Below are 61,906 nucleotides of genomic sequence, written 5' to 3' on the forward strand. Positions count from 1 at the left end.
CATCCTCAGCAGCTCAGCTGGATTTTGCTTTGGTCTAAAGAGCTGCAACCAGAGCATTTCAAAGAAAGCAGAGGAGAAGAAACAGCCCCTCGACAGCACACAGTGAGACAGGAGTTGATCCAATTGAATGTGGCTACTAAAACCGCCTGCAAGATTCAAGGTTTTAATTGTACCCACTTTGCAAATCAAGCTCTTCTAATCAAGCTCTTTTGTTGTGACTCACCCCTAGCCCAGAGCTGACTGCTGTGGAGGTGGAGAGGACTCACCTCTGTTCTCCTCTGCCCTTTCTCCCTCCCTCACCAGCTAATAACATCTCCTTCATATGTGGCCCATTCTAGGCTGCCTCCTCTTGCCCCCGAAATGTCACTGCTCTGTCGCCAGTCACTTCCCAGCATGAGCAGTGGCTTGGTGGAGCAGGGTGTTGGGAACCCTGTTGTGTCCAGAATTAAGGAGGCAGGACCCCTCCTTCTCACTGCTACCCCTGGTGTGGGTGTCAGCCTAAGGAGGGTCTTGCTTGCTGCCTATGTCAGTCCCTCATGATTTTCTGTTGTAAAAGCTCTGGAAGAGCTTTTTCAGAGTACCATGTCCATCATAACACAGCTGGAATTTATGAATCATACCTAATCATGTTGCCAGGTACAGAGAGGATTATATGATGTGTGATCTAATAACTCCTAACCGTTTTATCACCTGTGGTGGGTTCTGAGCATGTTGCATGGCAGGTAACTGACCTTTAAAAGTGAAACCACAAAGGGTGTTATTTCATAGGTGTTTCCTCACTCTGCTTAGCTACAGCATCGTTGGAAGTAGCAGGACTTTCTAGCCTGGAGGAAGCGGGCACAAGTCTTGTCCCACAAGTGGTGTCACATCTCAGAGGAGTTTGGGATATCTGCAGTGATTTCAACAGCAAGGGAAGGAACTGAAGCTGCATTTTGCATGGGCCTGTTGTTGCACAGGTGTCCGTAGATGCCCAGAAGCCCACATGGTCTCCAAAGGAAGCTGGAAGGGTTCTGCTGCAGAAAAGATGTTACTGGGGACCTGTAACTGTAATCTAGCCCTCCAGCGTACCTGCATGTGAGTTGTGTAGGGTCAGAGCTAGCAAACTCACGCCGTTTGTGCATTGTTCATTCACTCCTGTCCATCAACCCCGAAGAAACACTTTCACTTATGAAGAGTTGCCTCCATAAGGAAGATTTGAATAATGAAAATAATGAAGATGTCTTTTGCCTAGCAATGACAGTGTCTTCCTGCTGACATCCCACCACTGCAAGCAGCTGAAGTGTGCACCACCAGCACAACATCCTCAACAACCTCTTAGGCTAAGCTTAACTTAACCAGTACAAATATACCTGCCATGTGAATGCAATTACATCTAATTGCTGAGATAAATTTGAAGTAATTGCCCAGGTGACATTCACCTTCCACAGGCATCTGTGAACAAGCAGGGGGGTTCTGGGTAACCCCGTGCTCTGCCCAGGCACTGATGCTGGCTTCCTCAGACAGCCAAAGCTCAATTCTTGCTCTTGAAAATCTTCCCTGCGGCCCTTGAGTGGTTTCAACTGGAAAACAAAGCGGTGACATTTAAAACATTGCCTCCCACAGTGTCTCTCTTCAGCCTCCACTGCTGCTTGCTGCGGGCTCAGAAGTCTCTGGTAGATCAGTCTGCCCTGAAAAAAACCATGGGTATGCCAAAATAGAAGCAGTTTTGCAGAAGGCAATGATTTGGCTGCAGGTGTTGCCAGTGCGCGTCTCTCTGGGGCTTGCAGTTTGTTTCAGCATTTTGTGGTTTGGTTTAATTTTGGATTTAATTTTCTTGTAGGAGATACCAACAAAACAACAGATTAATGTTTGCAAATAATGGGTTGGGGGGGGAAACGTTTTTTTACAAATCTATTTTGAAATGCCAGGATTTCCTATGGAGCAGTAGTCCCACTTTGCTGTCAGCTCGCAGCATCGGCTCTAGTTACATATAACTTAATGCCACTGTGAAAGGACCTGAACGTCTTTCCCACTAATATTCTTTCAGGATGGTGAATTATTTAAAATGCTTTCAATGGCTTTAGTCTGCCCCAAGTCACAATCTCATATTTCATTATCTCAGTCTCATAATCGATTATTTCTTTTCTGGGATCTCCTGTCAAGGACAAAAGGTGCATTTGGCACCTTCCTGGATGGTGATGAAGATCAGGGCACATGGGCTCCTGTATGATGCACTTATTCAGCCAGAGCTAGGGGTGGTCGTGACCTGCACAACTCAGGGCAAGTTGGAGAAGAGCAAACCCAACAGCTGAGCAGAGAAATTGCACAAGCAAGGTGAAGTAGACACTATGGTTGGTGGAGAGGGAACACAGAACAAAACAAGAAAAGTTCTTTGAAGGCAATGGGAAGCGTTTGTATTTGATATGCCTCTGTAAATGCTGTTTTCTGGCACCTGGGAAAGCTGCTCAGTAGTCATAGCAAGAGAAGAGAGTGAAGAATAATGTGTCCAACAGAAATTCCTGCAGCTCTTCGCTCAACAGAGAGTAATTGCTGAAGACTGGAGTCTGCTCAGGGCACTGGAGCTAACACCTCTGCACTCACAAGAAGTGGGACCTCGGGTGACCACAAGCGGGAAGCTTGGGATGTCATTAAAACAGCAACAGCTGCCCAGGAGTTTCAGTGTGCTGGTAACTTGAAGGGAAGATGCCACCTACTAAATCATCCAAACTACTTCCTGCAGCACCTCGTTTTTCCTCACGTCTCCTACCCAAAGAGTGGCTAGACCCGTATAAAAATGCTCTCTCTGCTGAAATAGCTGGGCTGGGCATTGCTGGATCCACAACACACATCGACAGCAGGAGGCTGCAGGAGGAGTAACATACAGAAGGAGTAATGCCTGCACCCATTATCACAACCCTCCCTGGAGGCAGGCTCTGCAGGTACTTGTGGCTGACTGCAGGCTCTTGGAGATGTACTCAGCCAGTACATTGGTGGGGTTTGATAGAGAAAAGGTAGCATAGATGTAGGACAGTGCATATACAGGATGAGTTTTATGAGCTGCGTGGGACTGAGTAGCCTACACAGCGGCACCTCGTGGGCTCAGCATCCCAGCTACTGCAACAACCCAAGAGGCAGTAATTCCCCTTTCCTTCCTGCTTTTTCCATCCTTTATGCTTTTGGGTAGGACTTGGAAATGGTAGGAAAAGAAGTGTCCTCAGAGCAAGCTAAGTTGGAGTGTGGTGAAGCTGGAAGGAGGGAACCAAACGGGCTGTACTTCCAGTGGCAGCTTCTCAGAGATGGGCTTCCAGGGACAGTGCAGCCGAGGCTGCCTGTGGACACCGCCAAAAGAAAAAGCCATGAACCTTGCCTAGATCCCACATTCACCTCCCCTCCCACCCCACACCACCCCTGCCGATGTAAACACGTGGATGGAAGCAGCTTATTCCCTGTCAGCTCTTTCCTGCTTATCTAGAGCCAGTGGTGAGAGCAGAAGCTGCTGTCACAGAGGGACCCTGCAAATCCTGGGATGAAGGCCTGGACGGAGCACTGTTTCCCAGGAGGATCTGGGTGGATTGGATAATTAATCACAGCTTGTCTGGGGGAGGTTGAGGAAGTCTGAATAAAGGTGTTAACGGCTCTTAAAGGCTTTCCCTGTTCACAGAGGGTGCTGCCTCAAACAGATTATCTGGAAATATTATTAGCTGGAGTGAGAAAGGGTTTTTTCCTCCTCTGGGCTCTTTGTAGCCACCCTAAATCTCCTTGAGCTGTGGAGACAGGTTTTATTGTGTGGGGGGAGAGGTGTTGGCTGTCAGTGGGTCAGCAATTAATTGGTTTATTCCTTTCTCACGGTTATTTTCTAACCAACATCTGCTAAAACCCCCGTGCCCACTTTGTCCCAGCTCAGCCAACAGTTGATCTGAACCACAGGGATTTGCACTGGGGCGGACCTCAGACTAAGAGGTTGGCTTTACCGGGAGGTCTCTTGTCCCCTGCCAAGCCTCTTTTCCTGTTGTCTCATCTTAGGAGGAGGATGTGATTAGTGTTTTCTGCCATAGGATGTCAGCTGAGGGATAAGAACTGCGTGCCGAGAGGAGGAAAGAGCCGCCACACATGGGTGGTAAGTGAATGCAGAGACATGCCCCCTTTACTCCAACAGAAACTTTCCTTTCACATGCCTCTGTGGCCCATTAAGTCAGACAAATGTTCTTGTTCAGCCCCGCACTACCTTCTCTCCTGGCAGAAGTGGCCCTCAGCCATGTGTTTTTGAGTGAGGGTGGGCTCTCCTCCATTTCCTGCTGCCATCTGGGAAGCCGTTTGTCATGAAACCAGCTTTATTGGAAGAACATTCCTGTTTACCCATGGCTTTATCACGATTCTGGTGCCTTTGCAAGTCAGAAACAGGGGGTGCCATCAAAGCAGAAACCTTGTGCCCTGCCAACCGCAGCTCAGCGCAATTTCTGTCCACCAGCTCCACTGCTATAAATGAGCTGAATTCGGTGGTGGGACTGTGCCAGGCAGCAGGGTCTTGCTGGGAGCATCACAGATGGCTCTCTTACAGTAATTGCTCTGATAGTGCATCTCGAGCTAGAAAATCACCTTTCAGACCAGTGCAGGAATAGAGAAAGAGCACAGCTTTGGCCTGAAGAATTTTGATATTTGTAGTTTGACATCACTTGGCTTTGAGTGAAAACCAAACATCTTTAGTCCTAGAAAGGTGATGGAGCAGGGTAGTCCCCACTCTGCAGCACCTGCCTGGCCTCCCCAAAGTGTGCTGGGTAAGTGGGAAACCCCCTCTGTGGAGAAATTAATTTGAAATCACATTGTCCATGGGGAACATTCTTGCTGTGCTGCTGCTTGTGTCCCAGCTCTTCCTGGATCTTTAACTGGAATTAGGTGCTCTGAGTAGAGTCCCTCAGGCTGCTTTCTTCATGGTCATATTGATTTCCAACAACTAAGTTAGCCACAAAGCATAATGAAAGCAGCAGATTTCCAGGTCTCTCTTTTTCTTTACAGAAGACTGTCCCTTTCAAGCATGAAGCACAGCAAGTCCAAAACAGATCCCCATTCTCCTTGGGAATCAACCTGCAGGGTCGATGAGAGAAACAGAGCGAGTCCTCAGCCCTTTCCAGAGCTAAACTGCAAAACCACAGGCTTCAGCAAAACCCTTCGAGCCAGCCCATCTCCCAGCAGATCTTCTGTCCCTTTCAACTCAGGGCTGGAAATAATGACAGGTGTGGAAAAACCATTACAAATAACTAAATAGCCCTTCATGCAGTGATTCTGGCTCCATAAGCACTTCCCCAGCTGCTGGCAGACTGCGGGAGCACTCCGTGAAGCAAGTGGACATGGGGTGCTGGTGTGTCTGGAAACAGCCCAGCAGTGGTGGGAGGCTGAACTTTCTGGTTGTTTGGACCCTCTGTGGCCAGACCTCTCGCCAAGCCCTGCAGCCTCTCTGGGGTTTCTAGACAGTCTGATGTCTGCCGCAGGGGAGTCCCACTGCAGGCTCAGTGATTTGATGGCAGTGGCAGCAGAGCAGGGGGATACCCTGTTTCCTTGAGGCAGAAATGTAGTTTTGTGTTTAAAATTGCTTTTTCCTCCCAAAAGGCCCTTAAGCATTTGCCAAGCTGTTAAGAGGCAGGGGGAGATCTGGCTGGCTAACCGACAAGGCAGCGGTGGGATAGAGGGGAAGGGACCAGGCATTGCCCATGTTAGCACTGGCAGCCAGCACATTATCCATGGGAAGGGAAAGATGTTGGCCAAGGGCTCCAGCAAAACCCAGTCAAGTGCAACCCACTAGGGGCTTTTTATTGTTGGTCCACTGGCACCTGAAGCAGCACGTGTTGAAGCAGCATGTGTTCAACTGAAGCTAAGGGCTGTGTCCATGCCTGACACTGCATTATTTTTCTCCAAGGGTTCCTGGAGAGCATGGAGCAGACAGGAACCAGGAGAGGGACAGGTTGTCTTGAAGTTGGACTCTCACTACTGTGTTAAGTAAAACCAGAATGCAAAGGGTCAGTGTTTCTGGTGCACAGGCAAGCTTTGAACTAAGCTAAGCTTTTGCATGCTCCGGTGTCCCTTTCCTTCCTGAAGGATGTTTCTGGTAACATGTTTGTAGGGAAGGAAATCAGCCAAGTGGTCAACAGTGTGGCACAAAGAGTTCTGAACTTGATGGTGCTAGATAAAGGTGGAGAGACACTCCAAGAGGAGCAACTGGACAAAGGTCTTGTCACAGGCATCTCCTTCCAGCACTCCTCATTTCCCTGCAGACTTTAATTCTGCAAAGCAAGCTGGATTGTAGCCACTGGGACTGAATAGATGTACCTGGTCAGTCTTGTTGCCCATACAGGGAATACATAGGTGTAGTGCACATGATGGAGAAGAGACCAGCTGCTTATTCTTGTCTTGAAGAGCATTCTTTTGGAAGTGAAGGACAAGGGTTCACACCACAGCTTATGTTTCACCAGTAACTTCTCCTGCTGTTGAAATTACATTGTCTCTCTTAATCATGCAAGGCTTATTTTCCCACACTGGAAAATGAATTCATCACCATTGGCAAAGCTAGGTCTGGGAAGTTTTAATTACTGTTTGTACAGTGCTTTGGGGCTCTGGAGTGAATGGTGCTGGAGGCCTGGGAAGGGTTCTGTTATATATTGGCAGTAACTTACATTTTATTATATATGTGAGCTCTGTGGTCCTGTCAGCAGCTCCTTCCTAACGCCTAGATGCAGTGGGGCTTCCTAACACAAGTAGTACAAATACCCCCCTCTTGTAGCCACTTACTGCTGCTGAACATCACTACACAGTAAGAGATGCACCTACTAAAGCGCAGTGTCCATCTCCAGCCAAAATAAATTCAACAAGTATGTGCCTGTAAATACCCACCTGCTACACAGGGGAGAAGAGCCCTAAAGCTCTCCTCTCACAAGGTTTTTCCCATTAAAGCATCTCTTCCTTAGGCAATGCAACCACATCCTGTATTAACCTTCCTGTCCCCTCCCCCTTCTCAGAACAACACCTCCTTAATTATAATCCATTAAATTCCTTTCTCCTCTACCTGGAAAAAAGAGGATTTGGGGACAAGGAACAAATGCGAAGGCGTAAGTCTCTTTTCATGGGAAAGGAAATCTATCCAGCGCCCTGCTGGGAAGCCTGCTTTGCCTAAGCCCCAGCATAATGCAGTAAGAAGTTAAGGCTCTTAGCGGGTGAGCAGTGCAGTACTGTTAAGCATGTCTCGGGTCTCTGTGGTCAAGTGCTCCATGTTGTACCCAGTGCACCGCGTTTTGCACAACAGGGAGATTGTGGCCTCACTGCTCTGGCATCGGCATCCTGCGAGTGCTGGTGTGGGCTGCAGGGAGGACAGGCTGTCCAACAGCCTCGCACAGGCTGAAGCCACTGCTTTGGAAAATAGTTTTGTAGAGAGAGGAGTGTTTCAATATCGGCAAAGTCCTGGAAAAAGGACTCATGATTGATTAGCCTGTGTGCCCACGTGTGTACAGCTGTGGGCATGTGAAGTAGTACGGTATCTAGGCTTATGGTACCGTCCACATGAAAGTCAGTGAGGGAATGTGATGACTTGGACCTAAAATACAATTTCTATACTTTTATCATCACACTTGTGCTTTGGTGGCACATTTGGTTTTCTGACAGGTACTACAAAAACATTCAGATGATTGCCACAAGGGGCAAAACTGGAGTTACTTACAGTTTGCCAAAGCTTCTGAAAAGCAAAAGCCTCCCCAGTAGATGTGCTTTCCCTCTCTAGCCAGTTGTCACTGGTGATTCCTCCTGAATGGTGGCTCCCTGGGGTGGTGGGCAACCTGTGCCAGGCATAGCAGGCAGGGCAGGATAATCCAGGCAAGGCCCCAGGGTGAGGGCAAAGCCACTGGGACAGCACTTCAGTCACCACCCAATGGGTGACATTGCCAGCACTACTTCCAGTGTGTCACGTTCAGCTTGGAGTGGGCAGAAGGCAGGAAGAAGTTAGCTGCACCTCTGTGACCCTGCTGCTGCTGCTGCTCAAGACGTACTGCCAGGTACATTAATGGCTTCTGCTAGGTGGCTGCTAGGTTGAGATCTGTGACTTTCTCAGGATGATTGGTTCTAGGTCCCATGGGTTACCACAGCCATTGCACTGAAATCAGGTGAGGACCATATCAGTCCTTTCAGCAGCACCAGCATATCAAGGTATGACAGTGTCAGCCCAGCCCAGTACTGGGGCTGAAAGGCACAGGGCTGCTAACGGGCTGATGCACGTCACCCCAGGACTTCCCCACCGACAAGCAGATATGTAATGGGTTCATTCAGTCTGGGGTAATTCCTGTTCTCTCTCTTTCAGGATATTCTCTGCAGCCTGCCTGAGATCAAACAGTGGCAAAGAACCAAAGCACTGATCCAGGTATTGCCTGCTGCTGGGCTTATTTTGCAGGCACTCAGGAGCAGTAAAAAGAGTGCTGAAATCACAAACTTCACCTTTAATTTAAACCCCTCTTTTTAGGGATGGAGCCTGAGCTGGCCCTGCAAAGGAGAATCCAGCTCCAAGGACTCTAAGGAATCAAACAGACCCTTCAAGACATTTAATACTGAATGAAGCAGGGAAGGATTCAGCATGAAGCCACAGAGCCAGTTTTGAGGAAGAAAAGCAGCTTTCCTCCTGCCCCCCACCTCTGCGAACTGAAAAGGAAAGGTTGTCCATCACTTCCTGTCCCTTCAGGTTGGCACCCAGGGCAAAGACCATTGGGTGTTCAATGGTCTATTGGAGCACAGTTCTGTTTAGGCTGGCTGCTGCTGATCCCAGCCTGTCTTCAGCACATGGAGGCTTTCAGCCCCTCAGGCAGGGGTCTGTGTGGCCAGCTGGAGGGGAGAGCAGGAGCCCGCTGCTGCCGAGGACACTGCCACCATTCATTCACGTGCCTGCTCAGGGCACAGACTGTAAACACGGTAGGGAAGCCAGGCCACGTCCCAGCCCAGTTTGGCTGCTGGCCTTGAGGTCCCCATCACCCAGAATTTGGAGCTCACTTCTTTTTCTGTTACCTCTAAGCAGCAATGGTGAATGTTTTGGTAATGTTTCCTAAAAATAAACATGTCAATAGAAGTAGCTGTTTAATAGCATGAGTCTGTGCATCTTTGAGCCCTCAGCAATCCACAAGCTTGGAAGAGAAATGCTGAAATAGGTCTTGAATGTGCAGATACCCTGAGAAGCTCCCTTACTGCACATGGACAAGCTCACCAGCATCACCTGGGGCAGGAGGGCTGTTTGAGGACTGTTTTCCCTACCTCCCTAGGCAAACAGCCACCTTCTCTTCAGCCCATTTGTCTGTTACTCTGGTTGATAGAAAAGTCTGTATCTGAAAAAATGAACACAACTTGTGCCGAGATGCCTCCAGTGTGGCAGTGAATGAACTGGTTACTGTTCCTTCACTTAAGTAGGGTGTTAATTTTCTGTTCTGGCTTTCATGGGGAAACAAGTCAAAGGATACAGGCTCACTATGCCGGGCCAGACTTTGCTATTTAGGGATGCACAAATCTGGTCCAGTTTACAATAGCCTTAAATATCAGGAAGCAGCTTCTGAAGGAAAGCTCTGGAGCTATCTCAAAAGCAGCACTGTGCAGCAGCACAGGAGAGAAGACAGAGGGCAAGTACTTTGTGTGGCCTTTTGGTAAATATGTGGTTGAGAAGCAGTGTAAGGATAACAAAATTAACTCCTACTTGCAGTTCAGGCAATGTTAAACCCCTGCAGTTCACGTATTTGGGGGATGACCCTACTTGGCACCCTTGCTTGCCTGTGTCAGGCCCTGATCTGTTCCCATCAAAATCCCTGTCTGGATCCTTCATAGGAACTTCTCCTCTGTATTGAGCTTTTCCCTACCAGCTGACAACAGATGCTGGGGTGGTTAAAGCATTAGTATAAGCTACATTAACCCATCTTCTGGGCCTTATTTGTAAGTTGGCAGCTTTGTTGGGTGTGCTGCATGGTTACAGAGAGTAGTGCTCTCTATGTGGGAACAGGGCATCCGAGGACAACAGGAGGACAGTGAAAGCCTTGTCATACAGACTAAAATCTCACAGCAAGTGTCTATTAATATGCCATGCCTACGCTTCCTCCAGGTATTTACAGTGCACTTCCTCCCTGTTAGCTTTGAAAACCACAGCTCTGTTCTGACATAGCAAGTCCTTTTCTATTACTAATGCATGTGGTACCGCAAGTGCATTTGGCTGGGACGTGTGTCAGTAAAAACCTAACCTCATTTTGGGACGCAGACAGGATTTCCCTCTAAATGATCTTTGTCTCCACATGAACAGTTTCAGCCTGTTCTCTGGGAGCCTCTCTGCTGCGGAGCTGGTGTCTGGCTGGCTTTAATCTGGCCGCGGATGGGTGCCACCAAACCCATGCAAAGACTCGCAGTGACAGCATCAGTCCAGCCAGTGAGGTCTTCCCCCTCTGCCTGCTGTCCAGGGAAATGGGGCAGGTAAGGATTCCTGGGTGCTTGGAAAGGGACGTTTGGAGGTTTGCCAGTGTGTGGGAACCCCCCAAAACCCCTGAAAGGTTTCTTACCCTTGCCCAGAGAGGAGCCCCTTGAACCATGCTCATTTTTTGGCAAATGAGCCAAAACTGGCAGAGCTGCAAAATGGTGCGAGCTGACAACTGGGATGAGCCTGGCCTGTGAGTCAAGTTGGGCTGGAAAAGTAAGGAGAAAAAGCATTTTCGGCCCAGGGAAACAATGGGGAAATGAAATGGAAACTGAGATTGCTGAGTTCCTCCTCCCTTCCCCAAGGAGAGCAGTGGGGTGCAGAGGGCAGTTCCCAAAATCCAGCATCTGTTGTAACTCAGTTATACCCTCTGAGAAATGTCTTTTTGCCTTTAGATGTGCAGTTCCTGCTGGAGTGACTTCCTTCTCTTCAGCTGGAGCCGGAGACAAAGGAAAGAATTATTAGTAATGAGCTATTTATGGAGAAATTAATCTTGATATTTTCATCACTGGTACAAGACAAGGCAGTGACACAACTTTCCTACCGTGGTTAAGGGTAGCACTCAGAGCAGGTTGGGAGCCTCAAGGTCCTGCGAGTGGTAAGAGCATGTTTCATCATTGCTTGTTTGCAAGAGAAGGAGCCAGTTTGCATCAGTGGAAAAACAGCCATGCAGAAAGCCACAAGAACTCGTCATTCTGGTCAGGCCCTTGGATTTTGTCAGGAGTTTTTGAATACTCCTTTGCAATTAAAATTCCCACTGCATTGTCTTGCTGTTTGCAAGGCTGACTGGGGTTGAGAAAGTGCAGGTAAACTGGCAAGCCCCAAAGCATCAAACTATATTCAATTAGCCCACCTCAACTGCAGGAACATGGTTAGCTGGCAGCACATCACCCCTCCTGGTAAATTAGACACCGCACTGTGGTTTAGTCACACCGGAGAAATAAATGGTTCCTAACTTGCTGAGACAAATTCCTCCCAGCTTTAATGAGCCGTGAGATGCTGGAGTGCCTAAAGCTGCCTCTCTGCCCTGCCCATATTTACACTCAGTGCATCAATCCAGTTTGGACTGAGGTCTCCAAATATTTGCAAATAGCAAATATTGCTGAGTTTTGACAGTCCATCTCTCTGCAATTAGCTGGGAAACACAGATTTGTATTCCCAATCTTTTCAAAAACAAAAGGGCAGATCCCAGGACTTCAGCAGGAGAGCCAGAGCTGCTCATCCAGCTTTTCCTCTGCTGTGCACTGGATTAGAGTCACTCCAAAAAAGAAATGTCAGGAGAGGCTTCTGGCAGCCTGAGGATGGACAGGGAACCATGTAGCATATAAATGGAAGAGCCCTTAACACTAAAGTCTTGATCTCACCTTTGCTGTGTGTTTTTTATGCTGTGTCTTGTAAAATGGGTTGCAGACTATATGTGCCGGTGTGTGGTGCTTGTTTTCACTGGTGTGTCTGCAGCAGGTAGAGGTAGAGGCTGGTGCGATTTTGACTGCCTGAACTGTCACCTTTGTGTGTCCCTGCACAAGCTGGGCTGCACGAGTCGATCAGTCCTCACAGGGGGGCCCAAAGCCAGTGCAGGCTGGAGGATGCTGGGCAAGGCTGGAGCTGCTGTGGTTTTGCTGTGGCTTTGAGACGAGATGCTCTCATCCTGGATGGCTTGGGCAGATCTGTTTGTAAATGGAACATTTCTATTCAACTTGTGATGGTTGAGGAAATTCTCCCATTTCCCCATCTCCTCTACTTCCATCCTGTTTCTCTTACTGATGTGATGACAGCCAAGTGACGGAGGTCTTTTCAAATAAGCCTCCAAAATTCTGATGGTGGCATGAAGTTTCCCAGTGCAGACAGCTCACACTTGCCAGCACTAGATTTAGCACTTCTTATCTCACAACAAATGCACTGAAAATCTACATTTTGACCTTGGTTGTGCTAAAGAGCTTTCAGGATGCAGCAATGCATTTTGCTAGTTGCAAAGAGTGCTGTTGTCTCTAACAAAGCACACAAAATCCATGTCCCATAAGCGGTGCTGAAGATAAATGTTACTTTTCTATAAAGACATACAAGGTTAATTTAAAGATCTGAGGTCTGCTGACTCTCCAGCTTGTTGCACAACCTTTCATATGTCTAAAAATGGATACAAGAGGCAGTCTGGTTGGGTTTACCTGTTCATACCGGCAGCAGAGAGCTGCAGTTGCTCTGTAAGGACGGATGGGTTTGAACATGCATGGCATTAAGGCACACACTTAAAACCTCCCAGCTCATAAATACTCATTCTGTGTTCCAGGGGCACTCGTCTGAACCTGACTGCAGTGAGACAGATGCCAGATAAGGGCTGTGATGCTCGCCTTTGTGTTGGGCTCTAATGGCTGTGGCATGGGTTGCCAGAAGCACTGGGCAGTGCACAGCAGCCGTGGTGATGCCATGGAGCCCTCACTGGTGGCAGCGCTGCCTTGGCACTGGTGAAGCAGCCCCAGGATGGTGAAGTGACAGCTTGGCTCTGTAGCAGGTGTGAGGAGGAACCTGGCTCTGATAACTTATGCTCTTCTCCTCAAGCTAAAATGGAGCTTAAACTAATTCTTTATTCCTCCCACCCAGACTCAGAAAATGGGAGCCTTGGTCACTGGGATGTTTTCCTTTGCCAAGCCTCTGCATGGCTTGGTTTTAGTGAAAAGTAAGGGCAGCCCCTGAGACATATGTGTTGAGGACCTGATGCTTGGTAATGGTTCAGCACATATATTTAAGCCAACACAAGCAGGTAATGGGGAGCAATCCTGTGACACAGCCTTGTGGGTTTCTGACTGTTATAGCAGCGTGAAGGAAAAGAGGAGCAGGAACAAGAGAAGGGAATGAGAAGGTGAGAGGAAAGCAAAGGGCTGACACGGTTCATTGTGGTGATCTGCTCTTTTGAGCCCTCCATCCAGCTTCAGGTCCAGCACCTTTGCAGGAGGAGCTGCCCAGCTGATGGTTGAGCTTTGCTGCTCATGTTGTGTTGCACCTTGGAAAGGCGTTTGCTGTGTTTGGCATTGGTCGTGATACTCAGGAATTAGGAGGGTTTTCTCTTTGGAATCATCAGAGTGGCTGAAAGGCACAAGTTCTGTGGTACCCTGCTGTGGGTTCTGTAATACCTGGCATTTTGTCTCCCATCTATTTGTGGGCTGGAAAACTGATAAGCTAAAAAGAAAGCAGAGGATTGCAGTTACCTCTTCTCCCGGCATGGGTTAGGAGAAGCAAAAGGATAAATCAGGACACAGTTCAGCACTTCCCTCCTGTTTTTACAGAAATCACTATACATTACAAGTGCCTTTGCATATTTTATAGCACTTTAAAAAGCCAGTGTAGCTAATCTGGAAGTTGGCTTGTTCAGAGAAGCACAGAACATGTGCAGCCATAAAAATCCCTCATTTGATGCCAAGCTATTGCATTTTGAAGTGTCTGAAAGGCAATCACTGTTACGCATCCAAAGAGTTTGGTTTGACTTCCCCCAGCTCCTCATGATTGGTGAGAACAAAACCACCAGCACAGCATCTTGAAAAGTTGTATTGTTGCCATATAGTACAGATGTTCCTGTAGCAAAGGCAGGCTCCCTGCAAGGGCTCGCCTTTAAGAAAGGAGCAGCGTGCTTGTGTGCAGCAAGGGACAAACAGCAGACTGATTGAAAAGTACAGATAAACGAGGCAGTGCCCAAAGGTTGGAGGAGTAATGGTCCTGAAGCAATTGGCATCCCTCTAACAAGGAAATGTGGTTCATGGGGGGGACTGGGTTGCAAAAATGCTGTCCCAGGTCCCTGAGAGCTAGTGAGGGGTTGGGTATTCATAGCTTCTCTCCTCTGTCTGCCTCTTATTACTACAAAACGTGTGGGAATTTGTTATCATTGGAAAAGCTGCTTCTCTGCCTGCTTTAATCAGGAGGTTCAGCAGTTATCAGTCGCATCTATAGGACATGTGTATGTGCATGCGCGAATACTCAGTGTGGTCACATAAACCCTGTTCCTGTAGAAAAGCAGGCTAAAAGTGTGGCCTCTCCAAGTGCTTGACTCAACATTAAGTCTTTAAGGGATGTTCCCATGTCCTTTTCCTCTCTTCACTTGGGCATTTGATGTGTTTGGTTGTACAGGGGAAGAAGACAGTAAGTGCTGAGTGTCGCCAAACTCTTGCTCTGCCCTGATTCAGGTGATGGCTGAATCACCTTTGCCCCTCTTCTGCTGCTTGGCCAAGCCTAAGAATGTTGTTCTTGTCAAAAAAGGTCCCAGCCGTGGGAGGAAATCCATCTACAAATGGGGAAGGGGGTCTGACGTGCCGGGTGTGTGGGTCCAGCTAAGGGGGACAGCCGCGAGCTGGTCTACGTGGCAGTGGCAGCCTGTTCAGCTTGTGCAGAGGACAGCCATGATCTGGCATTAGCAGTTGGTGCATTTCCTGACTGTAACCTACTTAAGGGGAAGGCTGAAATCTGTTGCAGGAGCAGGCAGCCAGGAGCACTGGATGCTGGTGGAAGAAGGAGCATGATTCAGCCACCTGAAGGCATCTCCCTGTAGGAGAATTACCTTCCCTATAAAGCAGCAGGCATTGCTCTTAAGTGTTATCAAGCTTAAATCGGTTCCCTAGGTGACATCCTGGTAAGTGGATTTCCCAATTAAGCACATCCCGATTAAGTGGGATGTACTGTAATTACAGAGTGCTCAGCGCTAGGAGCAAATCAGATCTGTCTGCAGCAGAAGGGCCGGATCGAAGCTCTTCCCCAGTCTGGAGTGGGCTGTACCAAGGCATTTCTGTGAGCATGAAGGTGGGCAGACAGGAGATGGGATTTTGCAGCCACCCCTGCCATACCAGTCAGCATGTTCCCTGCAGAAGGAGGATGCTAGAGGAAACCCTGGTGCCGCATCTTTAAACCTTCTGGTACAGGGGCAAATTCCTTTTGAGATTGCACTCCCGAGTTTCTTGCTCGTCCACAATCTGCTGGATGAAGCGTTTGCTCCTGCCAGAGAAAATACCCATTAGCAGAGATGGCCGTGCGGATGCTGCATAGGGAAATGATGGCTCTTCCTGTGGTAGCAGAGGCTGTCAGATGGTGCTGCCACCCGCCAGGCCAGCATTACAGCCCTTCAGAGCCAAATTCCCTTTGCACAGCCCAGAGAGGTGTTTTGTTCTTTCACAGCTCCCTCTCCCCATCCTTCTGGCTTCCTCTTCGAAGGGGTTCCACCCCCAGCGTGAAGCCTCATGGTCCTGGAGTCACACTGGGGCTACATAAGCCCATTGCTCTAATACTTTTTTGTTCCCAGCTGCAACTGGGACATTGTGGGGGGAGAGGAAGAAGATGCTCCTTTGTTTGTTGTCTGTTAGTGAAAGGAAGAACTGAGCATATATTGCCTTGGATAGGCCAGAGCATTTTTAACTGGATGGGGATTGGAGACCTTCTGGGAATTAACTGGTCAAGGCAACACTGAAATGCTGGAGATAGGACGTCAAGTGTTGATATGATGCAAAGGAAGGTGAAATCTGTGCCAGGAGGGCTGTGTGGCATCCGAGCCTGGCCGCTTTGGAACTAGAGCAGGACTCTGTACCTGAACATGGACCCTTAGACCAGGCCACCCCCCAGATTAGAGCCTGCTTTACCACTCACAAGGTTTACCCAGCTGCCCTAGGATCCTAAATTCCCACTTGGCTAGGAGGTGATGTAAGTGCCATGCAGCACGCTTTACCTGCAGGCTCGCAGTCCCTTAGGTCATGCTGGTTGGTGCATGAGTTTGGTTGCTGTGGTGCTTCCAGGGGTCTTGTGCCTACAGGCAGGATGGCCAAAAAGCTCTTACACCTCCCACACTCATGTTCTTCTTCATGGGAGTTACAGGGTGTGGGGCAGGAGCCTCTCTAGTTCCCAGAGGTGAGACCTTATATTTTGGGGTGACATTGCATGATTTTTAGCTGCAGAGGGAACATTACAGTAGGATAGCAGGGGAAGCTAATGACAAGATTACCCATGTGTACATGAATGGGGTCTGTCCCACAGACACAGAGGACATGGACATGGATGGATTCGCACTCCCATTTGCTGGGCTAACCTGAAAGTGCCTGCAGAAGGCCTGCACCACCACAGCACCTTGAACACCTTGCTGCTGCCTCCTCACCTCCTTCTGCACTTGTCCCTCTCACACCCCAGCAGCTTTCTTCCTGCCACCAGCCGGGCTGCAGCATCCCCACGCTGCTCTTATCCGATCCCCCCGGCTGTCCAGCCAGAGATGCGCAGCAGGTGTCTGCATGCAGTGGCTGTGCTGCTGTTCCACCCCGAGGTCCTTGTTCTGCTGCCGCTTCCATACTGCTGGTTCTGCAGTGCCACCCACTGGCAGAGGCTCCCTAGAAATCCTCTTCAGCTTTTTTCTGCTACAGGTGATGCTCCAAAGATGAAGTATTAGAAGGAAGGCTCTGGTGGGTGTATTTCATACGGTGCATCCCATGGGTGCTGGTCCGTACACCTGGAAACATTCTGGCATTCTTTCCAGTGTATCTCAGTGTATGTTGAGGCCAAGCTGCAAGGTCACAGGGTTGGCAGAGTCCTATGTGTCAGTTCATACTGGCGCACCCTAACTGGCCATCCTGCCTGCAGTGTGGCAGGGCAGGCAGCAGCAGCAAGGTGGTTTCCCATTCCTGCTTGCTGGATCTCCCAAGTCAGTTTATGTAGGTTCTGGGTTCCTGTTTTCCTCTGCAGAATAAAATACAACCCCCTGGCTGATACCAAAACCCATGTGGTACGTAAGGAGCGTTCATTCCAGTTGGAAGTGTGCTCTTGGGGATGCAGGCTTGGGGGCTCTTGTGGGAGAGGATGCTTTGGGGCCAATCTTTTAAACAGTCAGCCTGGTCTCCCCAAATTTACCTTGTCCCTTTCTGACCATATTTATACTCTCACCTCCATCCCCAGTTTAATGCCTGATGTGATCCCAGTCAGGAAACAAGATAAACAGTGAAGAGACAGAGCAATGCTGTTCTCACGGTTTGTGCAGTGAGCCACCACACGCTGCACACTGCTGCCAGGCTGGTACCCAGTCAAGGCAGCTGAAATCATCTCACTGCCCAGATGCGATTGCCATGTTGATGCAGCAGCAGCACAGATGGACTGTCAGGAACCTTCTCCCAAGTCTCTTAATAGGCAGTGAGTGCTTGTTTAAAATAAAGCCTGACAAGTGGCATGTTGGGGGCGTCAAGCCCTGGAGCACTGTCTTCCGAAAACTCTGCAAAGGCACCGGAGGGGAGCCAGGCACAGCCTCCCAGATGACAGTAATTAAAGGCTTTTGCACTCAGGCAGTGGGAGCTGCTCCTCTTGCAAATTGGCCTTGATTGAAGAGGAAGAGAATGATTAGGCTGAAGGGGAGTGATGGAGGTGGCAGGCGAAAACACGGAGGTAAGTCTCATTTTGTCTTCTGGGGTTTTTTTCCCCTTCTTCCTCTCACCCAAACTGTGTCCATGTGAGTGGAGGAAGCAGTGCTCCAGCTCTGTTCAGCCTGGACTGGCTCTGCCTGAGCACCTCAGGGGGTGTTAAGCTGAAAAGGAACAGCTCTGGTCTGGTCCTGCCTGTGCAGACCCAGAGCATCACCCAGCACCTTGTGCAGCTGACCTCCTCCAGTGAACTCCCCAAGCTGGATGGCACCAGGGTCACCCATAACTTTGCAGGGCTGGCAAAGGGGTTAACCCCTCATCTGGCCTATACTCCAGCTCCATATGGGGTCTATGCCCCTATACCCCCTATAAGGCCATGGGTTCACAGCTTTTTCCCATATTTTAATTAGAAGGGGGACATTGATAGCTTGTTCAGTGCAGATTTTACCACATTATTTATTTTAAACCCTTGTTTTTTGATGAAATTGTCTGAATATATTTGAGTTCAGTGCTAAGCCATGCATCAAAGTGAGCAGTTCCTGCAGGGTAGCTGACAGCATTACAGAAATATGCTCCCTTCCCTTCCTAAAGCTTTGTCTCCTCTCAGACCCATGAGCACCATGGCTCTGGCTGTCTCGGCTGCTGCAGTCCTCCATGGAGCAGTTGGTCTTGAAGTCACTGTGGCCTGAGCAGGATGCTACCTCCAAACCCAGCCAGCTGCTCCACAGCACAGGGCCAAGGAACCAGCTGAGCATTCAACAGAGAGCCTCTGGCCCCACAAGCCCAGGCCAATTAACAGTCAGGAAAAGCAATTTAACTCGAGTTATGGCAGGATAGAACATCTCTTTTGTCCCAGTGTGAAGAGCAGCAAAGTAAGTTGACCTTATTCAAGCAGCTGTAAAACTCCAGCAGAGTTTTTGAGCAGCCATACTCCCTCAAAGAAGCTGCTGGTCCAGTCTGCAAATGGGTCCTCTTCTTTGGGTCCAGTCGTGCAACTACCAAACCGAGTGGGCAGACTCCCTGTGAGAACATGGGGAAGCAGGCCCAGTGCTCTACATTTGGTGCCTGTAAATATTTGGATAAGCAGCATGCTTAATCTAGTGCAGCAAGTGTGTTTGTTATAGGGCAACAACTCTGCAGGGTTACCATGAAATTCAGGGCAGCTTATGAAAAATGCAGGCTGTTGCAGAGGCAGGGGTGCAAACCTCTGGTTGCATTGAGGTGAAACCTGTGTTTGAATCAAAAGGGTGATGTAATTGAAGAAAGGATGGACAAAGGCGCTTTAACTGCCACCTCAGGCAAGGCGTGATGCCCATCCATCCCCACATGCTGTTCTGCAGCCCCTTCCCAGTGGCAGGGTGGGAGATGCTCTGCCTGGTTGGGCTCCAGCTCCTGCAGTGGCACTCAGTCACCCTAAATCCTCCCTGGCCTTTCAGAGGGGACGCTGCTTGCTGGAGGGAGCAGGGTAAGTGGAAGAGGAAGAAACAAATCATTTGCTTCCAGCCCCTGCAGGCAGCAGACGCAGTTACTGCGTGAGCAAGGCTTGCGGCACCGGTTCATTCAGCAGGTAGTGTCTGTGTACCCGAACCCCCACGAATGGCAAGCTTTGTGCTCCTGAGGTCAGCTCAAAAACCTACTTAAAGCCTAGGGATGGTCCCTGAGGTTTGTATCTGCCCTCAAATGCCCTACTGAACTCTTGTAAAATGGCTCCCGCAGCCAGCTGCTAGAGGAGCAGCTAGATGATGTTGCAGGGAGAATCACCCCAAGTCCATACAGTCAATTGGGATTAAACTGGCACTGAGGAGTGGTTGGTGGCACCGCATTCAGGTGGGGCCAGATGCTCCTCTGAGCAGTGTGTGCTGCTTGTGGTGGTCACATCAAGTTGCCTGCAGAACTGCAGCAGCTGAAGAGCAGAATCAGACCCCAGGATAGTTGTTCCCTCAGAAGAAGGTAAAGAAGAGAACACACTTTCTTCTCCAAACCAGAAGTAAAACTGGATTCCCTTTCCTCCCCAAAGTATCCAGGTTTAGTCTCAACCCCACCCTGTGTTACCAAGGGAGCAGCAGTATCTTGCTGCTCACTCCCCTCATTCCCATTTAAACCACCCCGAATCCCAGTCACTGTCAGGCTGGCCAGGGAATTCAGTTGGTTGTGCTCCAGAACAGCACAATAAAGCCTCCAGAAAATTATGTTTCATTTCTATGTGCTCCTCACAGCCTCCTGCAAGCCCTGTGCCACGCGTGGCTACCCAGGGGCTCACAGGATTGGGCTGCATAGGGAAGGAAAGAGGGTGCCAAAAGGCACCTTTATGGCACTGCTGCTCATCTCCCCCAGTTATGCACTGGTGTGACTTGACAGCAGATGACAGAGGTTAGGAAAAGGCCTGGGACAGCTGGGATGTCGTTGCCATGGAAATCGTGCAGTGTCTGGAATAGCAAGAACAAGAGCAACTCAAAAAGTAATGATCTGTCACATTGATTAAGGGGCAGTTGGGGGGATTTTGTTTAGGGACAGCCTCGTGCTTCGAGCGATATGAATCCATATGCCACATCTCCCCGTGTGCCTCTCCCTGAAGGGCTCTGTCAACAGGAAATAATCTGATTTGTTTTGACCTGGGGTTTCTCCGGGGAGTACCGACACGGTTCCTGCCCGTCGGCTGTGCTGCTCAGCTCTGCCATCCCAGGATGAAAGGCATCAAGTCAATGCAATATTCATTCACTTCCTCTTCCCTCCTTCATTCATTTCTTCATCCATTCATCTGCTTCATTCACATTTCCCTGGCACTTTAATGAACAGTGCTTAGCCTCTGCAGTCCTGCAGAGCCTTCCCCTGATACGCTCTTCGCTGCAGATGGCTGTCTTCAGGCTTATTTATTCTGCAGGGTAAGGCTTGGTGTGGCTGGGGCAGGGTTGTGTTATGTCCAGCTGACACGTGGATCTTTAAACCCCACTCAAATCCCCCGGGGTTTGCTGTTCACCTTTTACATCTTGATGATCTCTCTTGGTTACGATTTCAGCCTTGTCCAGCTCCTGTCCGGGCAGAGGGGATGGCTTGGCAGCAGGTGGCTGGTGGCTTCGCTGGGGAAGCAGGAGGGAGCCAAGCTTGAAATGGGCATCGCTGGAGTGCTGGTGCCAGGCACTTGCTGCTGAGACAGAGCCACAGGTATAAAAGTCCCCAGGGCTGTGTCACCATCTGCCTGCCCCTGCCATGCTGCTGCCTTCTGTGGTGCTCAAACAGTGTGGGGTGATTCCTTTTTTTTCCCAGCCTGGTGTCCATCTCTCAGGGGTTCAGCAGGGGCAGGTGGGTTGTAGTCCCTGTGTGAGCTCCAGGCTTGGATCAGGGAGCAGAGCTGTGGACCAGCAGTTACAGGGCAAGGGGCCAGACCCCCGGCATGAGCAGCTTGAGCAGCGAGGGGCCACAAGCCACATGCAGAAGCAGAAGCAGGAGGCACATGCACCAGGCACATACAAGCCCCTGGTTTTAGGGATTTTCTTCAGACGAGCATGGCTTATCCCTCCCATTGCCCAGATACTCACTGGGTATAGGTGGGGGGAGCAAGAACACTGGTATTTCAGTGCCCTTTTTTAACCACCCCAGAGCAGGTTTGGGTTTTTTTCCCCACCAATATGCAGATTCTTCTCTTGAAGAAAATAAAATGTCTGGGTAGTGGCTGGGTAGAAATCCAAGAAAGACTAAAAGGAGAGAACCAATTTTCCTGCCCATGATCTCACTAGTGGAAAATGATCCCTTCCTCCCCCAGCCCAAAATCCACTTCTGCTGTGCGTGCGGGTGAGCACTCCAGCACTCTCCAAATAGCTAAATGCATTTCCGAACCAAAGAGAAAACATCCATTCTTTGTATAATGGAGAAAGCTTCCTCTTTTGTTCCCTGCTTTCTATCAAGTATCTGCTGCCATTATTGTTACTCACTGGGTTATTACCTCTGAGTGGCTACTTCCACCAGCATGAGCTGGTTTATTGTCTGCTCGGAGCAATTATGGATTGGGATAATTCCTGTCGTGCTGTTTCATTGTGGAAGGATCCGCTGTGCTCCTGGCCAAGGTAACTTGAGGTGATTTGTGCTGCTGAGTTACCCATCAAGTTAATTAAGAGTGGGTGGCTTGTGCCCTGACGTATGCTGGGACAGAAGGATCAGCGGAGGCTGAACCCAGGCATCCTCTTGGTGTGAGAAGTATTCAAAGGAGAGTTTGTTCAGGGGAGCAGAGACTGGAGTTCCGTTTATTTCTAGGACCAGTTCATCTTTATTCACTGGTTGACAAAGTGTTGGCCAACGCATCCTCCCTCTGAGGGTCTGGGACCCTGTTGCTGTGTGTGTGTATAGGACAGGAGTGTCCTGCAGGAGGACTTGCCTTCCTGGTGGAAGCTGCTTGCTGTTTTGTTCGTTGTTCACATCTAAGAGGTCATTTGGTTCCTTGTCCTGTGCTGCAAAGATGAGAGGAGGGAAGTCTCCTTTCCTTGCTCTGTGTGGGCTTTTCCCTTAGGAACTGCTTTGTCTTGCAGGTTGGAGCAGGGAAATAAGATGAAAATCCTCTGAAGTTTGAAATTGAGACTTCTCCTGGGCCTTGCACATCTGCAGGGATCAGAGCCCCAGTGATGTCGTGCTGCCTCTTTGAACCGGGTGAGGGGAATTTCACCCCAGGCAGGAATATACACCTGGCTTCACAGTAGAGGGCTCAGCCTGCAGGTTGCAAAAGTACCTGGTTATTTTTATTCCTTTGATACTTGATCTACTGTCAAAATAACTTCTTTCTTTCTCTTTTACTTCCTAGGAACCCCAAACAAACCTGTCACAAGTGATAACATACATTGGTGAGGCACTGCCAAACCCCTGAGAGTTGACCATGGACGTAAGAGGTCAGGTCATTCCTTGCACAGCCCTGCAACTGTGGCCTTGCTTGGTGCAGGCCTTCTTCTGAAGGCGTAAGGGTTTGGACCTGCAAGAGGAACTGCATAGGTTTTGCAATTCAGATACTCAGGTTAGTAACAATGTGTTTATACATTCACTTGATAATTAATAAATACAAAAGTGTGACACTCCTAAGCACTTGCCAAAGCTGTGATGGATGTGTTTTTCCCACAGTTACTAACCTGTGGATTAGGAAGCCATGATTTTTATTTCTTTTAAATAGCACACAATGAGGACAGATTAGCATGAAACCATAATGCCATCACATGCTCTCAAAATCCTCCATGCCAAGACCTCATCCAAGTTCAATACAAGTAGCAATGAGCTTTTCTAAAGACGCTGGATGATGAAGAAGTGTTTTTTCTTGCTGGCTTAGAAACTGTAACTGGCAGGGTTGAATTTCTGGGGTTGTAGGTATACCTAAACCATTGCAAAATGGCATTTTTTAAGTTATTTCCCCATTATTAAGCTTGGCCTTCCATACTTACAGCAATCTCTAGGTGTCTGGACTGCACCTGACACAGACAAGTCCTGCTGGACCCGCTTACTAGAGCTCCTCTTGGGTTCAATACTAAGCCCATACCCTGACCTAGGTCAGCATTTGCCCATTTCCCAACACTTTCTTGTGTAAAGCATGAGTTCATGCTTTCTTTGCTATTCAAACCTGGCCCATCTGAACTCTTGGATATCCTCTTCTGCAAGAAATTGATGGTTCAAACTGATCTGAATGGACAGAAAGAGTTTACCTCTTTCCTACTGCACGTTGTATCCTGGGAAATGCTATTTGGTGGTGCAGGGGGCAGGAGACCATAGAAAGCCACCTCTCTCCAGCTGCTCTCTGTTCTTCCTCTGGTTTAGCTGAGGTTTAAAGGTCTGGAAATACATCCTAAAGTTTCAAGGCAAACTTCCTTGTGTCATCCCTTGTCAGGCTGAGTTCCCAGAGCAAAAGGAAATGGTGGTTGTTCACAGAGCGCATTGCCCTCAGCATCACAGTGATGGCATTTGGGGACCTGGAGAACAACCCTACCTTGCCTCATGGGAAGGCAGAAGGCAGGCAAAGCGAGGCAGCAACTCCGGAATTGGGATGCTGTCCTGTCCGAGACAAGCTCTCCTTTTCTGCTGAAAAAATTGCCTGGATCAAAGTTTCACAGCCACTGTTGCCATCCCAGCGTGCACTAAGCTGTGAGTCATTCGCGAGTTTTCTCCATAGCTACCTCGGTGCCCAAGTGGATTATTAGAGTCCAGGGTGACTTGGGAGACACATGGAAGCCAACACCCACCTGCCAGCTGTAGATGGGGTCCATCTCCTTCAAGGCAATAGCATCTCTGTCCAGACAAGCACCCAGCAGTAGCATCCTGCCAGGTGACTTGAGGCCTCCATCAGATGGTGAGATAGTGGAGGTCTCCAGAGACTTTTCCTACACAAGGTTGGGGTCTCATATCCCTTTTACCTTGTGTTTTTGGCCCTTGGCCTGCCTACTCAGCTTCTCTCCCTTGCCCCCATCTCCTGAAGCAGCCCCGGGGTTGTCACATTGTGTGCAGGTACCTGCTGAGTGCCCATCTGCATTTATGGAAATAGTCCTACCAGAACCTGATGGCATTTGCAAGTATTTGCATTTTGAGAGGAAATTCCCTGTTTAAACGTAGGGTGATATTACCTCCATCTTCTTTGTGTTCCCCCATGTTCCCAAGCTCCTTTCACCAGCCTTGGCCCCTGAGACAGCTCTGCTGAAAGCAAATATGTCAGTCTTCACTGCACAGGGAATATTTTAAGGCTCTGAAAACAAACTTTATTATAGCAAAGCTGCCAAAAGCGTAACCACTGCCATGCTAAAATATCCTCTGCCTCCTACATTTGTAATGTGGGAGTCTTTTATATCCTCTTTACTGCTGCTGAACCATACATTTGTATTGGCAGCAGATGTATATAGACTGGGACCTATTTCAGTGTCATGCAAAAGAGCTTTTAGGTTAAAAGATATATTACAGCTTACTGGAAAGCTTGAAATTAACTTTGTGATGATGCCACAGGAAGATAAAGAACCAGCAATTTATTGAAGTGTGATTTTATCCATATGGGCTGAAGGGTTGAACTGCGTTAACATCTCCAAAGGTCTCTCTTTGCCAAATTAACTATTGAGTTTTGGGCAACTGATTGGAGACAGGAAAAAGAGACCTTGTTTAACCATTTCCAGGAAAGCACTGCCTCCTCCTCTCCTGTATAGGAGTAACCCAGAAAGAAGGCAGCCAAAACACAGCCCCTGCTTCAGCCGTTGCTGGTCAGCATGAGGGCTTCAGGGAGGGCATCCACTTCCCTTGCTCTCAGGCACAGTGGCAGGAAATGTGGTCCCTATGAAGTTCTGCTGTGGTTACTATTGATACTAAGCCCATAAATGTTAGTGCTTCAGTGACCAAATGGCCAAATTCCTCTGCATTGCTGACAGAACTCTTACAGCCCCTGGATTTAAGCATCAGCACTGAAGGTGTCCTTGGATGGCCCAGGATTTCCTTGTGTATTTGGCAGTGGCAGGCAAAGAGTTAACACTGGAAAAATATGGATAGGCTTAGGGAAAGGATTTTTTTTAATGTATGTTTTTTGCTTCACATCTGAGCTCTTGGCACTGCGTCCCCTGCCTCTAATCACACCTTATAACTGCAGCTTAAATCAAAACCCGCAAGGCTGGACCAGTTGGATCCAGTTTCTATCAAGCCATTTGATCTGTGACTGAGCAGACTTGCTGTCACCAAGCCAGTCCCCTGCCTGCGCCTCTACATGATGAGGCAGCCGCAGCTCCCCACTCAGTGCAGGGGAGCCCATAAAATACCCATCAGGATACATCCCCCTGCACCAGCCCTCTCCTCCCTCACTCCCTCCCCAAGGAGGAGGCTCATGCTGGGCTCTGGAGCACCCCTTAAAAGCCTTGGCCATTTAAAAGGTCAAAAAAAAAAAAAAAGGAATTATTTGTTTTCTTCTATTCTCTTTCAATTTTCAAGTTAAAGCAAAATCTGCTTTTTGTTCCTCACTGTAATTTGTTTGAACATTAACCACTTGAAGACCTTGGTCACTGATTTTGCTGTTAAAGGCACTACACAGCTGTGAATGGGTACGTAGCTGCCTTTAATAAAAGATGAGATCTCATTCTCCCCGTGGTTCATCGCTTTGCTGACAGAACATGGGTTGGAGCCACAGCTGATAAAATTGCCTGGGCCCTGTTTTGCTCTCTGCTGATACCAGTAAGGGAGCTGGCTCCTGATTTTATAGACTAAAAAAAACCCTCACTTTTTATTCTTTAAATTAACACCCCCACTGATGCACATATTGGCAATCAGAATTGTCTCAGACACAGCCTCAGCCCCCTCTGTCCTGTCCTTTGCTGCTCCCAGGAACCCTCATGTACGCAGGGCAGGAGGATGGAGGGAAGCGATGGCTCAGCATCCAGGACTGCACCACCAGGCTTCTGATTTAGCTTCTTTTTGCAGCCATTTTGAACACTGAATAAAGCAGGAAAAATAGCATGCAGCTATACAAATAAATCCAAGGCAGTCTCCTAAATCAGATGTATTTGAAAGCAGAATTGCAGCTGTGACAGGGAGGGAGTATATTCACTAGAATTTCCTGCTTTTTTTAATCCAACTTTAAAAAAGCATTGGTTTGGGTGGGAAGTGAGTTTGGGGGAAATTCTTGAGGATTTATTCTATTAATGGGATTTTTTTTCTCTTTCCCTTCGTGTGTCACTGAACCACACGAGATGGCCGCAGACTCCAAACTCTGAATCTCCATTTGTGGACTCTGAGCTCCTGACACTGATTTTACCATTGCAATAATAGGGAAAATCATGTGAATTGGTGGCATAACCAAGTTACATGGTGAGTGGAGAGAAATACAACTCTGAAGCCAGGTTACTGCTTCAAAGAAGGCTGCAGCAGGTGACAGTGCCCAGCTCTCCCAGCAGAGATGGCTGCAGTGAAATGACCCAAGAAGTCCTGGTTAAAATTAATTGTGTTAATTAATTGAGCAGCTGTGGCATTGCTGTTTTCTTTGCATGTCCTGGCTCTTAGTCCTCCTTTCCAAGGGGAGAAAGTGTTGTTGAGCCCATTTATTGGCAATGTTGGTTCTCCAAAGCAGAGGTCATCACCCTCGGTGTCCCATCAGCTCTGGGATACTCATTGCAGGTGCCTGAGCCTCAGCTGAGACTAAGGACTTTTAGACCTTGTGACAAGGTTTTTTAGACTCAGAGAACTGAGAGAAGGAAATGTTCTGCAGAGTTTCTATGTTAGTGTGTGCAGAAGGATGGCGTTGCCTTCCCTCTGCCTGCTGTGAGCCCAGGATGGGGACATGGTGCTGGGTGGCACCTGTGCAGGAAGGGCGGGCTGGGAGCACAGTGTGCTTCAGACTCCTCAGAAATCACATAAACCCAGATCTTCACTTCCCTGTTGTTATGTGCAGCAGGTCAGGTCTTTCTCTGGAAGTCACCGAGCTGTGGATCAGCCACGTAGCTGATGGAAATGCTGCTGCTGGCTCATGGAAGGGGTTTTGGGGTGGGGATTCTTCTCCAGCCAACCCATTCAGGAAAGAATAAGCTTTTATTTTCTTAGCCATCACTTTTTGCTGCATGTGTCAAGCTAACAATGGCTGGGTATTCCTCTGAGGCTGTAAAATAAGCTCATTCATCCTTTCTATTTGTTGTAGGGAGAACAAAACAGAAACAAAAGCAAAAAATCTACTGAGCTACTGTTTGCTTTCTAGACGGAGCCTGTGGTATGGTACCAGCAGCCAAGCACTGCTCTGGGTCGAACACAAAGGCAACGTGCTGTTTGTGTTTGTTCAGCAGCATGGATGCAGAGCAAGAGAGAAGGCAGGAATGTCAGTGTGAGCCTTTTGTGGGCTTCTCCTCACGGAGGGGAGCCTCCCTCCCACTGCCTGTGCTGGAGCTCTGTAATTTCCAGCAGGATCATGTTAACCACAAACTGTGCAGGCAGCAGGGCTGGGGTTTCAGTCCGTAGCCACCTTCCCATTGAGTCAGGGCTGAATCACCACCCTGCGCTGAGTGCAAAAGGCCACAGTGGTGGTGGGAGCTCAGTCTGCATCAGCTGTGGGGATGGATGGGGGATGCTTTCACTTGGCTTGTGGCAGCAGCCTGATGTTGCGTGGCCTTGAGATACAGCGGAGGCTGTGGGGGGGAAATAACAAAGTGACATCTTTGTCTTTGCAAAGAGAGACAGCAAATGAGTTGCCTGACTCCCTGGGAAAGGGGTTGGTGGAGGAGTTTGGGTGCTGCCCCAAAACTTGTTGCCAGTGGCAGGAGACTGGTGAGGGCAAAATCTCCAGTGTGGCTGTGGGACCAAGATGGCAGCACTGCAAACAGCTTTACCTGCCAGGAGCAAAATGCTAGGGAAGGTACACCCAAGCATTTGGAAAAGCTTGTGGGATTTTCTGGGAAAATGTGTTTGAGTGTGTGGCCATCCTGGAGAGCTGCAGGAGCAGCAGCTGTGTATCTGCAGCTGCAGGCAGAGGTGGTCACACACTGACATACGACCTGTTACAGCCCACATGTCAGAGCTGGCGAGCAACCACTGAAATCCTGGTGGGCAGCCTTAGCTGAAAAGCAGAGCTCACCAAAAGTTAGGTGAACTCACGTGCACTCCAGCTGAGGCACTTCAAACAAGCGTGTCTTGTCACTTGTAAAATGTCTCTGCTTGGCCACAGGCTCTGTTTGTGTCTCTTCCCACCAGAGACCATGCTGATAGGTTTGAACTTTCTAAAGGGAAAGGAGGTTGTGGATGCTTAAAGGCAAAAGCCTGGAGAAGTAATGATCCTGAGAAGGATTGTGCTAGAATGATTGGATCGGAGGATCAGAATCAACCTTCACCTGGTATTTTCCCCAGGTGATAATAATGGATATTCCAAGAAACACCAGCTGCCGTTAGCACTGCAGCTGTCTTGTAGGTCTTGAGATGTCAGTCCTTAACCCCCACCCAACTTCTTTCCAGGTTTGAGGAGATGCTTTATCTTGACTGATCTGGGCTAACCTGTGGGAACATCCCAGTGGCTTTGCTGACAGGTAGATCTGGCTGCTTGGCCTGGAGATGCAGTTCAAAACCAGGAATCGTACCCCAGGAAGCAGGAAGACTTATAGGAATGATTGAGGAAGGGAAGGAGTGGAGCAGACATCCTTTGCATCCTTCCAGCAGGTTTAGGGCCTATTCTTTGATGTGTTTTACTAGTCCACAAGCAGAGCAACCATCCATCCTACTGAATTCCTCCTAAGTTCTCCCGTGGCAGCATGACCAATATGAATGCCAGCAGCTGGAAGACTGGAATAGCAGCTACCATTGCTGAGGCCCCACTGATTTGTCCTGTGGTTTTTCCATGTCCTTTAATCTCCAGTAAATAATCCCTCACTTCCTTGCGGTCTTTCTAATTCCATGCTCTGCACCAGCGCTTCCTGTAAACAGTGGGGCTGGTGGCCCATGCATGGCCACCACCATGTAATTGAGGCCCTCCCCAGCCATGCAAAGGGTATATGACAGGGCTGGTTTGCAGGGTGGATGTGGCCATGTCCGAGGGCTAAATAATGGAAACGCCTGATTCTCTTCTCCATCCTTCTGAGAGAAGTCAGGGCTGGCTCTCGTGGGGCCAGTGAATAATACAGGTGTAAAACCAGCCCATGTGGGAGTATCAGACCTCCAGTAATCATGTTTAGGTCAGCTCTTGAAAGCAAAATTATTTATTATTGGACTATTTTATGGGCAGTGAGGTCCTTCCAGCACATGTTTGCACTGGTGCTTGCTTTTCTGTGCAGTAGCCATGACCCATGCAGGAGCTGTGACTAGACTTTGCTCAGCCCTTTATTGCCACATCTGTCCTAAAGTTAGAGATGAAGAGACTGTGCTAAATGAAGGCCCTTCTTGATGTTTGTTGCCTCATGGGCTTGATCCTTTGCACTCTTGTAGGTGAGAGGCTTCAGATCCTGCAGGGCACTCTGATATGGGAGCTTTGACAAGGCATTTTTCCAATCAAAATATCTTCAGCTGTTTATGAGTAGCTGTAAGATTTGGGTATCAGATACCCATCCTCAAGCGAAAGAGAATCTACTTTCCCCAGGTGAGTTTGTGTTAAACTGGTGGTGGATCAAAGAGGGTTGTGACAAGAGCTGGGCTGCACTTTTTGGTTGACACAGCTTTTCCCCTGCTTGAAAGCTCATCTCTCTGCATTTCTGTACCCGCGGATACCTGACTGTCCAACAGACCATTTCTGCTGGAACATCTTCGCTGCCCATATATCTTGGGCTCTCACTTGTGCCTGTCCTGGCCATCCTTGTACATGGGACATCTGCCTGGCTGGAAGATGGCAGTGTGAGTGTGCTGATGGAGGTGGTTGTGGAGACAGATGGGTGCCATCCTGCCAGCCCTGCCAGTCTTTGCAACTTGCAACATTAATGCTTATGTATTTACACAACCATAGGAGGGGTCCTATAAATGGACCGTTCACACATGCTCCTTCCCTGCATAGGTGCTTCCAGAAATCTCCAGGTTTCAATCCATTGGCTATTTCAAGTAAGTTCCAATTCATTCATTTTCTTCTCATAAGCTCCCCACAGCCAAGCCACGAGGGAAACTTGCTCAGTCTTTCAGCATTAACATCTCAATTATCAGAGCACTGGCTGCTCCCATATGAGGACTCTGTGTGTGTGTGTGTGTGTGTGTGTGTGTGTGTGTGTTGGCACTCCTTAAAGTATTTTCAGAGCTGAAACGCCAAGCAGAGGCTCAGTTTGGCATGGCATCGAGGGCACTGAAAAAACTGCCAGGAGGGAAAGGCCAACCTCAATTTGTGTCATTTAACGCCATTTAACATCGGTCTCCTTGTTTAGAATGGAACAGTCAATAGCAGATATGTAGTAGAGCTGAGTTTTTCCACTAAATGCTAATGACCCAGTTGCATCCCACCATGGTGCTTGTATCACATGGAATTGTGTGCATCCTGCAGCTGGCTGAGGCACTGAGACGTGAGCAGTGGGCATCCTGCTCTGCATGTTCTGGCCTTGACTAAAGGAAGCCGGGAAGGCTCTTGTAAGGAAGCAGGTGGAAGGTTTGTGTTTCTGGCTGCCCATGCAGCTCCGAAATGACTAAATGTTGGGAGGAGTGGTCCCAGAGCATCCCATGGAGATAAGATGGGGGAAGATAATTTCCTTGAGCCTTGAAGAAGTGGGAATTGCTGGCTTTTTTCATGACCACTTTTCCCTGTGTTTTCACCGGGCTGAGCTGTTGGCTGAAACATAGCCTTATGCAAAATCAGACTAAACCAGAACTCCCTCAAGCTGTTAGATGGGTCCCTGAGTCCTCTTCAAAGCATCACAGGTGTGGATGAAATTGCCTCATTTGATATGTATTTATGCCTGCTCTCATGGATTTCCCTGGCCTCAGGCTGACCGTGTGCCTCCACTGCTCCATTTTACCTGACACTGGGGATGTGAGAAGCCGTGAGAGGGGCAGAAAGGCTTTGTCTAGGCAGCAGTAGGAGCCCTTGAGATCTGAAGGCAATAACCCTTGCCTGGAGCTGGACCTTTTGGCTCCAGGCTCTGCTGAGTTTGCTGGTGGAGAAAACCACTGTGTTGGATCAAACCGCTGTTAAAGGAGACTTTGCAAAAGTGAATAGTTCGTGGTCAAGAAGAGCTGCCAGACTCCTGCTTTCTCAGTAACTAGTAAAAGTGCTTTTAAACACAATTAATGTGACGTCTTGCTAAAGACTGAAGGAAATTGGAATTGAGACATTGGTATTTTGAGAGTCTCTGTGGAAAACTTCTGTTCAGACTGGTAGGAATGAAACCAGTAAATTTCTGAAGAAACTTTCTGAATCCAGCCTTCAAGGTAACAGATAGGCTCTTCTGACTGAGCATAAACAAATGCTGTTTTTATAAGCATTTAAAGACCTTCAGGATGACGAAGTGGAACATACTTGTAGTCTCCAAAGATGGGAAGTGGCTTCTGAGTCAAATGCCCTCCTGTGCCAGGGCTCGTATTTTAGACTGAGATCACTCTTCTGTGACTTGTTGACGGGGTTTTTGTTGTACTTTGAGGAAAAAAAGGGAAAATGTCTCAGGCTGAACATAGCCGTGAAACATTCCCCAGCTGCCCAACCTGATCTTCAGGAACACTTCCCAGGGAATGCAGGGTTCCAGCTGCAGCCCCAAATACACCAGCTATGAATGCCTGAGCAGTGCTCATCTCTTGTGGTGAAGGTGACCACCTGAGGAAGGAAGATTTGGTTCCCATCAGGAAACACTTAGAAGGTGTACTCTTACAGCAGGAAAGGTGGGAACAGCTCTCTCCCTTTTTGCCTCCCCCTCTCATGAAGAACCTGCTTGCAGTTCTTGCCCTCCCTGACAGCAGCTACAGCCATCCCAAAGGCAGGTGGTGAAAAGGCTGGATCAGAGCTCATGGCCTTCTGGAAAAGCATTTGTGCAAGGCTGGGGCTTAATTCTGCAAACCAAACCAAAGCAGATGCAACCCTGAGCCGTGGGTCATGAGCAACACCAAAGCGTTACTACTAAGCTTTGTTTGCTTTGTTCTGGGTATCTGCTGGCTGATGTGAACTGCTGGATGTGTTGGACAGAGGCCAGCAGGATATGCTTTATTTGAACTGAATATAAAGTCACATTTCTGGAGGAAAAAAGATGAGTCACATATACAAGGTGAAGCTCAAACCAGGCTGATGAACTCCAAATGGATGTGGGTGCCTGCAGTGGCACATGGCCAAAGGATGGTCCTGCCACAAGGGTGGCAAGCGGGAGCAATGTGCCTCAAGATCGAACACCAGTGCGATGGCCAAGTTGCTGAGGCTCGGAGAAGAGGCACCAGCACATATCAAGGGGCTGCTCACGGAGCTCTGTCTCTCAGGTTCCTCAAAGAGAAAAGGAAGAGAGAGTGGGTCAGGGTTTGCGATGTACAAAGATGATGGAAATGGAGGAGTAATGGGATTCAGGAGGCAAAATCTTACAAGAAAAGGACACCCAGTGAATCCAGCCTCTGAAAAAGGCTCTATTATTTAAAAGTTGTTAGTCAGGGAAGTAACTTAGCAAAGCTTGTGCTGATCCTCCACTGCTGAGAATGTTTTGATCAAGACTGATCCTTGCTTGCCAAAGCAGATGCTCTAATTCATGCAGAAATGAATTCAGGTCTGAGCTGCCCCAGAGGGGAGCCTGGATGGCTGCGTCAACTCACCCTGCCTTTGATGCTGGCTCAGGGAAAGGCAGTTGTCCCTGCCAAGGAGCGGAAGGTCTGGAGCAGGTGCTGAGGCTTTGGCTCATGCAGATTGCCCAGGAGCAGGAAGGTGCAGCAGCATCCCTCCAGCTCGGCTCATGGGCACAGGGGTGGGGGCAGAGGGGGCTTTTTTCTAGCAGGGGAAAAAAATAATGTTCTTGCAATCCAGCGGCTCACACTCCTTCTGGCTGTAGGAAACGTGTGCTCCTGCCACCAGAGACACCACAGTTGCTACAGCAACTGCAAAGCACAGAGACTCACTAACACCCTCCCTCTGCCACCCTTCCAAAATAAGGCAGACCAGGGAAAGTGATGATGGGGAGACAAAGCAGGTGGTAGGGATAGCCCTTGGCAGCTGGGGCCATGGCTGCTGCATGCTCTGCTCCTGTCCCACTGTGGCCAGTGTCTGGGCACCGCTGTGTTCCCGTCAGCCCTGACGAGCACTTGCTTTCCAGGTCAATAGGATTTCGTCCGCTCAGTCTGCAGCCCAGGGGTGGCTGAGCAGAGCGTGTAGCTCCCCAGTCTGCCTTCCCAACCCAGACATGTCCCCTGCTGGGATCTGCAGGAAGGCAGTGCTAGGTCAGGTGTTCAGTGCTTGTTCATGTGCAGGAGCTGTCAGGATGAGGATGCAATGCTGGAGATGCTGCAGGGAGCACCACAGCAAGGGGAGGCAGCGGGAAGCTAAAACTGAACTGTGCTCTGCAAGTACCTGCCATCTCATTGCTATTTAAGTCTGGCTCTGTGGTTCCCAGCACTGTGCATCCTGCCTCGGCAAAAGCGCATGCTTTCCCCGGTGCTCCTCTCTTAAATATTTAATGGCAGGAGGAAGAGCTGTTTTAAGAAATGCTCCACTGCCTCCATCTGAACAGCAGGTTGGTTCAGGTGGCTGCTGCAGACAAGAAAAAGCTTTGGCTGTAATTTTTCAGGATCCTTCAGCTATTGAACGGGTGGCAGCATGATGATGCAGAGTAGTGGGGAAAGGAGAGGTGGTTTAGGTGCTTGAGGAGAGTAAGGACACCTGGGATCTGTCCTGCATCGTCTTCCTGACTCTGTGGTGCTGTGGCTTGGTTTCTTACATAAAACACTTGAAAGAGTTTTCAGGTTTGGAGCTTCAGTGGAAAATGCTTGAAGATCACCTGCCCCCAGATCTTAGGTGGGCACCCTGTCCTCCCCACCGCCTCTGGATGTGTCGGGGTTGTCAAATGCCAAGGGTAAACAGATTTAAAGGCATCCACCTGCAGAGACTTCCTAAGGATTTATTGGAATTCATGAAGCAGTTTGAAAAGCCTGAATAAAATCATTGCGGAAGGAAATGTGTTTTAATCCTGGCCAAATCGTAAATCAGGCCATCCTTAATACAAATGACTGTTTGAGATGAGGCTGATACAAGAAGGGACGGCTGCGCTTCTCCTTTATTTGGCAGTCCTTGTCCCAGTGCATCCACTCCTATGGGGACCAGTTCAGTTATTGATGATACTCAGAGCAAACCTGCACATCAGCGTGTGGAATAGCAGCGGGGCTAAAGGAAGTGTTGCCACAGCCTTTATTATCTTATCTCCCTAATAAAGCCCATTACCCCCACAAGGCAGCTGGCGTCAGGCTGAAATTGATGGCCTTAAGCACCATTTCCAGAACAAGTGTATTTAAACCAAAGAGCCCAGGCACAGCATGCAAGGTGGTCTGGGCTGGGCTGGGCCTCAGAGAAACACAGCCAAAAACCATATGCAAAGCGACATTAAAATGCAAGTTTTCATAGTAGGAACTGTGAACTCCACAGCCAGCCTGTTTGCCAATCCCAGCCCCTTCCCATGCAGCTGGGGTGCAGTTAGGTTTTCATTTGAGGTATGTGCAAAGGAGGATGCCAGTCTTTCCTTAGCACTGACTTTGTGACAGGGCAGGGCAACTAGGCTGCTCAATAATTTATGTCAGTATCAGAAGAAGATGTTCGTTCAACTTCCTTTTGCTGCCACCCAGGATAAGAAGCAGCAAGAGAGATGGGCTGATTGCAATGAGCCCTGAGAGCATGCATAGAGCACACCAAGAAGTATTTGCAGTAGTGGTTTTGATGGGGATGTGATTTCTTCACTGGCACAACCTGCTGAAAAGATCTTGATACAAAACTACAGCTAAAGTCAAGCAGTGGATGCAGCCGGGTGGATTTCTGCACATCTAAAGACAGGGAAGGAAACAGCACAAGATCTGCTTGGTGCTGCAGAGGGAAGGATTTCACTGCTGCTGAGCAAAGCACACTGCTATCTCTGCATCCCAGGAAAGCTGAGATGGTCCATGGCTGTAGCAGGCAATCCAGCCAAAGGAAAGCATGGGGGTGGGGGTGTGCAGGGGTGCGCTGCCCGCTTGCAGAAGTTAGAGCTGGTTTACCATCCTATTGCTTTCTGTGCACAAGACAGTCAGGGAAGGGAGATTTTTAACCAAATTCTTAGAAATACAGTGGTAGCCTCCTACAAGGCTGGTTTCACACATTGCACTGCTCTTCTTCCCTCTCCAGCAGGCAAGTGGCTCCTGTGCCCACATCCATACCTTGTAAGAAGTATAAGAGCTCAGAGCAGTAGATAGAGATGCCCACCCTGGACCAGGTCCCACGTGTTTTCTTTGGCAGTGGTCTGGCTGCCTGCATGAGGCTCTGGCCCAGCTCTTTCTGCTCCTGAGGGTGAAAAACTCCTGAGGCATTGCTGATGAAGCGGTCAGAGCAAGGTCAACCATATCAGGCCACATCCTGCCCTGCTGAAATAAGTGAAATCCATGAGAATATTACTGTGTTGACAGAATCAGCTGTTCCTTAGAAAAATATTGAACTTTAGCGAGCAGCTTAGGAAATGCCCCTGCTGCTAGAAAGCGAGAAAGTGCCAAAGGAGAGGCTTCTTTTTACTCTTTCCCTAAATATTTACTCCTGACAGGGTCAGATGCAATAGCCAGGGGTGGAAAGATCTCTGCGCTGCCCCAGGCAGTTTGATAGCAGGTGGCAGAGCATTGCATAGCTGCAAATGCTGCACCCCAAGAGGTGATTTGAAACCCATCTCCTAGTGCAAGTCAAAGGAGAATGACAGTGCGTTATCTTCCCTTCCTGGCCCTGTATCATCTGTATTAACAAGCCCTAAGCCACCTCACCCAAGAGAACAACGCAAACCTGAACTGATGAATGTCCCTTGTCACCTGTACCTCTCTGGAATGGGGTCTGAAGGCAGCAGAAAGTTTCTGGTCCTGGAAAGCCCCAAGCCCCTGTCCCAGGCCCCCCTCTCAGCCATCCTGTTGAGTCCACTAAGCGAAAGAGGGTTAAGGTGCTTCACTTCCTGGAAGCTGCTGATGTCCTATAAGTATTATTTTAATGGATGCTTCATTTATTGCAGCACCCATTGAGCAATTAGCAAGTCCTTCCCTACTATATGTTAGCTTCTAGCATGGGATTTCGCTTCAGGTGAAAAAAGCATAACTCTGAGTATGACCCTCATACTCAGAGGGAGTGTGGAGCACACCGCACCCAGCAGGATCAGGCCCTGCTTATCTCCTTCCACTTCCCCAGCTCTGCTTAAGCAATAACCTACTTTCTTGCTTTGCAGAAAGAACATCTTGGATTACATTGCTGCAAATGAAAGGTTTCAGTCATGGTATCAGATGAGCTGCAGGTAAGCAGTGGTTTTAATGTCAGCTTTTTTGGCAGCTTCTTTATTCCCTCTCCGCTTTGCACAAACAACCCATTTTTGTGTGGAAGTTCATTTTCCTTTTTAGCTGCAGCATTTGTCAACATGGCTTCCCAGTAATCCTCTCCACGCAGATAAAGGTGAGCCAGCAGCCAGACTGGATCTCTCACCTGGAGGCTGAAAACCAGCCTGCTGCCTACTCCAAAACCAGTGCCAGTTCATTAAAGGACTCTCCCCTCTATCACAGTCCCTCGCTGCCAAGGAAAAGGGCAGAAGTTGTGCCCACATGATGGATCCTAAATCCCAGGTGGGATTCCATTTCCAATCCCATTTGGCTTTAACTCCATCCTAATGAGTCCTATGCAATTAAGGCAGATGCATCAAAACCCAGGACTCCAGGGGTCTGGGATGGCAGAGTGCCCTTCTGTTCGCATTAGGAAAATCGGAGCATCATCCACTGCACTCCAGTTGAGGATATAGGGAGGGAAATAGAAGCTTTCCTGATAATTCACTTTGGCTGCCTCTGTCCTTTACTTGTTTGTTCTTTTTTTGGACTCACAAGGCCCTCAGACCAACATATCTAAACACTATATTGCTTTATATTAAAAAGCAACCCGCAAATACAAACTTCAGTATAAAGCTGACACAGGCGAGGCTGCGTGCCCTGTGTATTTGCACTGCCCCAGTTTAACCGACAAAGGCAGAAGGGCCTGAATGTGCCAGGCAGAGCAGCCCCCACCTTTGCAGCCCCACAGCTGGCTGCTTCCCTTTGGTGCCTGCTGGTTTGGAAGATTCTAACTTGCAGCCTCGTTAACTGCTTCATTTCTGCTAATTTGTACTATCCCACCCCCAACAGCAACATGGAATTCTCCAGCAGTGTGAAGGCGGCATGAGCTGAACTGCCTTTGCTGCGGAGCTGAATAGCATCAGTGCTTGTTTTACTGCTTAAAAATCTTTACAGAATCAATCAGGTCGATGAATAATCCAGTTTAAAAAAACCATAACAGAGATTCTGGGTAACTGGATACAACACTGGCCTAAATTTGGATACAGCACTCCCCTGGATACTCCCCTGTAACTGGATACAACACTCCTCTAAACAGGGGAAGTTTAGATTGGATATGAGGAAGAAATTCTTTACTGTTAGGGTGGTGAGGCACTGGAATGGGCTGCCCAGGGAGGTTGTGAATGCTCCATCCCTGGCGGTGTTCAAGGCCAGGTTGGACAGAGCCTTGGGTGACACGGTTTAGTGTGAGGTGTCCCTGCCCATGGCAGGGGGGTTGGAACTGGATGATCTTAAGGTCCTTTCCAACCCTAACTATTCTGTGATTCTATGATTCTAAATTTGTACATCGAGAGATGAACCCTAATGAGAAACAAAATTAAAGGGCTCTGCACAGCACAAGTTTGGTGCTGCACAGGTTGAATCCTGGTAAGCAGCTCTGTCCATACCCCTGCGCCTGCACAGAAATGGTGCCTGGGTTCAGACAACCTGCACAGGCAGCAATTCCTTTTTTCTCAACTTGTGGCTCTTGAGCCACAGCACCTCTAAAACGTGCCATGAGCTCACAGAGGACACGTGCAGCCTATGAGGCGAACTGCAGCCCAGACAGCTCTCCCAACAGCTAGGTTTCCAAGTCCTCATCGTAAATTCCTCCCGAACAGTGTTGCAGGAGTTGCTAGGATGTGAGGAGAGAGGAGCCTGGCTGGAGGTGAGACAGGTTTATCCTTGAAAGCCTCCATGCTACAGAGCCCAGGGCTGCATTTGGCAACCTGCATGGGAGAGATGTCGGTGGAGGTTGAAGCTGCCTCATGCTGTAGGAACTCACCAATCCTCTCATCAGCCAGCTAAATTGGAGATAAATCTCCCTATTAACAATGCATAAATCATGCCAAAATGTGAGCACCTTCCCAGGCGGGAGGTGAAGCAAAAGCTCAAAATAACTTTAAATCCTTCTTGGCTAGAAAGTGGCTGTGTCGGCGCTCCCCATAGCATGCCTGGCTGCCTGGTGGGAGAGCGGGGTGCTGAGCAAGGCTGTGCTGTGCTTTTCAGCACGATGGATGTGAAAATCAGGTCAAAAATAACCCCATCCCAACGTCAGCAGCAGAGCTGAGAGGAACCAGAAGTCCTGAGCTGTTTCGAAGGCGCGTTAAATAATAAAGCAGAGAAATGAATAAATTAGCTCAGCATCTATTTAGGTCAGCCCTCTCTGCTTCTCCCAGCCGCTTCCTTGTGCCTCCTCCTCTGCCGCGATCAGCTGCTCCACGCATGCTGTGCCTGCGGATCCGCTCGCTCCTTCCCAACAGTCGGGCTCTCGGGAAGTGCAGGTTGAGCAGGTGTCACGTCAGCTTCACCCCAGCCTTGGGAAGCATCAGGAGCACTTCCTTTTCCATTACCAGGGCAAAAGTATTCTGAAAAATCCCATTAAAGCAATAAGTGTGGGCTGAGCACACACGGCTGCTCCCTTCCTGGCATTATCCCCTACACACAACCCTGCATGGACGGCCTTGCATCTGCCCAGGAGCTGTGTCTCCCTGCTCTGCTTGGTAGCTTTGGTCACCCATTCCCAGCTTCCAGCCACAGCAGCACCTTCACCTTTGCAGACCATGCTTCCCCACCTTGCAGGTGCCCCAGACTCACTTTATGTGGTTGAAGTCGTCATTTGTTGATTTGGGTCCATCTGGACCCAGGTGATTGACACAGAATAACTGTAACAGCTTTTAAAGCCCTAAGTTCCCCTTACGTTATTCAAACGCCTCCAGAAAAGTGCAGCTACCATGCAATCCTCTCTATATATCTTTGTTTATGTGTTTCCCAAGCCCGAAAAGCCCTTTCTGATGTCTAGAACATCTCATGGTTCTTGGCTATCAGCACGCTGGATACATGCTCACCAAGTAGGAATTTATCTGTATCAAGGGCTGCTCTGTCTCAGCCCAGCGCCTGCATTGCCAAAACTTAAAGCAAATGCAACTGAGCTGGTCCTCCCCAGCCCTGCAGGTAGCTGGAGAAGGTCTCCAGTGATGAGCCCAGCCAGAAGAAGCATCCAGGGTGTAGGCAATGGAAAATGAGATGTTACTAAGTTTGGCCAGGCTTAGCTGGCTCCTCGCGGGTCCCAGCCTGTGAGTCACCGGTACGTGGGCCACCAGCACAGCCTCCCCTCTGGAGGAAGGAACGGAGGTAGAAAAATAACAAGAGGAAACCAGCTGTTAGTAGTGCCAGCTCTGGGGAGAGTGGGAGGAGGTGGCAGGCCTGGCAAGAAAGGTCATGGCTGTATGGTAGGCTGCTGCCTGATTTTTCCGCCTGCCTTCATGGTGGGAAGCTGCTTACAGGAACACACTTACAGGAACACATGTGCAGAGGGTCTGGGCTGATGTGGGGGATGGTCTCTGTGGGGAATGAAAGCCTCCAAAGGTAGCCAGGAGTGATGGAGCTTTTGTTCACAGTCCCTGCTCACCTGTCTGCTGGATGCTTCTCTGATTTCTGCTGGGCTAAGCTTGATTATCCTGATGAAAGAAACTGACCCACTGCAAACATTGTAAAAGAAGATATGCTTTGCAGATGTACTTGGAACAAACACATCCGTCTCCCCACTGTGGCTAAACACCAGTACAAAGTGTTTGTTCCCTAGTCCCTGCCCCATCATAGCACTGGTGCCCATCTGTAGCTAACCCAGTGACTCTCTTGCTGTTTGCGCTGATCCGTGGTGGCAGTGGTGGGAAGGGGAGATTCAGGCAACTAGATCTTGAGGCAGTGACCCTGTTTCTTGTCCAAAGCAAGTGCAATGAAACTAGTGCTGAGGGGAATGAAAGACTGCATCTCTCCAGCCTCTTCCAGTGCCCCAGCTCTCCTACTGTGCTCACCGGAGAACACCAAGCAGAGCACACAAGCCTCAGTTACTGTTCCCAGCTCCCTGTCATCAGTCCAGGAGCACTTGCAGGGCTGTGTCACAACAGCTCCCCATCCTGTAGGAAAGCCATGGCTGTGGGTTAGCGCTTCTGCTCCCCTTTGCCTTGCAATAACTCCTGCTTTCTTGAACCCTCCAGTCTGATGATTGCACCAGTTGCACAGAGCCAGCTGTCTGGTTGCTGGCAGATCAGCACTTTCTATAAGTGAAGCAGTATTTCTTCATGTCTTTGAGGAAATTATAACAGCTGTCAGGGAAAAAAAAGCCACAGTAGGTCAAGGGGGAAAGTGCTGTGTCTGCTGTTACTGCCTAGTCCCTTCTCCCTCGATAGGACCAGTGCTCTCACATTGAGCCCAGAGCGGGATCTGTTATGCTCAGGCTCCCTCTAGTGCCTCTATGTGCAGATGTCTCTGCTTCTCTATGTAGCTTCTATGGAGGCGTAGTGGCCATTTGTTCTTGGGGACTTCCAGCATTGCTAGCTCAAGCTTAACAGCACAGCCAAGTCCTACTTGCCCACAAGCTGGGAACAACCCCAAAAACTGCCCAAAAGCCACCACATCCCACCAATGCAGGGACCTCTCGGGGACGTGCCAGCGAGCTCAGCCTCCGCTCGCTGGGGGAAAGGACAGCAACGAAAGTGGCCATATCCCACAAAATGGCCCTGACAGAGGTGCAGCCCTGCACATGGCAGCTCCACTCCAGTGGTGTCCGTGGAGAGCACAGCATGAAGGGTGATGAGTGGCAAGTGCCTGAGCTGCCCTGGGAGCAACACCTTCCCTTGGGAGCCAGATAGGACAGCCAAAAGCATCACTGTGCTTTCCCATTGCTGATAGCTCTCCAGGAGGGGTCAGCTTTTAGTCCATGTCAAGCAAAGCCAGCTGGACTCCTTCTAATCAACACCTGAAACTGTTATCCCTGATTTTGCATGGAGGGTCCACATAGAGGAGGCTGCCTGCGTACCAGGGCACAGGAGGGCTATGCTGTCATGCTGTGCCCAGCATCTTATGTCAGTACAGCCTTTCCTTGTCTTCTTCCTGGGAAAATGGGGAGGAAATTTCCCAATGTCTTGGGAAATGACTGGCCTCAACCTCAGTTCAAGCCCTCCTTGTAAAACTCAGCCTAGCTCAGCACCACACTGGATAGCCAACAGCGCTGCAAGCACCCCTGTTTCACAAAGCACCATGCAGAGGTGAGGGCAGCCTCATTTTCTCACTTAACAAGGAGATGTTCTTTCGTATAACCATGAATCGAAGCAGCTACTGTTCCTGCAGATATACACACAGTCAGAACGAAATATTGCATAAGATGTCAACAAAATCTTGCCCATATCCCGTTTGGAGCAGATTGCAGTGTTTTCCTTGAAATTAGTAATATTTTCCTGATTTATACCCATGGAGTGCTTGGCTTGGGCACCAAGCTGCTCTGAGTCACTGGCATTACTAAATGGGGGTAGTTATGGAAATTCATTACCCTAGATCCAAATGTCAGCTTACAGGGAGGGAGAAGGCAAGATCAGGGGAATCTGCTGACATGTGGTGTCAGCATGAAAACAATGACAAACCTAACAGAGGTCAATCGGCATAAATGTGTGTGATGCAAGGATACTGAGATAATGCGGTTGTCAAAGGCACTGTGAGATTTCTACTTTATCCTGTGATTTTTCCATAATTGTTCTACAGCTGGAGTAATTACCATCCTATTTAATGAGCACAGCTCCTTTAATAGAGGACACTTGGGCTAACATGCACTAATTAAGTTTGTAATCACTACAAGTATGATTGAAGGTTTTGAACTGCCCAGTCGTTCTCAGCCATACCATAATTAGAGACACTGCTGCTCATTAGAGCACAGGAGAAATTCAGGAGGTCTTGATCCTATCTTGGATCATCCTTTTTACCTGATATCCTGCATTGTTTTGGAGTGGTTTATGAACCATCCTAAATACATTACTCTCAGCCCCATAAAATGAATGCACTTCCAGTTTTATTTTAATGATTTGGCTTACAGGTCTTGTAAATCACCTGGGCATTAAGCACAGCTTCCCTCATCCCCATCTGTGTGACTGCTTGTCTCATAAGGCCCTAGCAGCAGCTGTGAATAGCTCCCAGGGAGCTCCAACAGCAATAATTGCAGTGAGATACTGAAAGAACTTGGAAAACATAGCCGGAACCATAAAATAAACCCTTCTGTTTCTTCCTACAAAGGAAGGCTCAGAAAGGAGTGAAAAATATCAGGAGTTTTCATAACCTAATGGATAAGGGAACCTGGCAGCCTGTTTCCTTCTGCAACACAGTGGAGGCAAACCTACCTCTGAGATGCAGTTTTATCTTCCACTGAGCTTGGCTCTTTGGGTTACCAGGAAAGTCAGGCTTTCTCCCTGGTGCTGGCTGCAATTAGCTGGCCACAGAAATGTCTGAATATTTTAAGACCACAACTCCTTACAATGGAAAAAATTTAAAACCCCCATAATTTATAAAGTCAGAAGTTTGTGTTTCAGGGAGGATTTTGTGGAGAACCTCACATTCCAGCTGCACAACACCAGGAGAAGAATATGGGTATTTTCATCTATGTTTACACTATTTGGTAATAACAGTGGCCCAGAAAGAAAAAAAAGGACAAATACAATTTTCAAGACTTTTTCCGATTTTTTTAATAGGAAGAGCTTGGTCACAGGTATCCAAACTTGAGGCACAGTAGCTCCGGAAGCAATCAGTCACTGAAAAAAAAAGGCCGGTTCTCTCTCCCATGTGCTGGTCCAGGGCCTTTGGTCTCTGGGCTGTTTTTTCCAGTGTGGGTTATTTTAGGCAATTCACTTGTGCCTCTCCTCTTAAAGGCAATGCCATAAAAAGATGCACTATTTTCCCATTCAACCACAATGTGAAAAAGCCTGGCCTTTTCTTTTTGCTCATTTTCCAAAGGTTCCCATCTGAAAGCACAGCAATCCTGGACTGAAATGCAGCAGTCTGTACACAGATACAACCCAAATGCAGCAGTCTGTACACAGGTACAACTCAAATGCAGCAGGCTGTACACAGGTACAACTCAAATGTGGCAGTCTGTACACAAGTACAACTCAAATGTAGCAGTCTGTACACAAGTACAACTCAAATGTAGCAGTCTGTACACAGGTACAACCCAGCAGGCTTGGGCGACCTTGGCTTTTGGTTCCCGTTTCTTTCCACACTTCCCCATGGGAGATGCCTCAGTCCATAACCACAAATGCCTCCCTGTGGCATCACCACCGGCAGCCCACAGCCAGCACTGGGGCTCCCTGACAGCCACTATCACAAAGCTTCCTGTGGCTGGGGTAACAGAAGCTGCCATGAGACTTAACTCCAGCCCTTGGCCATCGGAAGGTGGATCCACTTGCCTCTGACTGGGCTGCCTGTGCCAGCAATGCCTGGCTTTGCTGTCATCAAAGGAAATCTGCATTAGTGTTCTGGTTTAGCTGGCACCTTGGCAAAGCAGCTGCACCATGGATAGATACGGTTCCATTTGCCCATCTTAGTGATCATTTTACTGTCTTTCAGATACTAATTGTCCAAGTCTTGGTCTGTATGTTTTGCAGGAGTGAGACTTTTATCTTGTGGGCCAGTGTGGCCAGGCATGGTCAGACACAGCACAGACCCCCCTGCACAGCTGCAGGCGTGCTGGGCTCAGGAGCAGCGGGTTTGGGGCGTCACAAAAGTGGCACAGCCAAAGCTGCTTGTTGTCAGGGTTTGAAAATGAACACAGCCGTTCACAGCCTTTCTGCAAGGGCGTGTTCCATTCAAATGAGCGCTTAATGAATCTGCTGTGAGGAAAATACACTCTGTGTGATTTGATTCATAGAATCAGAGGCAGGATTGGGTTGAAGGCACCTTAAAGCTCATCCAGTTTTAGCCCCTCCCACAGGCAGGAACACCTTCCACTAGAGCAGGCTGCTCCGAGCCCCGTCCAACCTGGCCTTGAACACATCCCTGTGCTAGGGTGGCACGCACAGCTGAATGTGTAGGGGATTCTGTCTGAATTCAGCTGCCCCTTGCCTCCAGCGATGCGGCAGTGCCACCAAGCGCCATGGTGGCATGGCGTCTCGGCGCCGCTCGCTTGCGCCGCACGGCGCTGGAATGGCTATGTTGATGGGAAGCCTTGGTGGGAGGATGGACTGTGTTGGTGAGGAACCATATTGTGGGGGGAACTCTGTTAGTGCGGGACCGTGTTGTGGGGGAACCATGTCGCTGAGGGACCGGGGTCCGCCACGTCGCTGGAGCCGCGGAGCCGTGTTGCTGTGGGTCCTTCCCTGCTCGCGTGGCTGGGGCGGGAGTGGAGGCCGCATCCACCGAAGCCGGGGCCGGTGCAGGTGCAGGTGCAGGTGCACCGGGCGGGCACAGACCGGCGGTGCGGGAAGGGGAGCGGAGAGATGGGAGGCTTCCTGCCGGAACCTCCCCGTGGCGGCGTCTGTTGCGCACCGGAGCCCTGCGGAGTTCCGGCCCGTTGGCCTCATTTCCCAGCAGCCCCCGCGGAGCCGCTTTCTCTTCCGGCGCGGTGGCAGTGGCGGTGGGTGTAGTTCTGCTCAATCCGGCTCCATCCACGCCTGGGGCCGCGGCGGGCGGGTCCGCAAGGCGAGCCCAGGCAGACCCCGCCGGGCTGGGGCTATGGTGGGCCTTGGGGCGGGAGGCCGGAGCGGCGGGGAGCCCTGAGGAGGCGATGGGGGTAGCCGGGCCGTGCCGCGCAGCCCTCCCCATTTGAGCCGTGCTTTTCTCTCCCGCAGGTGCAGCCATGGCCAAGTCCAAGAACCACACCACGCACAACCAGTGTAAGGCGCGGCCGGTGCGGGCCCTGCGGCTCCGGGAGGACACGGGGGGGGGGGTGGTGTCGCTGCTGGCCGCGCTCGCTGAGAGGTTTTAACCCACTGCTTCGACGCGCTCAGTCACGGCGGCCCGGTGTTCCTTGCGTTGTGTGTTTGCTTTGCCGTGAGAGGGAGGTGGTGGTTTGTGGAGGTTGAACGGGGCGTTTGATAGAGCTTTGCAAGAGGCGTGACTTGTTTGGGTTCAATATACAAATCTTATAATCGGAGAAAAAAGCTTTATGTGTTTGAACTAAGCACGTTGCTGAATGGTATGCAGCCTGTGATCCAGTGTCATCCAAAGATGACCACAGTGATAAAAGAGTTCATGTTTGGGTTTTATTTCCATCGATGCTGTAAGTTAGGAGAGTTCATTACACAGAGTAGGTTGTGCTTGGGGTTGCACAGTGCACGATGGTGCGTTTTAATGTGAAGTACAAGTGCTTGAGCTGCTTGATGGCTGAGGCCTCTTAGTGTGCCAGTGGTGATGCTGCCAGTATATTATTAGTTGATGAGGAGGCTGAAATTTTTGGATTAGAAGCCCATAGAAATGCAGAGGGGTGGGATCAGAGGTGTGTTATTAATTTGCATTTAGTTTGGATGGAAAGGGTTAGAAAATGTTCTATTCACCATCATTTTGGTAGGGTCATCTGGACTTCAAAGGAAGGTAATGCAACAGTGTTAACTTGTTTTCTTGTCTTTGTTCATAGCCCGTAAGTGGCACAGAAATGGCATCAAGAAACCCAGATCCCATAGATACGAATCTCTCAAAGGGGTGAGCATTTCTGTTGATGTTTCCATGCTGTTACTTTACTGAGGCTTAACCATGGAAAAAAGTCCAATGTTTGTATTATTTTGACTGATGTATTTTTTGCAGGCAGGGGTTTGTGTTTTAGATGGCCAGAACCACTGTGGGTTTCTGGTTTGTCTTTTGCTTACCTTACATGCAGCTGTGATATTTGTGACTCATGTGAAATCCACTCTTGTGTGTCTGTTGAACTGCTTCTTACCTATTGGCCAGTTTTGTTTCTGTCCTGCTCAGGTGGGTGTCACTAACTGCTCCTTCATGTGAAACAAACCTGTGTCAGTTGGATAGCTCTTCTCCCTCTTTAGTCCTGCTCCCTCTCCTGTTTCATGTACACTTCACTATTATTTTACTATCCAGTATTTACTGTTGTACTCATCTAGAGAATTTCAGTCTGAAGATTAGAGGAATTGGCATTTCCGGACAATACGTTTGAGAGTGGCAGTATTACGCTTTTCTGAGATTAGACAACTGATATAACGGGATCTTCTTCCACACTTGGAAGGGAAGGCAGGACATTTAGGATTTGGGGAGGGTTGTCATTCTGTTTGCTTTTTAGGGCCCCTCCTGTACGAAGACAGGGTGAGAAAGTTGTGGCTGTTCAGCCTGGAGAAGAGAAGGCTGCGTGGAGACCTCATAGCAGCCTTCCAGTATCTGAAGGGGGCCTGTAAGGATGCTGGGAAGGAACTCTTCATTAAGGACTGTAGTGATAGGGCAAGGGGTAACGGGTTAAAACTTAAACAGGGGAAGTTTAGATTGGATACAAGGGGGAAGTTCTTCACTGTGAGGGTGCTGAGGCACTGGAATGGGTTGCCCAGGGAAGTTGTGAATGCTCCATCCCTGGCGGTGTTCAAGGCCAGGTTGGACAGAGCCTTGGGTGACATGGTTTAGTGTGAGGTGTCTCTGCCCATGGCAGGGGGGATGGAACTGGATAATCTTAAGGTCCTTTCCAACCCTTACTACTCTACGATTATTGGCTTTTTGGATGTGACATAAAAGCTGTTTTTCTGCATAGCTCGGGGAGGGTTCAGCTCCCTCCTGCAGACGCTGCAGCAGTCTCTGAGTCTGTCTCCTTGCACTGAGCATGAGTTAAGAAGACAGAATCCCGATACATGGGTGTGCTGGTTAAAAAACTGTTTACAGTAAAACAGAATCATAGAATGGTTTGGGTTGGAAAGGACCTTAATACCATCTAGTTCTAGCCCCCTGCCATGGCAGGGGCACCTCTCACTAGAAAAATAGCAAGTGTTTATCAACGCAAGAGCAGTTGATAGTTCTGAGAATCGGTCCTAGCTGCTCTAGGCGTTGGCTAGCGATTAGCTGACAAGAAAACTGGGGAGCTGCTATTCTGTGCTGTTGTGTTTTGTTTTTTTTTTTTTTACTTTAATGTGAAAAGGAAAGGCCTGAGAAAGTGGCATTGGTCTTCACCCAGGAATTCCATGTGTATGTGCCCATCTGCAAGGCTGGTTTGTGGTACTTCTGATCCAGAACACACTGTGTCAGAGGAATGAAATTTGTCTTGTTTACAGCTTTACTCAACTTGTACTTTATGTGTGCTTATTGCTGAGGTTTTGTGTGAGTTTGTTTATGGAAATGAAGGGAAATAGCCAGTTAAAGCATGGTTACAGATGGCTAAAAGAATTTTGTTGATGTAATAAATCAGAAAAACTGAATTAATCACAGCCAGCAGTTGGGAATAATTGGAACAATCTGGAGATTAAAGTGTTTTTACATGTCTCCCTTTTACAGCATGGCTTATTTTTTTCCTCATAGGTTGATCCCAAGTTCTTGAGGAACATGAGATTTGCAAAGAAACACAACAAAAAGGGGCTGAAGAAGATGCAGGCCAACAATGCCAAGCAGGCTGCTCAACAGAAAAAGGACTGACGTGGTTTAAGACAAAGAAGCAGTTTTCCTATTGGCATGCGTGTTACAGCATTTTTATAAGAAATAAAATTGGATGTAACAAAGTCTTCCCCTCCCAAACTTGAGGAGAACCCTCCAGAAACTTTCTTTGAGTTGTATTTTAGATGCCAGTTGTGCATCAAGCCTGTGTGTAGTGACCAGTGTGTGGTTTTGCTCCCTGTCAGATCAAGCCGCCTGGAGCTGTAGAGAGGTTTTATGTTGTCAGCCTCCGACGTGAAAAGTAAACCACCTGCTTCTTCCTCAGAGGTCTTATACTGTGGTTGTTGGTGCAGGTCATGAGCATTTGGTGTTTCAGTCTGTTTTCAAGTTGTGAAATGGTTATTAAGTGAAGCTGTAAAACTTAAACAAAAACAACTTCTTTATTTCTGTACAAATTGAAGCTGGTGTTGCCTGGACTTTCGGGTGATAGTACAGGTAATGTTATTTTTGATACTGGTGTGCATGTTCAGCTTGCATACTGTGGTTTTTATGATAATCCCTAGTGGTGCTACAGCAAGGTGAGATCTCCAAGGGCTGTTGTGTGTCTGCTGATACGCTGTCTAGGTAAGGTAGTTACAGTTGTAGATACCTTGAAAAACAGGAGGGTAGTGAGTGCTAGCTGTGGTGTTAAAGATCATAGCAATTAGTGTTAGAATTTGTGTGTGTAGTATTCTGAAATAACTTGGAAGTGTTGAAGTGTTAATGGAGCTACTATAGGAATGCGTAAGGGTTTTGGACTATATGAATATTTTTCATAGAGATTATATTTTAGTGGACTTCTTTCATTCCAGTAACAAAAAAAGTATGTATCTGAAATGTGCTGATGAGAACAAGGAAGTGACATTCAAAAGCCTGAGAGGTACAGGGTTTTGTTACTGCTGTCCTCCTGCGGGTCAGGAGAAGGCTTCACTCTCCACATCCCCCCAGTGAGTAAAGCTGGTTCAAAAGGTGCTTCTTTATTCATGAAATGAGCCACCTGTTAAAATGCAGCACTGTTCCTGAAACTGTAATTCCAAAGCTTGTCCACCCGGTGGTGTCAATCCACAAATCACAAGGGCTGGATGTTTGTGGCTACCTTCTGACTTTGCAGTAGAGCAGCAAAACACCTGCTGGCTAAAAAAAGACTAATCAGTTGAGATGTCCAGTTAGTGTATTTATTTCTTAATAGTTAAGCCAATTGCCAAAATGCAATGGTATTTTGGAAAAAGGTAAATATTTTTAGTTGGCTTTGATTAATGAAAAATACCATCTAGCCCTGAACCAAGCAGTTTGCAACCCTCAGCTGCCTGATTCGTGCTGTTTGCATTTCCTGGACTGTTGGTGGATGTTGATGTTTGTCAATTGGAAGAATTTAATCGCTGTGTGAGAGCAGCATGCTAGCTGGGAGGGGTGCTGTGCTGGAGAAAGCTACGGTTGCAGGGTTCATACCACCAGGTACAGTCTGCTAAATAGTCCAGACACAAAGGTGGTGTGGTGCCTGCTGCACTCAGGTACACCAGATGGTCAACTGGCAAGAGGGTGCTCATGGTGTTAATCCTCCTTGGAGAGTGTGTTTTGACAAGTGGTGGATCGCATGTGAGACATGCACAGCACTTAAATCCTGCTGGCCTCAGTGGTACTTGAGTGTGGGTACTGGAGGTCTCGAGCTGTGTGGTTGCTGCCTACCTTGCTTGGGTGAGTTTGTTTACAAAGGTGATGTGTAGCTGTGGTTCAGGTTAGCATGCATGTCTGGTAGCCTCAGCTGCTGGCTCAGAGCTGCCCAGCAGCCCTCACTGAGGCTAACAGATCTAGCATAGGGAGATACCCTTTGGGTTGCTGCTGGTGTTGGAGCAGACCGTGTGACTGGTCTAGCTGTGTCAGTGAAAGTCAGTCTGCTGCAGATGTGTGTTGTGACAAGGAAAGTGAAAGAAAAAGCCTCTGAACAGAGGACTTGGTGTTAGGCTGCACCTTCCCCTGTGTGTCTGCACATCTCCAACCTGGTTTAAATTCTGCATTTTAAGTCTAGCATTAAGACTTTTTTTTCATCTAAAATGTAAAATTTCACCTCAGAACTGCCTTGGTGTCTTCCCCAGGATGCTTGTGTTGTGACAGTAGCTCACCTTCAGGATGTAGTTTGAGGGAAGAGAAATGCAAGTGTCAGGCTGAGAAAGGGATGTTGGCACATTAACAAGAAGCAGAGAGAAAGATTTGGGCTTCCTGTGGCTCCAGGCAGCTCTCTGGGCCTGCCTTCAGAAGCAGCCTTTTCATCTCTGCCCTTCATGCTGCCCTTCAGTGGGACAGCTTCCCAAATATGGGCTTGCTGACTTTCTGACCAAAATAGCGGCTGCGTGACAAAATGCAGCAGAGAGGAACGTAACCTTAATCCAGGCATCATTGTGTAGCAAGAGACAGGAATTCTGTGAGCTTCCACAGTAGCTTGGTGTCAGGTTTGTTGTTGTCTGCTCCCTGTGCACACAGGGGTCCCAGGCATCAGTTGATCACCTATTGCATTTTCTAACCCTGTGACAGATCAGTCCATGACTTACTTTCTTGTAGAAGTTGCCCCAGCTCAGATGGGAAGCTGCAAAGGGAATCTCTGCTGACATGGCCTCCTGGTGCATCTTCATCCTCTTTCACTTGCCTTGTGAAATCATTTAAGTTTTCTTGGTCAAGTGAGGCTGAAGATCCTTTTTGGGAGGATTACATATAGAGCCCAGGAGATGGTCTGTTTGAAACTGTTCCCATTATGCTGGGCTCTGCCATCTTTGACATTTAAAAACTTCAAAATTCTCATTATTGAGGCTTTGATATCCTGTAGGAAGCCAATGAGCGTCTCTGCTCAGCTACTGCAGTACATGAAGTTCTGTGTTCTGTGCTTGCTGCTGCTGTGTGTCGTACTCGTTTCAGATGATTCTCCCATTTGTAATTAAGAGGACTCTCTCAGGTTCCAGTTTGGCTCCTTTTTTCCCCTTTGGAAAAAAAAGGAGTAAAGGTTGTGTAACCAAATACCAGATCAGCTCGTTTGGCAAAGGTGAGCCATTGCGCTGAAAGCGGAGAGCACAGGCTGGAGAGGAGAAATCAGAGCACTGTGGTGCTGTGGTGGGGCAGAGTATTCACTGGGGACAGTGAAAATGAAAAGCTGGGCTGGATACATGGTGCTCTATCTCCCTTTACCACCTTCAGTAGTTTGTTCAAGCAAGAAGCAGCAAACAGAACACGAGTTCTGCTTTGCCCAGATTTCAAGGATGTTGCAGGAGTTTCTACACAACAGGGCTTTTGGTGCTGTGAAATGTTTCTCCAATGTACCTTGGCTCATGTTGTACTGCTGCTGCCCTGCTGGCACATACATAGCTGTAAGTGAGATGCAGAGGTTTTATTAAGGAGGTGTGTACAAAATGTCCCTTCCTGCAGTCACTTAATTCACACAGCAGAGTTTTAGAAGGCTGAAAAGAGGCCTCAAATGTACTGAGAAAGCTGCAAACCAGGGCAGGAGTGAAATCTACTGGCAGCAAATGCAGGTAGATCAAATGGCCTGAAAACTCTGTGTCTGGTAGCACGTACTGCTGTCACTTGCCAGCACAGCTCCTGTCTCGGCTGGGGGGTTCAGAGCGCATGGGTCTAGGGACTGCTTTTGAGTGTAGTAAATGGCGTATTTTTTTGCCTGACTTTAAAAGAAATATTGTTTCACTGACATGCATTTTCCCCAGTGGTGCACATGGACACGTATCATCTTCCTCAAAGGCTTCAGGCACCACAAGTTCACTACACATGCAAGGAAAACTGCAGAATTGGTTGAAGTTGCGTAGATACATGGATTCCCCTGGGTGGGTTTCATTTACCATTTGCACATCTCCGGGCCCATGCTCTCTGTGGAGGTTTTAACTACTTCAACTTCTCTGTGGACTTCAGCTGATCCTGTTCTGACTACTGGTTTTTCAGCTGCCTCGCCAACTCGCTGGCCTGTCATGTTGTGTTACATTCCTAACACAGTTGTTCCCATGTTTTAGCCAACAGTGAAATCCACCCGTAGCACACCGCCCTGCGGCATTTGCTGTCGTACTTGTGGAGGACCGGTAGTGTGTTAAGGTAAATTGGTCTTGCAGCAGTTTGTCTGACTTAAAACAGAGCATGCTGATCTGCTGGCACCTCTGGTCTAAGGACTGGAAAAACCCAAATACTACCAAGTTTGTCTGCTCTCACACAGCCGTGTTTCAGGTGCTGCAAGACCTATGTCATCTCTTCCCAACCACCACCTTCCTTCTTACTTTCAGAAAGGAGTGGGTAGCCAGCGAGATTGTGGCTTGCTGTTCCCTGTACCATTGAACCAAGGAGGGAGACATGTGGCAGGTGGCTCTTTGCAGCCATCCTTTTCCCTAGTTAGGGGCCAAGCTGCCCCCAAGCCACCAGGTTGACTGAAGGGAGGGGGTTAACCTTGTCTCCTCGTGTTCACTCTTCAGTGAGCTAAAGCCTATCAGTAAGCAGTGGATAATGTCTTGGAGATGTTCTTGTCGCATGTTTGGATCTGGTCAGAGGTGGGTAATGGGGCTTTTGGTGATGCCTGCCAAGATGTGAGGTTGCCCGTGGATTGGGTGGCCATGGCTGCGGGTGGACCTGGTGTCACCGGCTTGTGGCTGCAACTCCATGGAGGTTTCCAGGCCTGGGGTAAAACACTTCAGTGTGTCCTTGGAAGCAGGGCTTGGTCAGAAATAGCTGCTGCTGCCACAGTGGGGAGGTGGAAAATGATTGGGTTTGATCTCTAGGCTATGGATTCACTGGAAACAGGAGACAGAAACCGTCGGGAGCACTTCCTGTCACAGGGTGGTTTGAGCAAACACATCCCTGTGTCTGTTAGCTTCTGGTACACCTGCCGTTCTGCTGAATCGGCTTGGCACCCTCGGGGAGATCCCTTTGAGCAGGTCTTCCCGGTGTTTGCATTCGGGGTGTTCTCAAAATACCCTGGGGTTTAAAGAAAACGCTTCAGCTAACAGGTTGCTCTGCTCCGGTTCTCTCAAGTGCAGCTGCTCGGGGCGTTCCTGCCTCAGACAGGGAGGAAAACAAAAGCCGCTTTTGGGAGGAAAGGCAGAAGGGCAGTGCAGCAGGCACGGGGACGCTGGTGTGGCAGCATCGCCGGGGCTTGCACCAACGCAGTCTAGCACCTTGCCCTGCCAATGTTTATCTTGCTTGGGTAAACGATTGATTTTAGCAACATGACTGCAATGTGTGAGCTGTGCTGGGGCTGTAGTTCGATGGGAGGAGGCAGCTATGTGCAGGGAGAGCTGCTAATGCTGCAGGAATGCCGCACTTCCTTGGGATGAGAAAAGATGGCGCCCCTGGGGCACTTGGGGATAGCGCGGCTTGTCCTCTCCTGAGCACTGCTGTCGCTCTGTGCCTGAGGACTGAGACACAAAGCAGAGTCGTGCCACGCTCAGGGCACTTTTTGTCCAAATGAACTTGATTTCTGAGGGAAAAATTGGGTGTTCCGGCTATTGCAGTGAGGCTCCCATCCGGGGCTGCTGGAGGACCGTGAAGTGCCATGGGGCTGCTGCCGTTTGGTGCTTGCCAGGCTGGGTGGGATGGGAGGGATGCACCCAGTCTGGCGTAGGAATGGCTTTTATTCATGTTCCCAAAGAAAACTGGGTGTCTTTCTGCATGCGCCGGAGGGTGGCAATCAAGCTGGCGGGAGGAGGAAGGGGTGTCCCCTCAGGAACGCGCGGAGGATTTCAATGATAGCATAAGTGGTTGTTAATTCACATTTCATCACTAAAATACCACCGATGCTCCAGTTAAACCAGCAGGAACCGGTTCTGGATCCTGAGCCTGCTCATCGTGGTAGGGGTGAGGTGATGCAACGCGACAGCTCCTCATGAAGCACCCATGGCCCTGTTGTTCCAGCTTTGCCAGTGGGCTGGCAGCCTCCTTGGAGGCTTAAAGCTCCAGCCGTGATGTCCCCTTGCTATGCACGGCTCACAGGGGCTCAGTGAGGCCCCATGAGTTGTGAGTGTGCAGCCGGGGTGAAGCTCTCGATAAGCCTCCAAGGAACAACCATCTGAGGCACTCGCTATTAACACGTTTTATTTTCCCCGCTGCCACCCTTCTCAGCACTCAGTCTTCATGCCGGTAGCCAGGGGACTTAGCCAAGGAGGTGAGATGCAGAGCTTGAGGGATTCAGGAGATTCAGGCTGTCCTTCTGGCCTCAGATTTATTCAACTCCCTTCATAAACTCCAGGAACTCTGCCAAGGGAAGACATTGGAGACAAGGGGTGTGAGGTGGGACTGAAGTGCCCTCACAGCTGCCAAGTGCTCTCTTGGCAGGTTTCCCCATCCCCGTGTCCTCTTCCATCCCTCCCCGATGTGTGAGAGGCTGCGGGGGGATGGCTACTGCTCCTCTGACTGTGGCGAGGGCTCCTCGTGACTCCGTCTGGAAATGTCACTGGAGCCCAGCATCACCCTAGGCAGCCATGAAAATGCCAGAGGTGAGTGCACAGGGTGAGATGTGGCCACCACCAGCTCAGCTCAGAAATGGTCTGGGGGTCTTTGCAGCAGCACTGTGTTCAAAGATATGGCCCTTCAGAGTGCTTGTGTTTAGGAGGCAGGCAGGGATGGGCAGGTCTCTGGTGGAAAGCAGCATTGTGTCAGTGCAGGCTGGTTTTGGCAGCATGGGAACAGTTAAGGGAACCCCAGAACCTTGCTACCGTTTTGCTAGCCTAAAAAAAAAGACCATCCCTGCACAAATGCTGGCTGTGGTGGGGTGTGGTGCCTCATGGCTCATGCCTGGCCAAGAAGATGACCAAGACCATGAGAGGTGCCTGGGGAACACTCAAGGGCTTGTGACCAAACTGCATGCAAGAAAGCATCATACCATCGTAGTCAATCCTGCCGTCATTGTTTTTATCCCCATCTCTCATCAGTTCTTCTATGTCATCTTCAGTGATGGTCTCTCCCGTTGCCTGCAGCATGATCTTCAGCTCCTCGAGATCAATGTAGCCATCGGCATTTCTGTGTGAGGACAGAAGAGCTCAGGAGCAGAGCAGCATGCTGGGGAGGGGGCGCAGGACAGTTGCACTGTTCCCACACCCTTGCCATGCTGCACTCATGGCTCTTACTTATCAAACATCCTGAAGAGGTCTGAGAGTTCCTCTTCAGTTTTTCCTTTGCTGTCATCTTTCATACACCGGACCATCATAACAAGGAACTCATCAAAGTCTACAGTGCCGCTGCCTGTAGGCGAAATAAACACCATCAGCTCATGCTACAGTGGGTGGACAGGCGAGGCCAGACAAATGATTGTGCTTCCCTTTAGTAACCAAGGACCAAAACTCTGGAGAGCAGCCCTGCAGCAAGAAGCAGTTTCAGGATGCTGGAGTGAGTGAGTCCCTGCACTGACTTCATCACTGGATTTTTACCTTTTGCAATCATTTTGCCAAGGCAAAACGAACCAAAAGTCCTACTGAAGGCACCGATGGATGGAAATTCCTGCTATGGAGGTACCTGTCCATCTCATCCAGGTATTAATAATAACAGCTCCAGAAGGCAGGTATTCATGCAGTGTGGTACTGTTGTTTTCATTCAAGAAATGAAAACAGCTGTGTCATTGATTTTTAACTGTGCTTTTATTTTCCAGTTTTTAGTATGGTATTTCTGCCCCGCTTGCACACAATGGATTTTGTTAGGTGTGATCACTAGTAGACTGATTTAATCACTATTGACAAGGGTTTGTGTGTGCAATCAAGCAGTGAAAGACTTTCTTGAGGACAGAATCCTGTGGCATTTCTGAAATGGCAGTTGCTACATTTGTTTTTAAATGGATCTGTACAATTTCAGAATACCTCCCGAATCAGTTCAAGCAGTCTGATCGTTATAGGAATAATGATTTTTATAGTTCCTCTTTGCCTGCAAATTTCCTAAAGGAGCCGTGCTGACGTTTGGTGGGTGTTTAGTGTCCTTAAGAATCACAGCACATGATGTTGCTCCCCAGAGGCTGCAGCTGTCCCGAGCATAGATCCTGTCAGTGCTGCTCAGATGCTGAGCACTCCCGACCCACACTATGCCCTCCATGCCTGCAGACATGGGGATGATGCTAGGGAAAGCACCCCAAAAGAAGAAAGCCAAGTCTCTCACCATCCTCATCCACCTCATCTATCATCTCCTGCAGCTCTTCAGGGGTCGGGTTCTGCCCCAGCATCCGCATCACCTTCCCCAGCTCCTTGGTGCTGATGCAACCATCCTCTGCACCCAGCACGAAGATGTCAAAGGCAGCCTTGAACTCTGGGGAGAGAAGTAAGAGGAGATGTTGGGGGTCTTGCTCCACATCCTAACCCTGCAGATGGGTGGCAGGGCAGAGAGCTCACCCCAGGCACAGCCTCCCCTGCCTATGCACCCCAGCTCTGCCTGGGCATCGCATGGTGCAGACACACAGGCACGTGCACGGAAACAGCCTTGCTTGAAATGCTGGTAGATCACAACTCCTTTGGCCAGTCTGACCAAAGCATTGGGGTATAATTGCTGAGGCAGGCTGGGCTGCTGGCCAGGGAGCTCATCTTTGGGCTGTGGTGTCAGGTTGAAGATACACCTACCATTTTTTTGCTCTTCTGTCAACTGCTCAACCTGTAAGGAAAAGAGACCAAGTCATTTTTCTTCATCAGCATCACTAGTTGTTAAAAGGACATGTTATTTGTTCATCAGCCTTGTCAGCGAAGCCTCATAGCAGTCACCCTCATGGACTATGGGTTGTAGGACACCACAACTTTCTGTAGTCTAAGAGATTCTTACCCTTAAACAAAATTACTTCCAACTCCTTTGAAGTACGATTTCTCTAGAGCAGCAGCAGCTGATGCACAGCAGAAGTAGCCTTTGCACAAGCAGGGGAGACCCTCTGGGAAAAGTATTTGCCTCTGTCAACCTTTTGAGGATAATTTCTTGTGGCCGTCAGGCTTCACAGTGGGATGGCTGCACTGCTGATGGTTCCTTGTGTATGGGCTGAGGCCAGGTCAGATGTGGGATGTGCGAGGGAGGTCCCCAGGGAGGAAGAGGTGGACAAGACCATCCCTGGTGGTTGTTTTTTAGGCCAAGGTTCAGGAAACTCCCTGCGCTATCCAGAGCGTTAAGAGCTGGTCTACTTCTGTCCAAGTCGGTGTTTATTACAAAGGTTTCTGCCTCTGAAGGGAGCTTCTGTTCTCTTTAGCATGTTTTGGGTATCTCCCTGAAGAAATGGACCATTAGCTGAAGCAGGCTGGCAGATTGTTCCCAAACCCTGCCCTACATCATTCTGTGCAGGCAGTCAATGGGAGCTTATTAGTTAGCATTAATTAATTACAATAACCAACAAGAGAGCAAAGAAGAATCCATCAGCTCTGTGTCATATCTCTTTAAGTGCATGTCTGTCTTTGGCTGATGTCTCCTTCCTATCATCCCTGAGCAAGCAGTCCCCATCACCCATCCCTCAACCCCACAACCCGAACTTGTGGCACCATGTCTTTACGGGAAGGCTGATGCTTCTGCCCCAAAGAGCAATAGTTTTACAAAAGCCATCTGGAAGTCCTTCCCACTTGCAGCAAGAGGCAGGAAAAGTGCTTTTCCTTAGTGGGATAGCTCCTATGGGAAGTAGGCAGAGAGTTTTAGCCACTCCCCACACTCAGGAAGGTGAAGACTTTCAAGTCAGAAGGCACTAAGGATGGTGTTAGCATTGACATTGCAGGAGGGAGCCCAAGCCCACTGTGGCCCTGGTGCTGCTCAGGGCAGGTAAGTTGCTGCCGCCTCTTCACAGCTATCGTCTGGGCAGAGCCAGGGCAGTCGCAGTGCACCCTCGGCCGATGTCCACGGCTGCAGTCCTGCTGCTCGGGTAGCATGACTCACTGGGTGCATTCGCTATTTATAAGCCTGGGTGAGAGAGGTGCTGGAGATAAAGATGAGCTCCCTGATTGTTCCCAGGCTTTGGTATTTATCCTTGCAGCCCTTTATCTGGACACTTGTCCCTAGCACTGTTCTTAGTGCCGCTTAACAGAGCCTAAAAATGTTCCCAAAATAGCTTTGTGTTTGCACACCCTTATCTAGGCATGAGTGGGCAAGATGAAAATCCATTGGGTTCTCTGGCTGCACGTAGGGAATTCGGCATAAATACAATATTAACATATGCCATTAGCATGCAGCAAATGAAGAAATACATTTGAAGCTTCCTTGACTGCTCAAGTGATAGATGTGTAGCTTTGCTGTATGTAAATTAAATACATTGTAACCATAGCATGACGCTTTCATTAGAGAGATGCCTCTTGAGCTGTTCATAGTACCCTCTGGACACAGGTACCCTTTGCACCTTTATTCCCCTTTTTTGTCCACACTGCAGGGACAGGTTTCTCTGGCTGTGGTATGGGAAGGCAAAGCACTAAGCTCACAGCACTGCAGCAGCCATGGTAACACCAAATCTGCTGTATTTTGCTTTTATCAGCTCTCTTCTTCATCCCATGTTCCAATTGGAAGTCAGATGCAAATTTAACTTCTTGATTTTTTTTTTTTTTTTCCCCAAGGTAGATGTTTTTTTACAGTTAAAATCTTGGGGAATATATTCATTAAAAATCTGCTTGTCTCAGCTGTGCCTGGCTTGATCTTGTTTTGCCTCTGTAAAGGTGCTGGCAGTTACTGCCCAGGATTCAAGCCTCACATTTGTCAGTGTGCCCCCACCTTCAAATCAGCAGCAAAATCCTCATGGAAGTTCATTGGGTATTTTGTGTGGCCCATTTCCCTGGCCAAGGGCTCTGTGTTTGGAGTAAGTTTTTGGTATCTGGGGTAGGAAATTTGGATGGTTGTCTATTGCTGCAGTTACTTCTCAGCTAAATTCCTCTGTTGTCCAGCTCCACTAAAGCCCACAGGCTTCGGGTAGGGATGACCTTCACATGTGGGGCAAACTTATGGAGAGAGGCTGGAGCTTGCATGTAGGGAACTCTTGGTGGGACTCTCCACCTATGCTGCGAGGCTCTGTGGGCATCACCAGCTTGCAGAGCACTTCAGCCTTTCTCCCTAATTACAGGCATGAGGTCCCTAAGCAATGAGAGGACCTGTGCCTTGATCCTCAGAGAATATATTTAATTACAAAGCTTAATTACAGAGATCTGGATTTTCTTTGAATTTGCAGGTCACATTTTTCTCCCTTTTGGAGGTGTTAGTATGGAGACTGTTTTACTGTTCAGCCTTTCCTGAGCCTTTTCACACTATCAGGATCACTAGAGGGGTTCTATTGCACAAGGTTCAGTGCTGATCAAAAGATGGAAGAGGTGTGAGGATTGTGGTTTTTTTCTTCAGTAATGTGTCAAGCACTATCTTCCCTCTAAAAACCACTGAATTCAAGGAGGACTTGTATGATATATCTTTTGTGCCTCAGATAAAATCAAACCTTACCAACTATATATTAAAAGAAGAAAAAGCTGCCAAAAAGCTCCTTTTTTAACTGCAGTTATGGAAGGGGCACAGTAGCAATCCACACAATCCAGAATCTATTTTCATCCTTATTCCACTCCTGTATCACTGTCTGTCTACATTATGAAACAATGCAGTGTTCTTATTACAGACCAAATAGTTTGGGTTTACACAGTGAGTGCAGCATGCAGCTGTGTAAGTTAAAATAGCCATCAGGATGCTCTGCGTTCCCTGAGAGCATAGCTCACATTCTGGATTTCTGCAGGGCAGATATCAGGAGCAGCAAATAAGAGGAGGATATTTGGAAGTAACTTTAAAAAGCCAAAGGGGTCTTTAAATCTCCCAGAAAAATACTCAGCTCAGGAAGGGGGAAACGTAGCAATGGCAGAATTATAAAGCACCAGAAAGAAGAGGGTGAGGTTTGAGCCATATAAATACTTTAATTTCATGGGAAGCACTCCTTTGCTTTGTCCAGGCTAAAACCAGCAGCCACCTTTCACACCATCAAGATTTTGTTGAGATTTATAACTTCACCTACAGGCCATCTCCCTTCCCCCAGTGAGGAGCCAGGGGAATAATTGTCAATAATGTTGCAGCACAGTTGAGAGTTTCACACTTACAAGAGGAGCGTGAAACCTTCAGAGCCATCAGTGGGAAAAGTCTGAGCCCTGGATAATGATGTTGATTAAAAGTTGCCACCCGTAAAGTATTTCTCATTTGTTTCTCCATTGAATGGACTCCATCACAGTTTGAGGGAATCTACTACAGAATTCCTGAAAACCCTTTAAAACTTCCCCCCCAGAATCACATCCCAGAGGGAGGTACTTACCGCTGCCTTATAAATGTCATCCATGGCTGGAGAGGGTGGGCAAGAGGCTGAGGAATGTCACAGTCGCACAGTGCCGGCTCTGCCCTTGCAAGCCTGGCTGATATAGGGGTCTGCCCGCCCCGGGGGATGTGGCCAGCCCATCGGCAGCCCCACACACCAATCCACATCTCATCCTCGTCCCCACAGGAATGCTTCGCCTGCGTGCCTTGGGATGGGGACACTGCCGAGCCCGAGGCTGGCATGTCCGGGGCCAGCCCCAGTCCCACTGCGGGGCAGCTGGAGGCTTCCTCGTGACTGATGTGGGAACAAGCGAGCGGTTTCAGCAGGGGTTCGGCAGGACCCTGGCTGATACATTATGGTATTTGGCTGTCCTGACTGGAAGCATGCCACCACATCACCTCCACCTCCTGTGTCTTCCTCCTTTAGAAGCTGCATTAGAAAGATTATACTGTGCTTAATTAAACTGGGTAACACAGGAAAGCCATGCCTCCCAAAATATCCCTGTGCAGCAGCAAATGTTCTCGGGAGCCATGAAACAGGGGGTGTCGGGGGCTCCCTGTCCCCTCTGACGGCTGTCTCCAAACCCATGGGGGACATGCAGCCAGTGCCAGTGTCCACAGAGGAGCTGATGCCATGAGCATGTGGGTGCTGTGGACAAGGAAGATGTGCAGTCCTGCTGCCATGGTGAGAAGCGTGGAGGCAGATGGAGCTTTGCCTCCATTTTTTGCTTTTAACTGGGGCTGCAAGATGAGGGGTGGGAGGGATGAGGATGGCTATCAACTGTGCTTCATTCCCAATCCTTTAGGAAACCAGGACTCCCTTCATCCAAAGCAGCTAGCTGACCTGTCCCCACTACAAATGGGAAGAATCCACGTTCCTGGATTTATCATGAATTTATCCCATCATTGTGGAGAGCAAAACATACCAAAGGCCTCCAAACAACGAGCAGTGTTTTCTCTGTACAGGGAAAACCCTTTTAATCCGCGGCAACCAAATCAAAACCGCTCTTTAGGTGATTCAGGACTCCCTCTTGTGTCCAAAGGAGCTATGGGCGGCTTAGGCGTCTCGGTGACAAAGTCCCATTGTCTTTAGCAAACCAGAAAATCCTATGAATGCAGCTGTCAGGTTTCATCTCCTCTAAAAATCCCTTCGCCCTTTAATAGAAATCGTGTTTCATGAAAAGCCTGCTGTCCCTATGGAACACCTAGCCAAAGTGGTGTTAACCAGTGACCCAGGGTGGCATCAGCATGGAGTGAGAGGGCAGGTGAGCACAGAGCCATGTCCCCCCACCACAGCCCCCCAGGTGTTGCAGTCCTGAAAGAATAACTTGCTATAGAGCCTCTCAGGAACTGTGGTCCTGTGGGTGCCCACTGGCCTTGATTTACCCAGGCTTCAGCAGGGCTCTGCCTCTTCTCACCATGATGCTGGTAAATGTTCCTTAAAGGAATTACTTTTTGAAGCACATTAGTCTTCAGGATTGGAATATATTAGTACTTTGGTTGCATTGAACATAGAAAAGGCAGGAAAAGCTGCAGACAGAAGTTACTTTGTTAAAGGGCATCAGAGCCTGTCCTTAAGTGAGGGAACAGGCTGGGATGGGGA

The 61,906-nt window shown here is 48.9% G+C and overlaps 2 protein-coding genes across 3 annotated transcripts; one reads left to right on the forward strand and one right to left on the reverse strand.

Moving 5' to 3' along the window:
- The first annotated feature begins 44,830 nt into the window (after positions 1-44,830).
- RPL29 (ribosomal protein L29) lies at positions 44,831-48,171 on the forward strand. 2 transcript variants are annotated; one of them, XM_080625897.1, is made up of 4 exons: positions 44,831-45,192; positions 45,306-45,350; positions 46,091-46,155; positions 47,959-48,171. In XM_080625897.1, the coding sequence occupies exons 2-4, from the start codon at positions 45,314-45,316 to the stop codon at positions 48,070-48,072; spliced, it is 216 nt and encodes a 71-aa protein (XP_080482023.1). In that variant the 5' UTR covers positions 44,831-45,192; positions 45,306-45,313; the 3' UTR covers positions 48,073-48,171. The 2 variants fall into 2 exon arrangements, with proteins under 2 accessions (XP_080482023.1, XP_080482022.1); XM_080625896.1 differs by having other exon boundaries at positions 44,835-45,091.
- A 6,097-nt stretch (positions 48,172-54,268) lies between these two features.
- Positions 54,269-60,328, reverse strand: TNNC1 (troponin C1, slow skeletal and cardiac type; the record flags this gene model as incomplete). Its single annotated transcript, XM_080625350.1, has 6 exons — positions 54,269-54,300; positions 54,929-55,065; positions 55,173-55,287; positions 56,188-56,334; positions 56,643-56,673; positions 60,305-60,328. 6 exons carry the CDS (start codon positions 60,326-60,328, stop codon positions 54,269-54,271), a joined length of 486 nt encoding a protein of 161 aa, XP_080481476.1.
- Positions 60,329-61,906: the final 1,578 nt, after the last annotated feature.

Source organism: Psittacula echo (genome assembly GCF_963264785.1).
Source record: "Psittacula echo genome assembly, chromosome: 9".
Taxonomy (NCBI): domain Eukaryota; kingdom Metazoa; phylum Chordata; class Aves; order Psittaciformes; family Psittacidae; genus Psittacula; species Psittacula echo.

What these genes read in the sequence shown, in the direction of transcription:
- RPL29 (XM_080625897.1), top strand. Translation starts at nt 45,314, where the DNA reads ATGGCCAAGTCCAAGAACCACACCACGCACAACCAGT. An exon ending in CCACACCACGCACAACCAGT is followed by an intron (nt 45,351 to 46,090) that starts GTAAGGCGCGGC and finishes CTTTGTTCATAG; the next exon opens with CCCGTAAGTGGCACAGAAAT. An exon ending in GATACGAATCTCTCAAAGGG is followed by an intron (nt 46,156 to 47,958) that starts GTGAGCATTTCT and finishes TTTTCCTCATAG; the next exon opens with GTTGATCCCAAGTTCTTGAG.